Source organism: Sander lucioperca, chromosome 1 (genome assembly GCF_008315115.2).
Source record: "Sander lucioperca isolate FBNREF2018 chromosome 1, SLUC_FBN_1.2, whole genome shotgun sequence".
Classification (NCBI taxonomy): Eukaryota; Metazoa; Chordata; class Actinopteri; order Perciformes; family Percidae; genus Sander; species Sander lucioperca.
In genome coordinates this window covers 4,270,732-4,342,820 of record NC_050173.1, presented here as the reverse complement: position 1 = coordinate 4,342,820, position 72,089 = coordinate 4,270,732, and the positions used below count along the sequence as shown (strand labels likewise).

Below are 72,089 nucleotides of genomic sequence, written 5' to 3'. Positions count from 1 at the left end.
AACTGACCGTACTATCTGTACAGAGAACCACAAGCAATTGACACATAAAATTAAATGAAAAGTAATGGAGTAAAATGATTTAGGTATTTTAATAACTGTGAACACACTCTAATAGATTTTCTTTTCATAACACATAAAAACAGTACTCTTAACAATGAAAAAACGGATTGACCTCTGATTTCAGTACAATTTCTGCTTAGAGTCCAAAAAATAGCACTTCTGAAGGAAAAATGAGTAAGAACAATTCATACGTTATTCATCATATTACATTAAAAACAACCATGTCTACAATCAAATTTAAGACAATATCTAGCAGAGAGCTAAAAAAGTACCTCTATGTTCAAATTGTGTATACATTGTGCATTAGAGAGAGAGAGAGAGGGAGAGAGAGAGAGAGAGATTTTTTTATTACTACTTTCTAATTACGTCTTCTAAGGTTTTGAACATTTCAAACATCCATATCTCTGAGAAAAGTTCACAAGGATTACACATCCTGGCTTTGAGTCTGAAACTTTTTCCAGTCTTCTATTGTGAGTTTGGAATGACGGGAGTTGACAGGCTCTGGCTCAGAGATCATGAAGAGCACATCAGATTCATAGTAGTAGAGAGGGTGGGTGAGGCCAGGTGAAAACATTCAGGGTGTAGTGTACCTTTGCCTTCTTTTAGTCAGGTAATTTGCCCTTGCCGCAGGATGCGCATTAACCTGCGCTGTGTGGCGAGCCACTTTTTCTTTACTTGTAAGAGGCATCTATTAGGAGAAGAAGAGAGAGTTTGTTTGCATACACAAGTTTCCACCCACATATTGCTTGCTTACCTGCATTATCCTATAGAAATGAGAAATTAAAAACAGATTTTGTAGATTTTTACGGAGCCCCGAAAAAAAACAAACGGACAAACACTGACTATACTTTTGCAAGATCTCAACTTTTATTTGCAAGATCTCGAGTTTTATTTGCGAGATCTCGCAAATCCATCCATCGCTTATCCGGTCTCGGGTCGCGGGGGTAGCAGCTCCAGCAGGGGACCCCAAACTTCCCTTTCCCGAGCCACATTAACCAGCTCCGACTGGGGGATCCCGAGGCGTTCCCAGGCGAGGTTGGAGATATAATCCCTCCACCTAGTCCTGGGTCTTCCCCGAGGCCTCCTCCCAGCTAGACGATGCCCGAACCATCTCAACTGGCTCTTTTCGATTTTTCTCGCAAATCCAACAAACAATAAGGCTAACCTTAGTAGCCAGCTAGCAGCGCTAGCTAGCTACTAAGGTTAGCCTGTTGTAATTGACATCAACAGTCAACGACAATGTTCATAATACCACTTCACGTTAGCATGTATTAATTAGTAATGCTTATCAAAATAAACAATGGATGTATTTAGACAACCAAGGAGGAGTGCTAGCTAGCGCTAGCTAGCACTCCTCTCTAGCTAGTAGCATGACCTCTATGCCTCTACTGGAACCCCTGATGGATGTGCTGGGAGCGATTAAACTAATTATATAAAATAAATATATTAATAAAATAAAATGAAACGTTGCTAATAATAATAATAATAATGATAACAATAATAAACATTACATTGTCCATAAGTTGATCAAAATAGTCTAGTCATAGTCATAAAGGAAGAGGTACAATGGTGTAACCCGGTTACACCACTGGACATTACAAATTGAAACCAAAATTTGCAGGCATTATTGTGGATGACTATGTAAACACTTGACCTTGGTTTGAATATTTAAAACTATTTTTCATATTAATTTGAATATTTTATGATCATTCATGTTTATTAACATTTTACTAAGGTCATACCATTTGACATGTATTCTAATCATACCTGACCATGACCTGAAAATTCTTTATTTTGTCAAATTTTAGAGAGGTACTAACCTTGACTCGTGGCAGTTGGGGTCTTCAGTTGTCCTTCTGTTTGACATCACATCCTGTCACATGATGTTTGGGCTCAAAATTTTCAAAATGGCTCCAAAAAGGGTGGTTACACCATTAGACATACCAGAAGTTTGACTTGGCAGACATGATTCCTGATGTTATTGGAAATATTCAGAACTGCCATGTTTCTCTTATTATTATTTGGTAATAAAAAAATACTTGTTTAAGAGTATGCCAATGTATTTCAGAGGTTGTTTAGAACATCATTACACATTCTTTTCAACAACTTATATTCTTGGTGCTGCATTTTTATGGTTACACCATAAAAGACAATTTAGACAATTTTGCCCTTATTCTCTCAATATTATCTCAAAACTTAATAAAATCAGGCATTTCAAGATAGGGGCCCAATGAAAAAGATATTTTAAAGTAAACTATAACTTTATTATGAAATTTTCACATTTTTAAAGTGATTCAAACCTCAGGGACAGAAAAAAATGAGCGGCACGTCTTTCACCCGCCTCAACTTCCCACTCTCGGGTCTTCGTGGCCAAACATATGACGGAGCGGCAAACATGTTGGGGCACACATTTGGGATGCAAGCTTTGGTCCGCAGAGTACACTGTGGGCCGCATTGTGTGAACCTGGTCACTCAGGCAGTCTCCTCATCCACGCCTGTTGTGAGCGATGCCCTCATGTGGATCCATGACCTGGGCTGTTTGTTCGGCCAGTTCTGGAAAGTTCAAGACCGTCTTCAAACAGATCGTTCACCACAATTAAGCCGTTGTGTGCCACAAGATGGACATCAAGTCGGTCCTCACACAGTATGAAGTGGTCCTGGCTGCACTGGAGGAGGTGGCTTCAGATAAAGGGAGTGTCTCAGCTCCTCAAGCAAGAGGCCTTCTTGACCATTTTCACAAAGGCACCACCGTCCTTGGCCTTGTACTGGGGCAGGATATCCTGCTGAAGCTGGAAGGTCTCAATAAATGGTTGCAAGGGAGAGCAGTATATTTGTGGCAAAGAGAACAAGCAATTAATTTATGAGTCTTTACTCAAGAGCGGTAGAACTCACCTCATCTTTTGATCTCGAGCCAATAAAGCTGCCACATATAAGGAAACCATCCAACCGATATGGTGGGCCGGCAAACAGTCACATCCCGTCTTTTGCGGAGGAGTACTTCCGAGTACAGTTTTTCTGTGCCACCGATAACAGCTGTCACTCAACTGGATGACAGGTTTAACCAGGAGGGCCTTGGCTATCTGGCCAAGTTGGAGGAACACCTTCGGACAGGAGAGTCGAGTGAGGCAGTGGAGCTGTACCCGGAGTTGGACACCAAGCTGCTGCAAGTGCAAATGGCTATGCTGAAAGCAAGCTACCAGTTCCATTCTTGTCAGGAGGTCAGTCAGATCCTGAAGACGATGGTGCCAAAAGTGGAGGCTCTGGTTAGGCTGTTGCTTGGGGTCCCTGAAATTGAGCGGAGTTTCAGTGCCCTGCGACGTTTGAAGACCTGGCTCCGCTACACAATCAGGGTATCTGCACATTTTTTAACAGCAAATTTAATGACTTTTAAGACCTTTTTAAAGTCCTCTAAAAGGAAAATTTAAGACTTTACCATGACAAAAGAAACAGGAAAATGTTCAGTGCGACACGACAGAATGGTGCAGCTCACCAGAGCCACGCTCAAGACAGGTCACAGGGACATGACAACTTTTATACCAAGTGCTGGCCCCTGATAGCAGTTTGAAAAAAGACATAGAGGACAGCCCCAGCACATTCATCATCCTTTCTCTAAATTATGGGTAAATGTGGCTGCCAAATAGCAGGGAGAACGCCCAAACTCCCCTCAAGGCTATTCCCAAGGCTATATGTTGTTTAGGGTCTGATTACTATTTTCTATGTCATTTCAGACACAAATAAATGCAAGCACATTCAATAATCTATGCATAGACCTAATGAATGAAGATCCAGTCAGACAACTGTAGGAAAGATCAGGATCAGACATTTATTTAAAAGTGCTTTGTTCAGCTACTTTCAGTGCTATGAAGACGTCAAACTTCCAATATGGTCAACAACAAGCCACAGATTAGTGTAGGAACTGAGATTCTGAGACAGGAATGTGTCAACCCTGGACACCGAGGGCTGGAAGTTTGCAAATTCCAGCGACTTGGCCTCATTGGAAAGGGCCTTCTCAAACTGTTGAGAAATCACATCACCTGTAATAATGATCAAAGGAGAGCCAGTATGAATAAAAAATTAGCATCACAACATAAAAAGTGACGTTCTTTTAAAGAGCCCAATCCACACTGATTCCATAAATTTTCTGTTAATCCCTTCAATGACTAATATTTTTACTAGGAAAACTGCCTGGGTTCTGCAGCTCATTGGTTTGCACTCAAGTCATGACAACCTGCCCTATTAAAAAAAATGGCCTGTGGAATGTCCTGTTTAAATACCTCATCATTTGAAGTCAGTGTATAGTATCAAATATGTACACAGAAATGGGAATACATGTTGACTTTTATGTTACAGGTTATGTTATAGGTATTGGTCTTGACTGATACAAATGGGAGGAAGTGTGTAAACAGTGAGTGCCATTCTATTCTTATTCCTATAATTTGCAACGTAGGAAAGCTTTTTGCACACCTCTTTTAGGCAGATCAGGAGCTTAGAAAGAATCCCGCACACTGACCATTATGCAAGCAATTATTTATTTAGAAAATACGTTTCGGTCTTCATCAGGTAAATTTGATGATTTTGAACGCCCTGCCTGAGCTATGTTACTGGTTACTGGTTGCACGGCGTTCATGGTTCGACTGATAGTGACTGTTTTCCCAAGATGGCGATTGCCTGTATACCCGAAGGTAATGTCTTTATAAACTATCTTTTTAATAAACTGTCTGTACACTTACAAAGTCCTCAATGCTTCGGTTTACATGTAGGCACCCTCATTATGCTACCGTTGAAGTGTGGTGCTATTTTGAGCCTTGTTAGTGGTATAGAATAGCTATTTATTTTTACTCTACCAGTGCCCTGAATGCCTAGCATTAAGTTAATCAGCTGTTCAGGCTAGCTTGTTTACTACGATTACCATGAAAACATAGCCCAGAGAAAGGTCGACTCGGTACACATGTTATTATATATATCATAATATAGTGAATGCTTGCAAATTGGGCCTATGTGATATGGTTCAGTGTCAAAATTGTTAACTTAAAATTGAGATTTAGTTAGTAGTTTGGGATTCCCACACTGGGGATTCCAATCAAAGTAACAAGTTCCATTTGGCAAACAGTGCCACCCACCCCTCCCAACATCTGTTTTGGTTGGCTACGTTGGCCCAACCTATACGACAGAAATACAACGTTGGGCCAACGTTGGTATGGTCAGCTGCAATGGCCCAACCTAAACAACAGAAATACAACGTTATAAATTTGTTTATGTGTGTTTGTCGGCCTGTTATAGCTTACTTTGTGTTTCATACAGCTAATACATTTCAGAAACATTTAATTGTTAATCATTGTTTTAAATGTCTAACAAGTCATCTAAACAAACCTCTCCCAGCAGCAGGTCCATTTAACATGCAATAGTAAACACCGTATTTTATGGGTATCATACCCTGTCCTCGCTATATTATTTATACATGAAGACCATCTGAACGTATGGATACATCGGAGCATGGACCTAAAGAAGAGCGAGCTCATTCTTCCAAGAGAACGGTGAGTGTGTGATATAGAATTGTAATTGTACTGTTATCTTCTAACCGTTAGCCTTCTTCTAGCCACGACTTCAGCCGTTAACGTTAGCCCAGCCAGTCCAAGGTAATCTGCTCGATTCAATTTTTTTTCTTATAAATCAATCTGTTATCTAGTAAGGCATTGTTATATGGCTTCACGTTAGCAATCTGATGTAAATTTAGCCTTATCATTTAGCCAGCATAATTTATATTCAATGTAGCGGCAGCTAGCATTTATACCTTTAGCCTGCTAGCTTCTAACAGTTAACATTAGCTATATATAGCCATGTAGCGACAGCTAGCATATACCTTTAGCCTGCTAGCTTCTAGACTTCGAAGCTCAATATCTCAGAACTAATCAGAATGTAGATAGAACCATATAATTACAAGGGGACGATATGTTGGAAGGGACTTTGAGCAATTGTCACTTTCCTGTTGACTGCAGCGAAACTCTGGATGGAAGTAAATGTTGTGTTGGCAATGTATTATACATTGTACTGATTCTGTTTCTTACTGTTCCATATGCAGAAACAATGGAAAGACCAAAAAAAAAATTCTGCAGTAATGGAGCCAAAAGCCTGACCTTGCCTAGATTAGTTATCTGATTAGTTCTCTGATACAGCGTGGCAAGGGAATAACAGAAGAGTCAGACGTCGGGCTGATCAAGAGTTAGAAGAAGAAAAATAACTAAAATTAAGCAGAAGGCCTAAATACAAATAGACTAACATACTCCAAGGGAGTCCCTGTCTATTTAGAGACAGACTGCAGAAGGAAATAAGATAGTTTAAGAAAAAGTTCTTGACTACTGAAAGGTTTTTGTCTGCAGGGCTGTACCGGGTTTTTACAAGGTTTGCCGAAAAAAGAACCGAGCCTTGTGGTGACGATCACATTGTAAGGAAATAGTATACTAGCTTCTGTTATTATGAGTAATGAAAGCTCAAAGCCGTGCCAGGTATCGGGGCCCATTGTGGGCGAGGTGGTTGGAAAAATATGGACCGGACTGCTTGAGATGTTTGTCTTATTGGTAAAAATGGATACTGCACTGTAACTTTTATTCTTGTATTTTATCTGTTTTAAAAAATTTTTAATCTGTTTTCATGTAAAGCACTTTGAATTGCCCTGTTGCTGAAATGTGCTATACAAATAAAGCTGCCTTGCCTTGCCTTGCCTTGCCTGATACCACCATTTGCACAGCTCCTGAACTAAGACAAGATGGTATGTAGAACTATTCCAAACCTTTTACAATAGTTTACATGGACTTTTTAGTAATTACCTTTTGAGTCTATAACAGGGATTACAAACTGTTCAAGGAACAAAAATAAAATGAATTTAACCAAAAAGGAGAACAAAACCAACTTCGCTTGGCGTGTGTTTTTTAAATGATAAACCCTTTAGGCCCTGCTTTTAACAATTAGCCTCAATATCTAATGTGCTTTGATTTACAACCACAATTTAAAAAACAAAAACAAAAAAAAACTTGGGACGTTATGTAAAATGCAAAATTAAAACTGCATGTAATGATTTCCAAATCTTGTAAACCCATATTTATCTTCAAAAAGGACATAGACAACATATCAAATGTTGAAAATGTCACATTTTACTATTTTATGGGAAATGTAAGCACATTTTGAATTTAATGCCAGCAACACGTCTCAAAAAAAAGCTGGGATGGATTCAACAAAAGGCTGGAAAATGTATGTTATGATAAAGACAACAAAAGAAGAGATGCAGTTTCTCTCTTTATACGTTTAATTCTGTGTAGTTATAATGCATATATGTTGCATCTTATGTTTGTCTGATTCAGAAAGAGAACTCCGGCTCTACCAGATGCTGGAAGAGATAAAGGGTCAAGTCAGGCAGAAAACGCTCCTCCTTCAGGCCATTATGCGAAGAGAGAATGCAGCTGAAGTTCTAAATGAGGAGTTTCAGTTTCCATTAAGGAGCATGACGGGCATAAAAAATCTGGAGGATAGGCTGTCAAACAGAGACACACAACGTTCTCTGGTAAATTCTATTGATGTTCTGTAACTTTAACTTTACTGCTGCTTAACACATGATTTATTTTTTTTATTATTTTCATAGACAAGATATCTTACCAGCTTGGGTGGAACATCTGCCAAAGACATTGTCCACAGAATCATGAGAGAAATAATAACTAATGGCCAACGATTTTAATTGGCAAGGGAGAGTACAGAAGAGCCCCTTTTCTATGCTCTTCCGGGCTCCAGACTAACTTTTTGCCTTGGTTGCACTGGTGCGCCTAACTTTTTTATTAAGGTGCACCAGCACAAAATTTAGGTGCACCCAAATTTTTCCTCGCGTCGCTGTTAACGCTAAATGGGGATACACGATATAGACTATAGCTCTGTATTTTTTTACCAAGTGGGCTAAATGTTCAGTTTTAAGTCAAAGCCACTTTTCACAAGCTCTTTTATTAAAACAGCTGCAACACATTCAGAAAGTTATTTGAAATAAATAGCTTAGGATATATTAAAAAATATATCTCTGAGAAAGCTCCTTCACTTGTTTTCAACAACAATAACAGACTGATTAAAAGAGAGAGAGGATGCCCGGATAGCTCAGTTGGTATATATAGAGGTTCGACTCCGACCTGCGGCCCTCTCCTGCATGTCTCTCTCCCCTTTCCTATCAAAATAAAGCCCGAAATCTTAAAAAAAAATAATAAAAAAAACAGAGGGAGAGGGAAGTGCGATGGACTGAAGCGTATGCTACTCACAGAGTGACGGCTGGCTCATTATGAATGGGTCCAGCACGGGTCGAATGTGCTTTGGCGGGTCAGCGCCGTTACACATCTTGTGTAGGCTATGAAATGTCTGTATCGTCACTGCAGTGCATTTTTATGAACTATGATATTCTGGCCATGGGTCACATCTCTCGCCCAGGTCCAGCAGGCTCCATCTCACGCTATTACTCAACGAACTGAAGTTAGTTGCATTTAATAACTTCTAATGTGTTTTTCGCCATGGCGGCCACAATAACAGAGAGTTCCCAGTGTAATCACTGGTACCAATACAGGTTTCCCTCTCATACTTAACAATATATAGCTGTATTAATAACAATTAAAACTGCTGCAGGGGTGCCGTGTGTGAGTGAATGGGGGCGGGGCTGCGCGGAGGAGAGATCCAAACACAGGCACGGCTTTACAGAAGGAATGGGTCACGTAACGCAACATTAAACCATATCGATATAAACGACATCGCTTCGTTCGTGGAGAGGCAGCGGATGCGAGGACATTAGGTGCACCGGTGCGACCTAGGAAACATCTTAGTCGCACCCTTACAAATTCTGACAAATTCTACAAAATGGTCGCACTCTAGAGCCCTGCTCTTGCTGGCAAACGTTGTCATAGGTGATATGTTTAAAAAAACATTTAAACATTCAAAACTTAGACATAACTTAGAAATAGCAACAGAATTGGAGGAAACAACCCCTTACAGTCTCACATCATGTGTCATTGAATGAAATACAATGCAAGTCAATGGAAGAATGCCAGCTAATCAACTAATAATACATAACTCCACAAAATACACCTCAGATGATCTGTCGGCTAACCCTTTCTCTGTTTAATTTTCTTTAATTTCATGCTGACAGATGCAGCCAAAAAACAAGGAGCAAAAGTGGTGGAAGCAGAGGAAAAAATAAAAACCTGGCTGAAGTATAGTGGAGACCGAAATGGAGGAAGGAAAAGATGACATTGCCTCCCCCTCCTGCAGATTCCAGCAGCTGTGAAAGTGAATGTGTCTTCCAATGATTGTTTTTTCTTCCTCTATCTAACCCACCATTAAACAGAGGTGTATTTCATCTTCACTAGGCCCACAGCCTTATCTTCACTGCATGAAGATGTATAAAAAAATTGCTACCCCAACTTGTCCAAACTTTTTTTGAAATGTCTTGCTAGCATCAAATTCAAGATGGACATCAAAATGTACCATGAAATAGTCAAATGTGTAATTTTCAACATTTGATATGTTGACTATGTCCTTTTCGCAAATTCTGCCAACTTCCTCTTTTCTGTTTTGGGTTGTGTAATTAAATAGAACGACACATCTTAAATGTTCTTAAAAGTTCCATTATGTTTGTTGTTTGTTTTTTTACATAAGAATACAATGCTTTTGACGATTACAACAGCACCACAACACGTTAACTAACTGCATTGAATTGCAATAATAATTCATTTTGTTACCGATAAATAGGTTCATTTTTATAACCAATTCAGTTTGTCTGTTGTGCCGTCTTAATGCAATTCAACAATTAATAGGCCATGTCACAATCTCAAAATTTGAGGGTAAGGTTGGTAAAGCCTATTTAAGTTTAAGTTTGCAGAAGGTTGGTTTACTATTTATTAAGTTGGCAGATGGTTAAAATAGCCTATATTTTGTAATTTGTTAGAAGATCTGCTGAAAGTCTAATGACATGGTTGGCCCAACGTTGATTTAGTGGTTTTTAAGTTGGCAGAAGGTTGGTAAGGTATTTTTAGGTTGGCAGAAGGTCTGCTGGCTGTCCAAGGAGATGGTTGGCCCAACATTGGCCAAACGGACAAAATTACGTTTGGGCCCCCAACGTTGGCCCAACTCAACAGCAGATGTCTGTTTGCTACCTGGGTAGAGATTTTGTGGATTTGTTGGCATCTGTCGCTCAAGAATTATGTGTTATGAACTTTATTTAGTGTTTAACTAAATTGAGCTCAAGGTTTTCAAAAAAAGTGGTTGTGTACAAAATGACTCATGACGAAATCTGATACAGGTACACGTAACCACCGTCCCACCAAAATCAACGGCAGTTTTTCGTCGTTTTCACCCCGATGACCAACGTGACACCCACTGCTAGCGGCAGCGCTTCCCTCTCGTCCACTGTCAAACAAGAGACCATTTTGGGTGCTGTGTCCAGAAACGAAGCCCTAGCTAACTGCAGAGGTACTGTGGGCACTAAAGGTGGCTAATTCTCACTATTCCTACAAAATTTCAACAGTGTGCAAAATTTCGCCAGTGTTGAGTAGAAAATTAAGAAAAAAATGACGCAAACTACAAGACAATAGAATCCTATTGCATTTTTAAAAACACTGGAAACCTAGGACAATATTTTTGGCGTTGACAGACAAAAAGTTATCAAAAGAATTTTTATCGGATAAAAATTGTGCAAATTACGCACAAACAAATTTGTGTAGCTAGCTACGAAAACACAAACTTTGCCATGACCCTCTGAGGGTCCCCAACCAATTTTATGAATATTGGCCAAGGGGGCGCTACAAGTACAAAAAAGTTTATATGTCTCGAACGGCTCATCCAATTTATTTTTGAGGGTATCATCTAGGGCCACTCCTGAGGCTTCACCACTTGCACTAATGTGAGCAACTTCAAATTTACAGCGTAGATGTACAATGTCTCATGGACCTTAGATACTAAAAATTACACATATGGACCACTAGGTGGCGCTATAATGATGTCAAATGTGTTTTTGCCTATAACTCCCACATTACACATCACACATTAGAATCCCTTACATCCACGTGTTCCTTTAGGCTTGCTGAATGATGATTATGACACGACCATTTCCGCTAAGAAGTTTTGCTGCGCAAAACCAACTTTTTCAAACTCCTCCTAGGCTGTGCGACCGATCTGCACGAAACCACGAAAAAAAGTAGGTAGCATCTCCAGATGGACCTGACCAAAATTTGATGAAGATCGGCCATTAGGGGGCGCTATAATGAACGTAGACGCGTTTTGACAAATAACTCATTGCATTTAAACTGGAAATTTGCAATGGCAATATCTCTGCCGTAGTAAATGCTATCATCACAAAACTTGAGATTATGATTGAGATTCGACATGCCACTCTGCAGCTCTATACCAGATTTGGTAATGATTGGCCTTTAGGGGGTGCCATAATTGAGGTAGAAGCGCTATAGTCAACGTAGACCAGTTTTTGCTCTTTCACTCAATCAATGTTAATGGGATATTTGCAACAGCAATGTACCACAGACCTTGCAGCTCACGCCCTCGATATATATTTCCTGATGTTTGCCTCCCCACCGTCACGCTTTGGGTCCCGCTTTTGCGCGCTCCCGGGGTTGTCCGGGGCGACTGGCGCCGGGAGGCTTGGACCCCGTCATAACTGCTTGCAGTTCTAGTTATTCTTATTTTTCATGTATACACAGACGTTTCAGAAAATGTAAGGCATGGAAAAGTCATGGAAATGTATTGGTAAAAATGTGTGTCAACCCTGTGCTTAGAATGTTGATCAGAGGGAACCAGCAACATCCAGCCACCCCCTCCCTGCAGAGCAGCCTGCAACCTTCTCTCCCTCCAGCACACACCCCTCCCTGCAGCACTCTTCCCTCCCAACAACACCCTCCCATTTTACCCTTGTGTTCCATTTTACGTTATGTTAAATTGTTCAATGTCTTATAGATATTAAATCTATTTTACAGATCAATACCACTGTATATCTTTTATTTTATAATTCACAATTTCTATCAATTAAATCAATGTTTTTTCTAGGTGAGATAAATTACCTAACTTGGTAAAGACAACTCCGCTCACTGTTCTTATACCATATAATTCTTTCAATGAACACATTAATATCCTTTTCGTCCCATCACGTCTTTTATCGTTAGCATTGCATTCACTGCAATATGTAGCTATGTTGCATACACAGTTTACTGGAATTCAAACAACTTCAGGAATGTGCATGGGATCTAGTACGAAATGGACAGCTTTCTGTTGACAATTTTTTCCAAACTAATGTTGAAATTGGAACATTAACGTTACCATAGTAATGATGCATTATAATTTTATATGACAACATTGAATGCAGTTTACCATAAGCAAATGGTTTCCTGCCTCCTGATTCGGTCTCCAACTTTACTGAGCACCTCGTCAAACTGGCCTCTGGTGAGTCTGAAGTACCACTGGAACATCGGCTCATCCAGGCGACGCTCCGCCACCAACGATGGTACTCGATGTGTTGTTTGCAAGTCTGGAGGGTCTGGCGAACTCACAACCTATGTTGTACCTATGTTGTACTGTAAATACCTGTTGTACCGAAAGTACAGCAGGGCAAGGACGAAGATTCACTCTGAATTTCTATCCATGATGGCAGATAACAATGAGCTTTTGGCAAAAAGATGGTGTTCCCTCCAATGTTATCAAATAACCCGGGAAAACTTTCTAGCGCATTGGTTTCTGTTTCCTGTTTCAGGGAAAGAGAGTACCTGTCGATCACCCGCCTAGTGACACGCCCACCAAGCGTGCAATGCTGGGAAGCGGGGCGATCCCTTCCGTGAAAACAATATATATGGACACGTACCTTTAACCTCCTGAACAATTAACTGAGCAATGTCATCTGCAATCATTTTGATCTCCTGGGAGGTGTAAGGCCAGCCACACACTGCCTGCGTGGCGTGAGCGTGGTGTTTCTGTTACGGGTCAGTTGCGTCTTTTCACACCAGAAATGTGTGATGCGGCGCTGCTGCTGCTAGCCTTGTGAGCCTTTTGATTACAGCAAAGACAACGTCGGCAGTATTGACGGCAAAATAGGCTACAGAATATTTCGTTCTGTATTGACAGGTGCAATATTTGAAAATCGATTATTTATTTTTTTTAAATTACATTTATATCTGCTTTTATGTCAAAACCTAGAGACTTTCAAACATCAAAATGTCATTTATTAATATGTATTTGTGTCAAAATGACATATAAACATCTTTTTGTATTCTATTTTGCCTGGAAACGCGTGAAAAATAGGCGTCGGTCCTATTTCTAGCATGCACGCGTTTTCGGCCCAAGCTCTAATCTTATAACATGGAAGCCGAAATAAAAACAGACACGCCACACAGCTGACACGCTCACGCCATGCAGCCAGTGTGAAGCCGGGCCTAAGATTGCAGCTGCGCATACTCAGAGTTAGTCATATCATCCAGAAGAGGTTCTGCGAGTTATCAGCTATAGTTGTTGCAGTCACAAAGTTGACCTCTAATACCGTTGAGACCAGGATTTTTGATTGCACAGATCTGGCTGCTGACTGGCAGCGATAACCAATATTTTCCATCAGGCGCGTCTGCGCTGTGTTCCGGAGGCGACACGGGCCCCGCAAGCAAGTGCCCCAGAAGCATGCGTGAAGCGGCTCTCCGCTCCACCAGGTCTATTTTCACGCGAGCCGTTCAGACAGACAGCCAGGCAGGAAGTGAAACCCCCCAATATTGTATACGTCTCCTACACCACGGACGACGAGAGATTCATCTTGGAGGTGGAAAAACATAATATGACATCACAGATCCTTTTTATCAGGACAACACCAGAAAAGAGAGTGCTTGGAGTGGAAGGTAGATACTAGCTTAATGAACACGTGATTGTTCTGTAAAGTACTTGTAGAGATGTAAAGTTTGGAACACAACAAGAGGCAATAAAATCTGCGAGTCGGACAGCAAGACGCTTCGCTTCTGAGACGCTATCGGTGTGGTATGGCACAGACGCCCCAGCGGCAAATGGCTTTAAGTGCCTGCTTCCGCTTCACCTTTCATCTCTAGTTGTCCATCAGTGTCCATCTGTATGGAGATGTCTTGTCTTGTAAGTGGTCTATGTGGTCGAGTGAGCACAAAACATCTTTCATCTTGCCCATGAATGCTTTCAACATATTGCAGGCATGACAGACGATGCATCATATTAAGTCTGTGAGGGGGAGTCATAGGCTCACTAAACACAGGCTCCAACATGTCTGCACCATTGCTGACGACAGAGTTGATGCTTTTCGCAACCTCTGTAACAATCATGTTCAAGTTTTTTGAGCTGTCACAGTGGACCTGGTCATTTACTTGCAGAACCTCATCAAAAGTCTGACAAAGTGTCAAGATTCTCTCCTTCACCTAACGAAGACTAGATTAATCACCTTAACTCATCCAAAACACAGTATTTCCACTCTTCCAGCAATCACAAACTCTGGTTTGGTTGAAATAAATCCGTAATTCACAAAGCAAAAATACGCCGGCTCCACACACTGTTTCCCCGCTGTCAGTCAGTCTCACTGCCCGCCGAGCAGTGGCTCGTTCTACCAAGGCAAACCATTAAATTAGCTAAATAAAATACCAAATATCGGTCAACAAATCGCTCAGCCCTACTACTTCAGTCCAAATTTTGGTCTGATAAACCGTAACTTCATTTAACAAAGTGGTGTTGTTTTCATCTAAAGTGGTTTGGAAAAAACAATAGATGTCACCGTCACTTTTGTGCCACCAGTTAAGCTACGCCCACAAAATACATAATCATTGATTACGAACTCCAAATTGGTGTATATATATATATATATATATATACACATACCTTTATTATCCCAAAGGAAATTTGATCTGCAGCAGGCATCAAAATCCCCGGAGCCTGTTGATGGCGGGGCGACTTCGTGTCTGGTGCTGGAGCCGGTTGTGGGGCCGAGGCTGGTGGACTCAGCGGCTGTGGACTAGTGGTGTCTGTGCTACCGTGCTAAATTTGTCTCGAGGAAACTATGTAAGTTTTGGAGCCAAGCTTTAAAGGAACAGTTAACCAGACTGAAAAAACATGATAAATGCTGACTGTCCAGCTTATAATTTATGTTTATTACTACACCCAGATTGGTGTGTTTTTCACATAGCTTATTTCAGAATTTGATAGCTGGTTGAGACCTAGTTCTAGGGTTTTGTAACACCATTCATGTTTAGCATAAGAAGTTCACTAGACCTGTTTCAACGTACCTGTGACTTCAGACAGGAGGGTTAATTGTGGGCTGGAGTTTGCGCGAACTGCATTTGATGTGGCCACATATCTTGCAGATAGGGGTTGGGGTCTGCGGTCTCAGAGGGTTAGGGGATTTATTTTGTTTTTTATGTTTTTACCACACTTTGCTTAAAGCTAACAGTTCACCCTTTGCTACAAATTTATTAGCAAGTCAGTAGGGTACTCGAGAGATATATGCGTGTAAATTTTGAAGATGGCTGAGCTTTCAATCATTTCAGTTAACATCAGTGGGCCTAAACAAGCTAAATTCCTGGACTATTTAAGAAGGAAGAACATAGATGTGGCACTTATACAAGAGTCACATTTACGTAAAAGAGATGTAAACCGTCTACAAAATAAATACTTAAAGGTTGCTGCTTCATCTAGTGACGACACCAAAACCAAGGGCTCCATTGTGTTGCTGTCGCAGAAATGCGCACTCACCGTAGACAAAAGTAGTAAAGACCTATCAGGCAGGATATCTTATATATGTACCACGATAAGGAATAGGAAAATAGCCTTTGTTTTGGTATATGCACCGTCTACATATGATGAAAGTTTTTCCCCGCGTCTAACCAACGAATTGCTTTCTCTCAATAAATATTCACAAATTATAGGGGGAGAAATGATTTAAATCAGGATAGATCAGGGATCAATCACACAAAAGCCCAAAAACATATATCAGACATGTTTAGAGTAGTTGTGGAATCCCACCATCTTACAGATATATGGAGGATGCACAACCCTACTAGCAAGGATTACACCTTCTTTTCCACACGTCACTTCACCCACTCCCGCATTGATTATATTTTGTGCTCCAGTGAACTTAAGGCAATGTTCCACACGATAGCAATAAAACCAGCAATTCTGTGCGATCGGAGGACAGATCGGACCTACCACTTTACAAGCATTAACTTCAGCCATAGAGAAGGGTACTGTCCACCAACAAACCAACACTGTGCTTATTTCCGTTATGCCCAGAAAGGGCAAAGATCTTACAGATTGCTCAAATTTCAGGCCCATCAGCCTCATCGGGGCTGATATTAAGCTTTATTCCAAAGTCTTGGTTCTCCACCTAGAGCGCTTTATCGAGAAGCTAGTCCGCCCCGACCAATCAGGTTTTATACCAAAGCGTCATGCTGCAGACAATGTACACAGACTATTTCATGTAATAGAAGAAGCCAAAAACCTTCCAACAACGGCAGCGGTTTTATCAGTGGACGCGGAAAAGGCTTTCGACCACCTAGAGTGGAACTACTTGTGGCAAGTAATGGAGAGGCTTGGTTTGGGGGCCAAATTCATTGACATGCGTGCGTACTTTATATGCGAATCCCACGGCCATAGTCTCAACCAATGGCTTGCATTCTCAGCCATTTCCCATTGAGCGGGGCTAGCGAGAGGGATGCCCGCTTTCCCCCATGCTGTTTGCTATCTCTCTTGAAGGCAAAATAAAAATCCGTAATGTCCAGATTAAATCCAATAGCAGCTCAATATCATTATTTGCAGATGATATTTTGTTATATATCTCTGATCTTGAGGACTGTTACCAGGGTTCAAAATTAACTTTTTCGTCCACCAGCCAAATGGCTAGTGAATGTTCAAATTTTACCAGCCACTCAAAAGATTACCATTGTTTTTTGGCTGGTGAGTGAAGCAAATCTACCAGCCAATTGCATATTTTACCAGCATTTGGATGGTGCTTATTTTGAACCCTGACTGTTACAATACCAACCCAAAGCAAAATTACATATTTGGGCATCAAATATGCCGGTCGCCCAGGTGAAAATCCTGTATTGTTTGACCCATCCACCACCCCGCCCAACCTCCCTACGCGGATTTTCGACTTTTCATACTACTCCCTACAATTTTCATGCTGTGACCACGAAATATGCTTCCCATTGAAATACATTACTTCACATTTTTGTGGTGGCCACCACGAAAAAAAAAGAGAAAAACGTCCCTGTGAACACGTATCAATAGATTAAATAACGTGACCATTTCACGAACTGCCATGAGACTGGGCTGACAGTCCAGGATTGCTTGTTGTTAAAATGAACATAGTTCCTCGTGTGAATTTCTTAAGTACAATGATCCCCTTACCCCCACCAATAAATTTCTAGAAGAAACTTGATACCTTAATTCTCTTAAAAACAACTTAGGCTAAAATACTCTACCCTGCAACGTACCACAAACACGGGAGGCTTGGCCCTCCCCAACCTTAAAGTGTATCACAGAGCCTTTCAGCTACGGGCCCTCAGAGTGTGGATGGACCCCTCATCTACAGTTCCATGGAGAGAAATAGAGCAAAACCTCACTGGAAGTCTAAGACTACAAGACCTTGCCTTTGCAGGTGTGTATCCAAAAACATGTATGCTAGCCTATGGCCCTATTATCACCAACACATTGACCAACTTTAAACAGGTGGAGGAGCAACTACGCTACACCAATAAGTGGCATTTGAATACCCCAGTATGGCACAATGCACACTTAATGTCTGGTAACCTGGTAACTTTAGACCAACTATTCAATGAGAAAGGTATGTTGAGTTTTGAGAGCTAGTTTTGAGGTCCCCAGGACATCCTTCTACTTTTATCTGCGCTTAAGATCAGCCCTAAAATGTTATGGAGTGCCATGGGGAAACAGTCTTGAGGTGCACCCAGTCATTAAATGGTTTGTTGATTTCCTGTGAGAGGATTAGTGTCTAAGATTTATGCTAAACTGATGCAAGTATCCATAGGAGAACTCCCAATAGTAAAGAAATGGGAACGAGACCTGAGCCCTGAGGGGAACGCAATTAATTGGGAGACAGTTTGGGACATTTTCCAATGTTCCAAAAACCCAAATCACCAGTATATCCACTTCAACATATGTCATAGGACATATTGGACTCCTCAGAAGAGATACGTCTCTAAAGTCATTCCCACTCCCTATTGTACTTTCTGTCAACCTGAACAAACTGGAACTTTCTTGCATATGGTCTGGGAGTGTGAACAGGTACATGAGTTTTGGAATAAAACAACATCAATAATATCTGATGTGATAGGATGTCGAGTTCCTACTGACCCGATTGTTTTGTTACTTAATGACGACTCTAAATTACACCTGCTTGGGAGGCGAAATTTGGCTAGCCGGCTCAACTGCAACCAAGAAAATGATAGCTCAGTGCTGGCTCCCACCTCACTCGCTTTGTATAAAACAGTGGTTGGCGTATTTTCTGGGCATAGTTATGCTTGAGCTCTCTACAGCAAGGATTAACAAAGCCAAATCGTCAACTATCAGCCTATGGGAAAGCGCAGCAGCGCAAATATCAGACTTAATGGCCTCAGCCCCACAAGAACTAGAGGAGAGTGATTAGGCAAGGTGTGGTTTCTGTTTGTTTGATTTGTTTTCCTTGAGACCGCAGAGGGTTGGGGGTGGGAGAGGGTCTTTGTTCTTGTTCAATTTGTGTTTCTTTGTTCTGTGCGCCATCTGACATTACCTGTCACACATTGTAGAATTTGTCTTGTATGTCTGAAGGTGCTAATAAAAAATGTATCGCAAAAAAGAAATATATATACAGTATATAAGAAACAGCACAGTACATAAATATGAGGGCAAAACAGCATTACCGATCTGTTTTAACCGAATATTGTAGTTCAGCTGACTGGGTTACCGTGTCATTCACTAGCGGGCTGTTAGTAACTCGACAAAGTGATCTTCACCCGTTCTACTGACCAGATAGTATGCGACTGTCCTGCTGTTATTACAGACATGAGAACTAACCGGATTTTCCACCAGGCATGTCTGTGCTGCGTTACGGCTGTTTTGTTCCATCCTCTGCCTTGCGCCATACCCCACCGGCATCTCAGAAGCAGAGACTTGCCTACCCGACTTGCAGATTTAATTGTCTCTACAAGCGCTTGAAAGAATAATCACGTTTATTAAGCTAGTATCTACCTTCCACGCTAAGCACTCCTGCATTTAAACTCCATGTCTTCTCTTTTCTGGCGTCGTCCTTATAAGGATAAGGATCTGTGATGTCTATCATGTTTTTCCACCTCCAAGATAAATCTCTCGTCGTCCATGGTGTTGTAAAGGAGACATATACAATACTGGGGGGTTTATTTTGGTTAATTGCCTGGAAACCTTAGCTTTTTCCACTTCGCTGTTTGAACGCCACGCAGCTCGCATGAAAATAGACCTGGCGCATATCTTTAGCGGAGCCGTCGAACATCTGGAGATAGCAATGCGCTTTGTGTGGATGAAGCATTAAGATGTTAAATTTGACTCGTTTAGCAGCTGGCTCTCTGCTTGTAATGTTAGTACTCCACTGCTCGGAAGTCCTTTACTGTAAAACATCACCTCAGCGACTTGCCAGAAGTCCGTTTCTACCGAAGTTTATACGTTACCACGACAATGGTACACATAAAAATGGCTGCTGCTGCTGACCACTCTGCTATGTTGATTTGAATGGAAATGGCCTTTGTATTTTTTGGTAGGCCTTTTATGTCTATGGTGCAATATCTAGCATTGACTTGAATGGCCGTGATTGCTTGAGGGGGTTGAGGCACCTCCGGGACACAGCGCAGATGTGCCCTATGGAAAATAATAATAAGGGTGAAGTATGAAACTGTCAATTAATTTACTTATTAATCGAAGGTGCTAGAACACGTTCTGGATCATTCTGGTGTTGGCCCACCTTAACCCCTGTTTCAAACTTGCGATAATGACAAATGTTAACATTGGACAACGTTTCAAATGCAGCGGACGTTAGCCTTATCCCAGCAAAATGATTCTGTCTGATATATATGCAAATATATATATATGAATAATGTTACACAATCTACCTACGTTGGCTAAGGTGCTATCAAGTTGACAAGGTTTCCATTATACCATTAAACAGGTTGGGAAAGATTTGATAGGGTAACGTGAGGACAAAAATATTACGACACACAACATTATTTGGCAGGTTATTGTTACTTTACCGACTAGTTACCTAACGTTAAGTTAGTTAAACAGCATATTACATCGTTGCCAGCAAACGAGACTTACCTCAAAACTAACGAGGTGTTTATTGTTCTTACATTAAAGAAATATTCAGTATCGGTGATAAGTTCAACTTGAAGTGAAATGATGAAAAGTTGGAGGAAAAATAAGACGGTGTAGACATTCTGAAGCTGAGTTGACAAGACAAGACATCACATCATTGATCAATAGGGATGTAACGATGCAATTTTAAAACATACAGCAGGTAACATTAGCCTACCGTTAGCTAGTAACGTTAGCTGGCTTAAACACGTTTAAAATTCTGACAGCTAAACGGTGTAATGTGTGACTGTATTTCACTGGAAAAGATTCTGACACCAGAACGTACAACAGTCTGCAGATGAAGACACAGAGGAGACTAGCTGCACTTTGAGACAGCGTGGACACTGCCACTGTCGGACAAACAGCGTGTTGCGTTTAGGTACGGCTCCGTAAGCTTGTGTTGCATTTAATGTTGTTGTTAAATACCCTTCTGCCATCCAGCGATTGTTGTTTTTGTTGTTTAACAGCAAATGACTGCTTGAAAAAGTTTTTGTTGTTATAAGTATTATTACATTTTAAATAAATAAATAATTTAAATTTAACCATATGGCCTTAGCTATAAACAAGCCTTTCTTTAATCTAATTTTTTTTGTTGTTGTTGTTATTTAAGATAAAATACTATTTCACTTGCACTTTTGATAAGAGGACAACATCTACTGTTTCGCACAGTTTATATAAATAAAGGAATATCCGTAATTTAATTCTGTTAAAACAAATGTGAGAAAATCGGATTTGAATTGAGCCATGAATTACACATATGATGTTCATCAGTTTAATAGATAATTTCGCAAGTCAAGAAAGTCTCAGTTTATTGTTAATCTGTTGAAGTTTAAGACTGTGAAAATATGTAATTAGAAAGACTACACACTTCAAAGTCACATGGATGACGTCTCACTGTAACGTTACTCAAATGAGCAGAGGATCTTGCTTGTTCTTTTGCTTATCTGCTGAAAACACTTCACTGGATAAAACACATCAGGTAAAATAACGTTACATGTGTTGTGGAACAGAGCTAAGCTAGCTAGCTAGCGAGCAAGTTGAGCATCAAGCTAGGTGACGTAAATTGTGTCAGACGAGAGATGTAGTTCACTGAGCGGTTTCACACAAAACTACGTGGTCATATGACAAACCTACGGCTAACTGAGACTTTCTTCAGTTGAAAAATTATGATGAAGATCATATTTGTAATCCATGGCTCAATTCAAACCGGACCAAAAAAATAATTATTATCTCTCCATTGACTGCCGTTCATATTTTTTCAAAAGATAGGTCCCATGGACCGGAAGTAGAAGGGCGTGACTTCGGCTCTCTATGGCCCTTCAATAATCCCTGGCTTGCACACCCTCGTGCCGGGGACACTACAGTAAGCATAAACTTGGCTTAATAAACAGGGAGCGCCATTGACGAATTTTCGCAAAAACAACCAAGATGGCTACAGCTATATTCAAATTCTGATGGCAAAAACGGCAACACTCGTCCATAGACCTATTGATGCTACACCATCACAGTTTATCTCTGCACACTGTAGTTTGTTTACATTTATCACGTGTTGTTGCTCTAAGTGGTTGTAGGTCTATCAAACTGCATCTTTTGGTCTACAGCTGTAGATAACGCCCCTTGGAAATCGAAAATAAACAGAGGTTCCAGACTAATTCACATTTGCGGTTCGGTTTGGTGATGTCAGGCTACCTGATCCCTTCAAGGAACTACCTTCTTGCTTTTTTTCTTATAAGCCTTTGCTGACAAAATTAGTTATTATTGCATCATTGAGGTCAATGCCTTATTTTATGCCTTTAAGAAAAACATGGAAATAATTTTACCGTTTGATCAAATGACCAATGCTGTAGCTTTTCTGTCAAAACCTGAGAGCTTTTTTGCAGTGCCCAGTTCTCATCAGCAGCAGTATAATGCATCACTAGCTTTACTGTAACTGATACACCTGAGCGCCAGTCAGTTTTTAATTAGCTTGAGGCCCTATTTGCTGAAATGTTACAGCTGTTTTCACAGCTGCATGTCATTAAAGTATTTCTGTTTTCAAATTTTTATACATGCCAGGACAACACCAGCCCACGCAGAAAATGAATGCAAAAATGAATAGTGGGAGATATATATCACTTTTCCTGGCAGTTATTTAGACCAGTGATTCTCAAGACTGCGCTGCATCCAGGACCGTATCTACAAGGCCAGATGTTATTTGACAAGGACGTCATTTGAAGTAGAATTAAATTAATGAACTTGTTTTAAATTACTTCATCAAGTAAAGGAGAACAACCCTTAAACCCATATCAGTGTTGTTTTAGTCATGTGTTCCAATTATTCAAAGCAGATACTTTTTTATGTCTTTAAACATGTCTGGAGGGGAACCGTCCTCACTCCCAACTTGTAAAATACAGCAGCTTAGTCAATGGCCCTCGGTGTCTGAAACAGATGCACAAGGGACCCTTTAGCGTCTTAATAAGACGCACAGGCTTCTACTGTGGTGCTGTGAGACATAGTATAAAGAGGGACAAGGAGGTCCGGGTGGATGGATGAGTCAAACAAACAAAGGACTTTCACCCAGGGGACCACTCTTCATGTACCGTGTGAAACCAAAAGTCAGTGTTGACTTATTTTAACTTACTTACGTAACGTATTTAACTTTACTTCACACACATAAATTACGAAACATACATACTTAATTTAACCCAAACCACAATATTTTCCTTAACCTAACCAATTTCTTCTTTTTGTCTAAACCTATTCCTACCCTGCAGATAAAAACAAAAAAGCTTAAGGGGAACCCAGAGCGTTAAAAATGTGATGCCAAGGGGTCCTGACTAAGGAGGTCAAACTCACAATTCTAGGCTTCACTAAATGAAAAAGCTTCCATTTTCTGAGGGAGACTTCACCAGCACAAACTGAACTGCCAGTGTGGAAGTTAGTGCACACTGGAGCTCATTAAAAGAAAAATAGTTCCAGATTGTGCCAATTTAAAGTTTGTGCCCCATAACCTATGAGGGGATGTCATGTGTGTAACTTGGAGTTAAGGCTGAACAAAACTTTGTTTTATAATTGCTGTTAAATCTAAAACATTGTGAATCAAAAACTAAGCATCCCCCTCCCCTATTTGTTGATATGCTGGGCAAGGCTAGTATATGCTCATGGCTCAGTCAACAGTGTTCTGTTGCACGACTAAAACAACCTTTGAACGTACACATGTTCCACCAAAACAACTTCCTTCCCAAGGCTATTTTGCAGCGGCACCGTGGCTCCACTCGGCGCTTAGCACCGCCAAAGACAATTGTGATTGGTTTAAAGCTATAGTGCGTAGTTTCTGTCTCCCCCATAAGGAATACTAAGTAATGACAGCAACACTCTCGGCGTGTCCACATGATACAGCCTTCTGTGATCGTGCACGCGCCCCCACCCATCCTCCACGCAGTTGCTAGTATGCAAGGAGGACACGGAGGATTAAAAAAACATGATGGACTCTTCAGAAGAGGTAATTTGCTTCACTCGAGTTTCTGCACGGGAATGTCACCGGACGACACAATCCTCTGAACATAGTCATTAGGGATGAGCGAGTACAGCATTATCTGTATCTGTATCTGTACTTGGACTGGGCGGGGCCTAACCCGGAAGTGGGCAGGATTTAACCCGGAAGTGGGTCGGGTTGTCTTGAAATGGGCGGGGCTTTAACCGGTATGTTATTTTAAGCATGCAATTGATATGGGTTGATCAGAAATTGTTATATTTATTGCTGATTAGAAAACTATTTACATGACAGCATCAGCATTGAGCTTCAGATCAATGGTTTTGATCACGATAACAAACTATATACAGAACAAGTTTTGCAACAATGAATATAACACATGCGGTTGCAATTATGAAGTAAAATGTAATGAACAAGAGTTTTCATACTCAACATAACTTTTTTTAACTTTTAATTTTCATTACTCATACTGAGAAATACAGAGAGAGTTGTGTGGAGCTGATCTGGTCTTAATTAGCTTTGTAGCAACTCATTTGGCAATGGCTTGAATGTAATGGACGTTAATTAATATCAAAAAGTTACGCACTAAAGCTTTAAAGAAATGCCAAGAAACGAGAGCACGTTTTTCTCCAATCCTGGATTGGTGTGTGGACTAGCCAGACCCTCCTTTGCAGAGCTGTGGAGGAAGTTCTGGCAATGCGAGACAAGTTACAATGTAACATCTCCGGTCTCTTTCTTCATCTGTTCTTGAATGTACTGTACCGCACGCGGCAGAGAGGGAGCTTTACCCAGCATGCCATTCGGCTGTGTAACAGTTAATAGGGGTACCCTCTCAATATACTACACAGTGTATACATAACACACTACTAATACATTTGTCCCGTAGATTTCAAGAGCTCGCACTCGGCGCTGCACTTCCTTGGGCCCTCAGCAACACACACAAGTGTTAAGTCGATTGGATGAACAGTTGTTGAACAGAGAAAATCGAAGGGCAGACATACAGACAAAGACACCTTCCATTTTAGTTAGATGCTTTAAATAATAGCCCAACAGAACCTACAACCTTATTTATGCAATGACACTGCAGAATAACAAAGCAACAAGAGGGACATTTTGGGGCCGTTTAAATAGTAAATTCACAAACAGTCCATAACTGCTAGAGTTTGAGTTTCAATTCAGCTCTGCATCATTTGTGCATGACCTCTCCTTTCTCATGTCTTTCCACTATCACCTAAAGGCAATAATGACAACTACCCTCCATTTTTGCTGTAAGGACCATATTTAACACAGATTCCAGCCAACATAATAGTATATTTTCTGAAAAATGTCAAAAGGGCAACTTGCAGCTTTAAGGTTCATTCTCAGAACACAGCACTATTTCACCTCCTATAGCTAGCCCCTCCAGGCATGATACCACCTCTAGGCCAAAACTCAATGGCCCTCACACCGGGGTTGTGGGATATTCACTCAACATTCCTGGTCGGTGCAGCCTAGAGTCTCCATCTACCTCATCACAATCAAAACAGCTTTGGTCTCTCTTCTGGACCTTTCCAGCTGTGCACAAACAATCCTCTTAAGTCCTCCACTGGACACCAGCAGCCTCTATCTGCCTCCACCTGGGCAGATTTGCTCCAAAGGCATTGGTGCCTTAACATTTCTAGCTGTTGGATAAAATACTCTAATACTGTAATTCAAGTGGTCCGAGAGGAAACTAGGCTTCTGCGTCTCATCTTGGCTCTGTTTTCACAACACATTCTCACTCCCAGCGCATCAAAAACCAATGATTGGTCAGGGGCTTTTGGCATTAGTTACTGACGCAAAAAGTCTCCTTTAGCATTTCAATCAGACACAAGGCTTTCAACTTATTCCAATATAATCTGTATTTGACACTGGGTAGCCCTTTGGTGTCATTTTTCGACGCGTTCGGTCGGGACTCTTGGCGTCACTTTTTGACAGACTGGGTCGGTACCGAATAAGCGTCATATTTCACGAGCAGGGTAAATACGTAGGTACCCAAGTGCCCGATATATTTATATTTATAGGCATATCTTGGTAATATATCACTTCAAATGTATTTTTATATGCATTTTTTTTACATTAGATACATTCAGGGCTTGACATTAACATTAACAGAGCGCACAGAGCTATCTTCACAGGGACGTTTCTCTCATTTTTTACGTGGTGGCCAGCACGAAATACCCTACAGGGAAAGGACGCCTCACATGCCGGGAGACGGCCGCTGGGGACGCGTCACAATAACGGGATGGCGAAGGTTGGGTTTAGGAAAAACACTACAGGGAAAGGGCGCCTCACACGCCGGGAGACAGCTGCTGGGGACGCGCGACAATAACCAATAACGGGACGGTAGTGATTAGGAAGACTACGGGAAACAAAACGCCACACGCGGGACGTGATCCCCGCTCGCCCGGGTGGAAGCCCTGTGTTGTTAGTCCCATCCACCACCCCGACCAGCCTCCCTACACGGATTTTCGGCTTTTTATACTATTCCCTACCATTTTTGTGCTGTGACCAGGAAATATGCTTCCCATTGAAATACATTACTTCACATTTTCGTGCTGGCCACCACGTAAAAAATGAGAAAAACGTCCCCATGAACACGTATCAAGAGATTAAAAATAACGTGACATTTACACGAACTGCCATGAGACCGGGCTGTTATTACAATCCAGGACTATGGTTAACTGCTCCTCAGATTTCTGCTAGTTGGACTATCTGTCCAATCTGAGTTTTCTGTTGCACGACTAAAACAACTTTTGAACAAACACGTTTCACCAAAACAAGTTCCTTCCTGAGGCTATTTTGCAGAGGCAACTTTGCTCCGTCCGGTGCTTAGCGCCGGCCAAGATGATTGTGATTGGTTTATTTATTCGCAATCATCAGAATCTCTGGTCCAGAGCACGTTTCTCTCCTATCCCCGGATGCTGTGTGGACTAGCCAGACCCTCCTCTGCAGCGCTGTGGAGGTAGGTCTGGCAATGCAAGACTACTTCATTTGAAATCACTCGCTAATGTTCTTTGAAATGTACATGTATGCCCCTATGTAATTGCCTTCTCATTGGCAGAGTGATGGAAGAGACATGGAAATAGACAATGACCAAGGATGACTGAAGAGATTATAGCAATATAACTCACCAGGGAATTAAATTAATTTCCATATTTCATTCCTGTTCCCTCAGCCTCTAGTCTATTTCTGTCTCTTTGTAAAAGTCAGTTTTCTTCTTTGCCATTTGTCTTACCCACAGCGACAAGGTTAGGCTTTACAAATGCTGAAAAGGGAGAATATGGTGCATAGGATTTCTCTCAAAAACTATAATTGACAGCTGAATGTTAAAGCACTGCAGAATGAGTTATGTTGAGAAACGAGGTCTGACTCTCTTTAAATGTGTGTGTGTGTGTGTGTGTGTGTGTGTGTGTGTGTGTTCTTTGGTTGACACAATTTATTGGTCACCTCAGACTGACTCAACAGCCTTAATGGTGAGGTGATTGAGCCTAATTTTAGTGGCTCAAGTTAAGGGAGAAATTACCCTAGAAATCTAGACGCACCCTACCAGCAGCAAATTTATTTATGCTGATGGCGGCTTTAGATGAAAAGCCATAAATCCACCTAGGAAGTCATAGAACAGGGGTCATCAACTACATTTTTCCAAGGGCCAGAATTTTTCTAAGCAGACACTCCGGGGGCCGGACTTCCTAATACGCCTATTTTTGTTCGAAATGCTATATATATATATATATATATATATATATATATATTTGTATTAGTGTGAGCAAACTCCTAAAAAACATGGAAACTCCATAATGATAACTGGCTCTTTAACTAGAAAAAGATCTCAGACTATGAGGCAGTTCACTGAGGAGTGATGGTTAAAGTCTGTGATTGGGAAACATGGTTGTAGTATGCAGCGTCCTGATTGGTGGAAAATGCTTGCAGAAAGAAACGGCTTTTGTCAGGTAAGAATGTCACTGTCAAAGAGGCTGAAGCGAAAAGTTGACGTGGAAAAGCCCAGCTTTAATGATGAATGGACAGATAAGCAGGCTATGCATTCGTCACCTATGCCCATTTGCAATGAAACGATGTTGTTGCAAAATAATACAACCAGCATCATCATCAAGAATGAAGAACGCAAACATAATGGTCGCGTCATTCACGTGCATATTAAGTAGCCACATGTATATGTTTTGGTCTTAATACATCCATAGATTTACCCCTCCAGCGGAGAGGATGGTTCGTTCAGCCAGCAGTTAAATTTATAAGAATTTGTCAAAATTTCAAGATTTCCAGCAAACTAAGATCAACAGTTAGACTACAAACAGACACCTTTTGTTTTAGTTTGTTTGTAAAAATTCTCTATTTGCAGAGTAGAGCTGTGTTCGCATAAAACGCGCGGTGGACTGAGCAGACAGAGCAGATTGAAATATCGCTTTCTATTGACTTTTTACTCACAAAGGTTTTATTGTAGCCTATTTAGAGCAACAAGACTAGCGTGAGTTGATCTGCCCAGCGGCCATTGGTTATCTTCTTTGTATCGTTCCCAGTCAGGTACTGCGTGTTTTGGAGCGCGGGCATCTCTGTACAGAATCCCGGCATGTGAATAGAGATGCAAATACAGGGGCTGGGTTTGCGCTCTACCTGTGTAATGTTACCTGCTGTAAATGCTTGAAATGCTAAATAACAGAACGCATTTTTTCCTCTTTACATTTTCTGAATTCGTGATTATTCTGTGGGCCAGACTAAAAGCTTTGGCGGGCCGGATCTGGCCCGCGGGCTGCCAGTTGATGATCACTGTCATAGAAACGTGTTTTAGGTTTTCTAGTAAGTAATCCAGTGATAGTTGTCTGTACATCATGGGTACATTGCAAACAGCAGCTCTAAGCCAGCTGCTATGATTGGTAATCTGCTCCAAGTAGGCAGTGGACTATCATGGTACCTTATGTTTCGGAAAAAAATATGTACAGTAGTGAAGGGTGAGAGACAAATATTTTTTGATCCAGTTTGAATTAAGCCATGAATTACAGATATGATGTTGCAAGTCAAGAAAGCCCCAGTTTGTCATAAAACTGCTGAAGTATAAGACTGTGAAAATACGTAATTAGAAAGACTACTCAACCCAAAGTAAGTGACGTCTCGCTGAAGCTACGATGCCTGTCTGTTTCGTAGACAGGCAGCGGGTCTTGCTCAGTCTTTCACCTCCCAACTGTCAAAAAGACACTGGATAAAACACATCAAGTAAGATAACGTTACATGTGTTGTGGAACATAGCTAAATTAGCTAGCTAAGCAAGATGTCATACAGGATATTGTTCGAGAAGAGATAAGTAGTTCACTGAGTTTCATACAGAACTAAGTGCTACAACAAACCAACAAAAAACTCTGACTTCACAAACCAGCCTGGTCTCACAGAATTCCGTGAAATGATCCTAAACTGTATTACATGGTGGTAGCACGGAATGTGTGAAAATTCTGTGGCCACCACAGAAAACAATGCCAATGTAAAGTCAATGAGAAGATGACGTAGACCAGGGATCGTGTCCCACGTGTCACGTTTCCTAAACCCAACCGTCGCTTTCTTCTTTTACTAAACCCAACCGTCCCATTGTTGTCCTGCGTGTCATGGAAACGTAAGCCCACCCACGACCTTTTCCTTAAAAGGGGCTGTGTGCATTTCACGGAATTCTTCTGTGGGCCCATCATGGAATTTTCGGTGATCGTGTCCATTTCACGGAATTCTTTCATGGGCCCATCACGGAATTTTCGGCGATTCCGTGAAAGTGCCACAGATTTTGAGTTAAGGGGCCATGTTCATTTCATGGAATTCTGTGAGATCAGGTTGCAAACATCATGTATAATTCATGGCACAAATCACTAATGTATTTATTTGTCAATCCAAGTTCACTACCATATATGTGTTTTAAGGTATAAGGTCCCATGGGGTCCACTGGAAAGAGGCAGACTTTGCCTCTCTATGGAGCCATGCTGCTAGTAGGGCTAAAAACTAAAGCTAATCTGCCTCATCAGGAGTGTGTGGGTGTGGTTTGATCAGATTCTATTGACAGTGGCCTTGCAACATAAGCATAGAACCATACAGCTGTCTGAATTTGATTCAAATTTTGCTAATCCCGATTGGTGCGTGAACATATATAACATTTTTCCGTCCAAGTCCAGCCGACTTAATACAAGTGACAAAAGCATAGCCAAAAACACATACAGAAACTTAGCATGTGAAATAACATACTATAATAAACTGTTCTAACTGTTGTAAATTATAGAATCCTCTAACCCAGTGGTTCTCAAGCTTTTTTCAATAATGTACCCCCTTTGAACAGTTTTTTTAAGCCATGTACCCCCTAACCAGCGTGATAATTTTTGGTAGAAAAAGAAAAGTCTATATAAAGAGGAACAATACAGCGATGTCAGCGATAGATTTACTAAACAACAGCCTTGTACCTGGAAAACGTTGAAATGCTGATGAAAAAAGGCGACAAACCTTTTTTAAAAAGCGATAAAACCTTGGAAAAAGACGGTAGAACGAAGGAAGTAAGGCAAGAATAGGTCGAAAATAGTAATAAAAACACAGTAGAAAGAAGGAAGGCAACACTAGGGTGACAAAAGTGACAAAAAATTCAAATAAGCGACAAACTTCGAAAAAAGTGACAAAAACTTTGAAAAAACTGAGAAACTTGGAGAGAAAAAAGACAGTAGAAGTAACTACAGCCTTGCAACTGAAAAACATTTTGCAAAAAAATGTCACTTACCCCCTGCAGTCCTCCATAGTACCCCCATTTGAGAAACACTGCCCTAACCTATGTAAGAAACTGAGAAGTTGAGAAAATAGGCCTTCAGGACCTTTAATATGTTTTAGAGAACTATGTCCTCACCAACAGAGAGATATTATGGACCTATATATCATTCTGCTCTTTCTACTTACATTACATCACTGCAATGCCCAAAGTAAATACTACGAGACATCATGTTGTTAAGCTTTGCACTGAGATAGCATATTGCAGACCAAAACCTGGGCAGAAGAGAAATGGGTACCTCTGCTGAAGGTTCCTAGGAGTGTGATGAAACTTCTTGGAACAACATGGAATTTATGTCATCGGCAGTGTGTTGCTCAGAAATGAAGGGGGCTGACACTTTTTGTTCCCATGTATCACACAGTGCTAATTATCCATGTTCTAAGTCCATGATGGCCACCATATGATCCAGACAGATTTTCTAACTCATTAACAGCTTCTTTTCTTCCTCTTTTTGTCAATTTGATGCACCCCCAGAGACAAGATGAAGGTCACATATCATGTGGAGCCTTTGGAAATGCTGCACATATCTTTGCATCTTAATCTGGAACGTAACATTTCAATGTTTAAGGTCTGCATGACTATGGGGGAAAAGGTCTAGCTGTTTAAATGTCAGTTATACTTTATAAAGGAAAGCAGATATTGATCTGTTGTGCTTTGAATATAAGGTTTTCAGTGCAAAACAAAGATATGGCTTTAGATGTAGTTTTCAGATTATTACTTTAAAGGATCTTTTTTTTTACCTGGACTTATTTTCCCATGCATTGTTGTCTAAGTGACTAATGTGAACACAAATCTTTGAAATTGGTCCAGTAATGAGCAAGAACGCTGTAACCAGCATCCACAATTTCATCCACTAAAAGTGTTGATTTTGCCATTGACAGGCTCAAGTTTTTATTATAAGTGTCTGGCAACATTATGGAAAGGATCCCTACAGAAATATGTAGGGATCCTTTCCTTAATGTTGTCGGAGACTTAGAATAATAATCTGAGCATGTCCGAAATAACCACTTTTTGTAAATGTAAATTGAAGGAGCGCAATAATTGCCTATTAACGTTACATTGTAGCTTGTTTCGCCGCTGCCGACTGCAGCGGTCTTGCTTAATATTCAACCTATTTCAAAGATTGTTGTTCCCATCAGTCACTAGACACAAACAAACTTAGGAACATAGAGTCCAGGTTGAAAAAAAACTGTTAGCATTTAAACCTGCCTTCCAATATACACAATAGTGAAAAGCTTCTAGTGATGAACTCTCAGAGATTTATCACCCAGCTATAAAGCATGACCTAAAAAAGATTATCTATAAATTGAAGGTGTAAGTTTCTGATGATGTATGTGATACCCTCAAGGACAAGCTTGACACTAACTACTGTACAACTTAAAGGTTTAGACATGTCTGTATACAAAACACTAACCTTTTTGCTTGTAGAAATCGCTGGTATGCCATTCATACCAGCAATGACATCACAGCCTTAGCAACCAAGAGTGGTTCAATGTTCGTGACCATCTTTTTCAGGCACTCTATTATCATAATAACATGACCTGCACTACCAAACCTATTAGCGTATGAAAAAACATCCCTTCTTTGTACTGACCCTTTGTAATGTTGTCTTTATACTAGAGACTGCTGTTCTGTATTCCTTCAAATCTGTGGTTCCACTTGATATGATGCACTCTTTGATTTGTAATTATTTCAGACTGTGTCTGTGTTTCGATCCCACTCGCTGTGTACTTGCTCACATGCATTCATATGCATCTTTGTTGCGTCACAGGATCATGTTTGGCGATGATTATCATTTCTTTTTTGAGCCCACGGACTCTCGTTGACCTCACAGAGATATTCTGAGCAGCAGTCAGCGGACGCCTGGCTAGTATAATTGTGATCAATGTGTTTTCCCCGTTTTATTTTCCATCTCCTTGGTGATATAATCTATCATGGCTGAATAAAGTTCAATGATCATTCAGCGCTCCCTCACTGTAAATAACCGTTTTGATGGTTCTTTGATATAGTGGAATCTTTAAAACAACAATTTCCACCCAGCTGGAGAAGTTTATTGTGGATTTAAATAGAGATGTATTTTGAAGAATAAAGTTTTTCTAACAGTGTTTTAGCTAGTATTTTTCCAGTGCCTGCAGTCTTTACAGTTTTTTTCTATTGCTAAACGACAGTGGGCACAACTGGAGTCACATGTGCAAAACTCAAGCCACAGTCTGCATTACCAACAGTCACCTGAGTTAAACAGTTCACATCACCTGCAAAACTCATTTAAAGCAACACAACTCTTAACACACGTCTCAAAACAGGCTCAGGGCAGCCAAACACTATGAACAAGCCTCATTAAGATAACACACACTGTCACTCAGAACACACTGAGAGTAAAAACACTAGCATCAAACACCAATACAGAAATTACAAACTTTTTCATCTTTACAGTTTGAACAATTTGAGTGACTTGACACTACTCAATAGTTTAAGGAAAAGATATACCAATTTTTACGTAAGGTAAATAAGAAGGAATGAAATATCTTCAATATAGTATTTTGTCTCTAGTAATTTATGGAATTACTGGGAAAAAAATAGTGTGACTAATCCTGCCTCTCTCCAGCATCATGTGGCAAGTTTTCTTCATCACGTTGGATGTCTGCATCATCTCTAAATACAAATGAATGTGGTGTTTCCATTGCTTTCACCTCCATTACTTTCTGAAAACAGTACGAAAGCAGTTTTACTATTGTAAATATATAATGTTTTTCATTTTTGTATAGCTGTGTATATAACCTCAGACATCTTAACTGGACATGTTGGTATCTTTGCTCTTTTACCTGTTATTCTCAAACGGTACAGTGTATAATTGTTTACTTCTTATTTGGTGTTTGTATACAAAAAAAGGCTTTCTGAGGTTTCTCTGTATAAATACCATATATGTTCACTAACTACTCTAAAACAAGACATCTGCTTAGGCTTTCAGCTAAAATTGCAATCAGCAGTGTTTGATAGGCACCAGACTGAAATCTATTCTGTTTTGAATGTGTGGTTAACAGTTTTGACAGCAGTGTGTGCATTTGAACAAAGTGCTGTAGATCCACAGTGTTGTGCACGTTGTGGTTAAAGTCATGGGAAAAGTGTGTAGAGTTTTGAAAACTGTGTTCAAGCAATGAAAACGAACTAACGTTTGGTCCACATGAACTACTGCTGTGCAGACTGTAGTTAGAGTTTTGCACATGTGACTCCAGTTGTGCCCACTGTCGTTTAGCAATCGAAAAAAACTGTAAATGCCCTCTCTTGGCCCCAGTGTTGTATCCTCTGTATCCCAGGTTACAAGCAGCAGTGGCAGAGGGAGGTAGTGGGAAAAAATATCACATCTAACTCTGTGAATTAAGGGTTTATTCTAGTGAAAAAAGTCAAAATGAAGCTTCATGAAGCTTCTTGAACCATATTCTTCATTGTTTAGCCCACCAGATGGCATTCTCAGTTCAATAAAGGGTTGACAGCACACTGAATTGCCATTCCTTGAGCCTTTTTCTTTAAAACCCAGAGCGCCATCTAGTGGTCTCAGGAAATAAAGAAAATGGTTCACAAAGTTTCATGAAGTTTTATCACTACCGACAAGTTAATTAAGCTTCTCTTAGTCTTGAAAAAGAGAGAAACTGGAATTTCCTCCAATCCATCTCATTCTTTCTCAAGTGTGTGTCTATGCATTATTTGAGATGTCTGCATGAATACATTATTTTTACATTCTCTCTGTTGGTCTCCATTTCTATAATTTCTGTCAATTCAATGTGTGTCAACTGTGTGAATCCATGATTTACAAATTCCTTTTTCTTTATCTTTCACTAACCCTTTCTGATTTCCTGCTCTCGCCTCCTATAATGCTTGTATCTGCTTCTATGATCAAATGATTGTCTTTCGTCACGCTTCCATGGCTGTTACTGCATGTGTAACTGTGTATGAAATAATGCTAGTGCAGATTTTCAATAACTGACTGACTGACTTCATTCTTGGCGCATTGGACGTGTTGCTAATAAGCAACATTTTGAAGATTTTTTTTTAAAATGAGACGAACAGTAGCTTCTCAACTTAATGCAGCTTTAACCAAGAAAACGTTAAAGCAGAAATGTCTATCTGTATATTGCTCTTATTGCATGATGCTTAATGCTGTTAAAACGTGTTGAATGGTGGGAAAAAACACACGTATACAACATGATGAAATGCACATTCCTAATACGGCTGTTTCCTGTGTAATTTTAGGAAAACAGACCATACAATACAAACCAGATCTGTACGGCTTTTAAGCATGTTTTGCCAAGCCTTAGACACACAAACGCACACACACAATATTTGTTGCCTGAACGAGTGTTTGAAAGGCAAAAGGCGATGCATCACACATTGGGTAAACAGCAACTGGCTCGTTGAAAATATGCCTTCAAAGAAATGTCTACCAGGGAAGTTCTGGAAAGACATTTTGTCCTCAAACTTGTTCCAAAAGTTATTAAGACGTGATATCATGCCCCCCACCTGCACACATCAAATTCTCTTCAGCTCATCTTGTCATTTATATTCAGGTTCCCCTCTCTTGTTATTTCCCTCAAAGGCCAAGATGTTTTCTATAATTCAAACACAGCCCGAGAGCAGGAGGATTTGTAGTGAACATTGTGGGCTTTAAGAGTGAAAATGAAACAATACAGTTGATGAGGAGTTTCGCAAAATGCAGCAAAAGCTGTGGCAGACAGAAGGATTGTAATTACAATTACAAACACCTACAATTAAGAAGTATGTTCCATAATTGTATTTGTGTCACATTTGTGTGAAGGTTGTTATGGAAGCAATTGTTAGATTTTATATTGCAAACATACTTAGATGCAGACAAATCTTCCAAGAAACTACAATTATATTGGACGATTCTTCCAACGTCTGCCAATGTCGGGCACCAATGCAGGAAGTAGTAAAGAGGAAAAGTTAGGAGGTTGAGCTGGTGGATAGGCATGTATTGTGAGTGACTTTTCTAGTCACAGGTATTTCTCCCTTTAGCACTCTTTAAAGGAGAATTCTGGCCGATTTTCACCTGAATCTTGATCGCTATATATCTCAGAGTACTGTCGATAGGAAAAAAAAATGAGCAAAATCAGTGCTAGCAAACTGGAGTTGCTGTAGCTACGTCCAGAGCTCCCAGTTAGCTAAAATGCCAGTTGTCGCACTGTAGTGGTTATGACCATATCAGTGACTATGTAACTACATAGAAATGGTCCAAATGATGCCTGTGGCTTGCACAGTAATAGCATTACTGAAGGCTAGCTGTAGTCTCGTGCTGAAGTCCCGTTGGAATTCAGTTGTTGCAGGAAATGGTAAACTGCACACTACTGTTTACCGACGGGAGAGAAAGCAGAAGTGAAGATGTCGGTCAGGCTAGCAGGCCGAGCTAGCTACCGGCAGGATCGAGGCAGGTGACATTACAAACTTTGAATTTAAACGATTTCTTCCCAATGTCTGAGTTGAAAACGCATCTTGTTGTCACGTAAGGGCCCTGTTCATGTTGCACAAACATTTTAATTGCATTTGTGTCTGTTAAGAGGCACAAAGGCACTCTTTATAAGATGCCCCGACAACTGGCATTTTAGCTAACTGGGAGCTCTGGATATAGCCGCAGCAACTCCAGTTTGCTAGCACCGATTCTGCTCGTTTTTTTTCCTATAGACAGTACTCTGAGCTATATCACGATCAAGATTCAGGTAAAAATTGGCCAGAATTCTCCTTTAAACTTAAATTGATGCAGCATAGACTGAGATATCCTTTCTTTTAGTCTCTAGTATGGATCAAGCTCCAAAAATGCTGCATCCTACAATTCCCATAATGCAACTCCATACCCGTATAATTACATTTTCAGGGTTATTTTCTTGGACTGAGTAGGAGGGTGCAAAATGTAACTTTTTTTGTCCACTGGCCAAATGGCTAGTGAATGTTCACATTTTACCAGCAACTTAATAGATAACCATTGTTTTTTTTGGCTGGTGAATGGTGCTTATTTTGTACCCTGCTGAGTAGTCTTATCCACAACGTTCCACTTCCGGTATATTTTTCAGGTGCCGGCGGAAATTCCGCCGGATGTCTTTCATTTCGGCCGGATGTCCTTTACCTTTTCGCTTTCTTTGTGTTGGCATTTTAAACTTTGGTCGATTTATGAGGACTATGGTTAACTGCTTCTTGGATCTCTGCAGAGTAAATCCAGACAGCTAGCTAGACTATCGGTCGTATCTGAGTTTTCTGTTGCACAACTAAAACAACCTACCCAAACAAGTTCCTTCCCGAGGATATTTTGCAGAGGCGCTGTTGCTCCGTGCGGCGCTTAGCGCTGCCCAAGATGATTGTGATTGGTTTAAAGAAATGCCAATAAACCAGAGCACGTTTTTTTTTCCCATCCCGGAATGATGTGTGGACTAGCCAGACCCTCCTCCACAGCGCCGTGGAGGAAGGTCTGGCAATGCTTGGACATGATTGAGGGAGGCCCCCTTGCTTCGTAAATTTTATACACCATTAAAAAAAAGCACAGCTACATTGACTACATTTATCTGTAAATCTGGGAAACCATGAGCCATAACTTGCGGACAAAGCAAGAAGAGCGAGCCACCACCCCACCAGGAAAGACGACGGCGGCTACCAAAGTTAGGATGGCTAACGTTATTGCTAGCGATGACTCAGCATTTCTCCTGGCATACCTGAAAAAGTTGCGCACCATGCTGGTCAGTGATCTCCTCAGGTTGCTCTGGATCCAAGGGATACTTTGCCGATTTTAATCCAGCTCTGTGTCATATTTGTGTGGGCAGTGTGTTTAGATGAACAGTGTTTAGCTTCCCAGACCTCGGAGGGAAGTAAAACACTGTTCATCTAAACACAATGCCCACACAAAGTTGACACAGAACTGGATTCAAATAAGCAAAATATCTCTTTGAGTGTTGATCCATCGCACTGCTACTCTAGTTGGCCATTTTTCTGAACTTGCAGACTCTTGGTGATCTCCTTCTTATTTCCAATTAAGTCAAGAAAAAGGTGCAGAAGAAACAAAACAATCACGCAATACAAAAGCAGAATAAATAAAACTACATTAAAATAAGGAAAAGTTGAACACAAATAAGTATTTCTTCTGTTTGTGTTTTAAAGGGAGAACACAGTTATGGCAGCCAAAATCATGTATTGGCGACCATTTTGCCATCCTATGTGATATGACCAATGGCCAGCACACACACACACACAAAATTGCAGACAATGAGTAATCCCTCCACCTTCCTGCACTCTGTCCCAAACATACATAAGTCACTTACTCCCACACACACACATACGCTACACTGCTACCCAGACTTGCACGCACGCACGCACGCACGCACACACACACACACACACACACACACACACACACACACACACACACAAAACGGCTATTAGGGGTCCATACCTGCTCTCAACTTCAGAAATGATTGATAGAGCTTTCACTGCACCACACAGTCTGTTTAGTCATACTGATTGCGCAGCATGAGTGTGTGTGTGTGTGTGTGTGTGTGTGTGCATATGTGTTTGTGTGCAATTGTTCCATGCGGGTTTTTTCTAATGGCTACTGCAGAAAGGGAGCTGTGCATTTTGTTTGTTAAATAAGTTGAATGTTTGTTTTTAGGACTGTGCACAAGGTTGAAAAATGTTTCAAACGTGCATGTGCATCGTATGTGTGTGTGTGTGTGTGTGTGTGTGTGTGTGTGTGTGTGAGTGTGTGTGTGTATGAGAACACACTTGTGCTTCTTTGGGACTCAAACAATACTTTACGGTTAAAGTTGCAATGTCACATTTGAATGATGACTTGTGCTACTCTGTGACTTTAGGGTGTGCACAAAGTCACAGAGTGCACACACACACACACACACACACACACACACACACACACACACACACACACACACTTAAAGAAATTGTTACCACCTCCCAGCCACCTGAGATAATACTGAGAGAGAACAGCGGATGGCAGAGAGATGAAAGAAGAGAAATGAGACAGAGACAGGGAGGGAGGGAGGGAGGAGAGGGGGAACAAAGAAAGATAGAAATAATGAGAAGGGTTTGTTTATATTTCCATCTGTCTGACAATGTACTTTTAAAAATGAAATGAGAATTTAACAGCATCCTGGATGTCACAGTAAGACATTAGAAATCTTTGAAATCTCAAGGACTGTTGTTTTTTTTATTGTATTTAAACTTTACTTATTATTCAGAGTAGACAGGCTGCGCATTACGCCCTGTTTACAGTTAAAATAAAAAATAAAATGTAACAACAGACAAACTGATAAACATAATGCAGTTTCAGCTGAAGCAGGCAGGCACAGGGTGATCATTTGGAATGGTGTCAAAGTAACAGAGCGAAGAGAGAAGTGTTTTGTCTAAAAGTGTTTTTTCCTAAGTCAGTTCTGGCATGAGGTACCTGAAGCATACGGCAATCATTGGAGCGATTGGAAGAGAGTTCAAGCAACAAAGATCAGATATAAAATGGCAATTTTCACCACTTTAGTGTGTGAAGTCATGGCCTCAAATTTCACACATTTCACAGATCATTTTTTGGGGCTTTTCCCTTTATTGTGATAGTGACAGTGGATAGACAGGAAAGGGGGAGAGAGATGGGGGATGACAGGTGACGGATTCGAACCCGCACCGCTGCAAAGGACTCAGCCTACATGGGGCGCACGCTCTAACTAGGTCATTGGCTAGTGGTCATTTCATCATTTCATATCAGTTATTATAACATTGTACTCACTATAGTAATTGCTGGGATGTGGGAAAACAGCTAGAACAAGGTCTGACATGGCAAGAAATGAGCGGTCACATGATTAGGTTGCAAACCAACACCTCCCTCACATTGTTCTGTTGCAAAAACTGTAAAGAAGCAGTGACCACGTAATGATTGTGTTTAATTTTACTTTTTTTCTTAATGATTATTGCTTTGTTTTTTTATTGATGAGGATACATGTTCTATCTGTTATTGCATTATCTAGGTCACATACAGTGATTTAACCAAAATATGTGATTCATTCCAAACTTTAATTTGTTTGAAAAACAAATAAATGAATACTTTTTAAATTTGACTGAAAGAGACAATTATATTGTCAATCGCCATGCTATTACTACATGAAATTACTTGTACAACAACATTTGGAATTGTTACAGCTCTAACCGTGGTGCACTCCCCGTTCCCTCCGCCCTCTCTCTCCCTTCGTGATCCGCTGATCAGCGGTACGAGCTCCGTATGAGTCTTAAAAAGTCTAAAAATTCTAAATCAAACTTTTAGACCTAAAAGATGTAGTAGGTAAGCCTTATAAAACTAACTTTCTGTCATATTTGCTGAAACTGACCCTATGTTCGAGTAGAACTACATGAAGCAGGTAATAAAAAAAAAAAAATCTGGCTCCTCTGGCACCACCTACAGCCTAGTAGTGCGATTTGCAAAAATCCACCGCTCCCTGTTCAGATGCTCCAATCAGGGCCAGGGGGGGTGTTTAACTGTGTGTCAATCACTGCTCATGCACGTGCATTTCATAGCGTTCTCCCCTCCCCCTTCCCCGCGCATGAGCTGCAGATAGGTTTCCTCCCCTTCCCCCATTTTCACACACGCGCTATCGTGCACAGCTCTCCCATGTGGGGGGAGGGGCTTAGGAGACCGTTTGGGCTTTAGCAGAAAGGGGGGAGGGACTGAGAAGTTGTCGATGCTCAAATTTTTTGGCTAAGTCCTTTCTTCCACTAGTCCAAATATAATTTGCTGTACAGATTATTATTACGCTGTGTCGCTTTTATTCAATTTGAATACATTTATTTACTTTAAGTACTTTTATGGCTCTGCATTTTGTTGTACTTTAATGTCGTAATATAGGTCTTAAATGTCATTCATAAAGGTCTTTAAAAAGTCTAAAATTCGACTTGTTGAAACCTGCAGAAACCCTGCAGGTAAACAAGAGTAGACTGCGTCCTCGGCTGTCCCCACATACAACAGGATATCAGATCGTAAATATAGAAAATGTTAAATATTTGCGATTTAAAATCGTTGCGGCCAGGATGGACTTCCGGGCAAATCGTGGGATGTGAAAAAAAAAAAATATACACTTGCAAAAAGGAAAATATGGCAAGATAATCTTTAGAAGCATCCAAAAATCAGGGCTTTGCTAGTCTTGCATTTTCAGACCTTCCTGCGCTGCGAGGAAGATCTGGCTAGTCCACACAGCATTCCAGGATGGGAGAAAAATGTGCTCTGGTTTATTGGCATTTCTTCAAACCAATCACAATCGTCTTGGGGCTGTGCTAAGCAAAACACGTTGCCGCTGCAAAATAGCCTCAGGAAGGAACTTGTTTTGGTGGAACGTATTAAAAGGTTGTTTTAGTCGTTCAACAGAAATCTCAGATTGGACAGATAGTCTAGCTAGCTGTCTGGATTTACCCTTCAGAGATCGGAGGAGCAGTTAACCATAGTCCTCATAAATCCACTAGAGTTAAGAATGCCAAGACAAAGAAAGTGGAAGGTGACGCACATCTGGCCGAAGTCAGGAACATCCGGCGGAATTTCCAGCAGCGCCTGAGTCTTGGTTCTTGTGTGTTGTGTACCTCACATTAGACAGTGTTTGGACCTCAAAAGGGAGAAATCATTATCCTCATATTCCACAATTAGATCACAACACCTGAGCCAGTTTCATGACACCTGAGCCAGTTTCATTGGCTGACTGTGAGATCCAGTTTAGAGTTCCTAATAATTTAGTAAGCGGACCTTGAGCGAGTGTTTTGCCATGCGTTCAGTAAAAGGGTCAAAGTTAAAACTGAAAATGGACCGGTTAAAATGAGAGACAGCCTTCAAGAAGGCGGACCAGAGGGGATTCCTGTTCAAGCGAGGAGCGAGACACTATCAAATAAGAGACTTGGGATCCACCCATTGTAACAGCTTACTGGGACACTTGAATAGAACAGAGCCATCGTATGTTATTAGTAACACCAATCAGCATTTTGTTCTTTATGTACTACATGTCTACATCCTGAATCTCTCTCTACCCTCTGTGTCCGTTATCAACCTGCAGCACCACACAGTCAAACAAAAATATCAAATGAGCATATTTAGTAGCCTCTGTCTCTTTACTTCTCTCTGTGCCAGTCTCTCACTTGGTTTTTGGAGTAAATATTTCAGTCAGTTTCTCCTCTCTATCTCTATCCACCTTCTGTCTCTCTCTCTCTCTCTCTCTCTCTCTTTGTCTCTACCTGGGCGGTGTCTGCAGGTGTCTACAGGGGTCTGACTGGCTCACGGGTTGAATAATTCACTCAGTCCAAATGAGATCTTCCTGGCCTTAATGAAGCCATTAATGAGACTCCATGGATTCAGTCTGCTGCCTCACACCTATACTGACACACACACACACACACACACACACACACACACACACACAGAATCACAAAGCATACGTGTAAATGTTGGCGTACGTAAGAAGCATGCATACACATACAATCATGCAGAAACACACTATAATATACTGTAATCACATGCCCACAAACAATATATAAATAAGTGGATATTGGAAACACCAACCTTGCTTTTAAATAGGTCGACATAAAATTGCCAAAATGACTGAGCGGCACCATGTTACTGTGTGTGAGGGTGTGTGTGCGGTGGGATCCAGATGTGCTTTGTGCACCTGTGGGACTAGAGAGAGTGTTGTCATGGTTTTTAGTGAGGCTGAAGTGCCCTTCAGCATACTGCTTACCAACACGCCTATCTATAAACCACTTTACACGTCTAGCCGGCGGCTTTGTTTTGCACAAGGCCTTAGCTGTCTTAGCTGCCTTAACAAATCCAAATGATATTTGCAGACTCTTTCATGTGTGGCCAAAATTTGACATTACTTCAATATTTATCTTGACGTGTTAGTCTCAGTAAATGATACGGCTCTTGGATGGTTTTAGGTTGCTATTTAGGGTGTTCCTTGGATGAAATATGATTGCATTCAACATTTTATTCATGACTTCATGCTTCTGTTTAATCCTGATTTGTAGCATATTTTGCTGCCGACATAAGCCAGGACACTCTTCCTGGTTAAGTAACGGTAAAATAAAAAGATAACTAAAATTTCTAAGATCCTGACTATGGCCCTGACTCCCTTTCCGCACAGATACCAGTCTTTTGAGACTTGAGTGATTCCTTCCCTTGTGTGTCAAGACTGACTAATGGTTATAGATAATAATCATAATGAAATACTTTTTTCTGGAAAGAGCTGCCTTGAATGTTTAGAACAGTCAGTCTCATATTTCCTTTAAACACATGAAATATTCAGCTTTCACATCACAGGTATATATTCAAAGAAATACTTGAGGTATAAGACATGGGTGATGTAGTGGCTTAAGATCCTTCCAGAGCCACTTACCAACATAGGGCTATGATTTCAACGGACAAAAGACAGAGACGTCCGAAACGAAAATCCATTAACTGACAATTCAGGCGCAAAATGAACCTAGGGGTTTATAACATATGTGTATGAGTCGACCGTTCTCTGGGACATGTTTTCAAGCTAATCCAATGTGTCTGTAGCTTGAAACAAGCTACCGCAAACTGGTGATTACCTTGTAACGATAGTAGTCGGGGCAAAGGATAAATCGCTATTTATACACCACTAACAAGGCTCAAAATAGCGCCACACTTCAACTGTAGCATTATGGGGGTCCCTACATGTAAACCGACGCCGTGCAACCAGGGAGAGCCTAACCTGTCAGCTGTGTTGTAGATGCCTCGAGAGAAAAAAGGAAGTGACTTAGAGCTTGCCGTAAAGCACTATCTCTGGACGTATGATGTGTATGCTGTCATTGACATTTAAAAAAGCTTTTTAGAACAAAAAAGCAACTTTAAAAAAACACCCAGCAGTGTGCATTTTCTTAGCCTCCCCTTTCGAATGCAACATTGAAATTACTAGACAAAAAATTATATCCTGAGAAAAGTGGATTTTGAGGGGTATAGCTCCATAGACCACCATTCATTCTGCACTCACCTGTGTGCGCCCCCTATATGCAACCAGAGTGTAACTGCAACCAGTTCAGAAGCCGGAAGTATCGAGAGATTGGAACTTCTTCCCTTATTAGAAATTCTTTGGTACACATATGTTATTAACCCCTTGGTTCATTTTGTGCTGGAATTGTCCTTTAAAAGTCCATTTATTTCCATTTAAACTAGGGGGGGTGGGTTATACCACTCATAATGTAGGTAGTAGGTCATCAAAGATTTGGTAAATATAAATGTAAATAAAATATATATGATAACCTCAGTAACAATACAGACTTAAGCCCAGTTCAGACCAAAGATTCACAATGAGACAAAATCATTTTAGAACGTCGCAGGGAAAAGTTGCAGAAGTCTGACTTAGTCGACTTAAACCAGCTGATGGTTTCGCTGCGACTCAGCTGTTCAAGTCACAGAGGCTGGTTTTAGAACCTAAGGAACTTCACCGGTTTCAACAGCCAAAAGAGAAGTCCGCTGGTAAAGTCAGCTATAAAATGATCCATAATCCATTTTATTTTGATGTTACAAGCAGCTGGTCGAAATGGCAGAGTTTTAGATGGAGCCTCAATGACCGCCCGAAAGCACGGTAACGTTATATGGTCAAGCAAGATAGAGAGTGACTGAAGAGAGGGAGCACCCAGTGGCATTAGAACCAAGCAGTGAATCAGAGAAATAAAATGTGTTTTCGGCGATTCATCACTAGAAATGCAACTGTAGCAAGCATCTCAATATCACTGACATTATCCACATTCATATTTAGACAAAACAAATGATATATCCAGCTACAAAAAAGGTCTAAAAGTTGGAAGTTAGAACGGAAGTACAAAGAGGCGTTGTTATGGAGATGATACACCTTCTTGTCTCGTCGCATTGCTATGAACTGTCAGGTTTCATAACGCTGCAGACCAGCTTGTTGCAAGAAGTTGCAAGTTTCAACTCGTCTCGTCACAAATCTTTGGTCTGAACTGTGCTTTAGACGTCTCGCTATGATCTGCTCCATATGCATAAAAACAACAATCTCTCAGGTTTTTACAAAACACTTCAGCATATTTTTAATGACCCGATCATCATGATTACCATCACTCAGATCAAATTTTAAGACTAGTTGAAAACAGCCTAAAGCCCAGTTCAGACCAAAGATTTGCGACGAGTTGAAATTTGCAACTACTTGCAACGCTCCTGTCTGAAACGTTCTGAAAGCAGACAGCATACACCAATGCGACGAGGCCGTGTATTATCGCCATAGCAACAACTCTTTGTACTTTCGTTCTAACTTCAGACTTTCAGGCATTTTTTATAGCTGGACATATCATTTGTGACATATGAATAAGTGGATTTCTGCAAACCAACTGTCTGATATTCACACTTTGAAAACATAATACGGGCGCCTGGGTAACTCACCTGTTAGCGCGCATGCCCATATATAGAGGTTTACTCCTCGACGCAGCAGCCGTAGGTTCGACTCTGACCTGCGGCCCTTTGCTGCATGTCATTCCTCCTCTCTCTCCCCTTCACGTATTCAGCTGTCCTATACAAATAAAGGCCTAAAATGCCTGAAAAAAATAATCAATCAAATAATCAAAAAATTAAACATATTACTATTCATCCAAGCAGAGGAAATGACAGGCAACTAATCTTATTATTTTTTATTTTATTATTTTATTTTGTCTTATTTTTTTTAATAGTACATGTCAATAGACTTTAAGGCCCAACTAAGCAACAGCTCACGACCCATCCCAAGCTCTCTAAGAAGGCAAGGTAAAATGGAAGAATGGAATGGAAGAAACCTCAGGAGAGACCATTCTAAGAGAGACAGACCCCCCCCCCTTCCTGGGGCGACTGGGTGTGCAACAGGAATGTTAGCTGGGTTTTAACAATTACAGAGCAGACATCTACATTAATAGGCACAATTATACACTTATACTGAGTCCAAAATGCAGTAAGTTATTTTTTTTTGTTTAAAAGAGGCCAAATTCTGAAGAGCAGAGCATCACACTCTGAGGGAGCGGGGCCTACAACTCAAAGGTGGGAGGTAACTAAAGTTCACAAGTTACTGGAACACCAGTAAATAAGCCAACTTTTTGTCAATATCTTCTGGTGCATGGCATTTTTCCCCACATGCTCTGCATTGAACTGATCGGTAGCAGTCTTGACTTTAAAGGCTTGCATCTCAGGACTCTCAGTAAGAGACTGGATTTCTCTCTGAATGTCCTCGATTTTATTCATATTTAACTCCAGATGAGTGTGGACTGTCTGCACTTCATCACAAAGCGCTTTCTCCTTCTGACGAGCTTTTGAGCTGCTCCAGAGCACAAAAGTCTTTCTCTAGTCTGAGCATGTTCTTGACCTCCTGAAGTTCTTGTTCCAGTGTGTTCTTTTGTTTGCTTGTGGACTCATTCTCCTCTTTCAGTGTGTAATACTTGTGCTCAAAAACCTTGAGTTCTTGCTGAACACCTTTTAACTCCTGCACTTCTTGTTGCAGAGTCTCATGATCACGCTTCATGGCCTCTTCTCCGTCACGCAACTTGTTGGTAAGCTCCTGGATTTCTTCTTTCAGGGTCTTGGTTTTTTGTCTCATAGTCTTGTTTTCTTGGCTAATCACATTATAGTTGTGTTCTAAGCCTTTGAGTGCTTGTTGATGACACTCATATTGAACGTGTTCCTGTTCTTTTAGACTTCTATTTAGCCGTTGAACTTCTTTTTGCAGAGTGTTGTTCCGGTTTAGTTCTTCTATTTTTTGGTTCTTGTTCTCTATTTCCAAGTCATTTAACTTAGTCTGCACCTCTTTGTTCTGTTTGCGAACATCCTCAATTTCGTTGCACAGAGCCTTCTTTTCACTGCGCAGCATGTCAGCGTCTTTACGGAGGGTGGCATTTTCAGTGCATAACACCTCATTCTCTATTTGGAGGGCCTTTTTATTCTCTATATCCCTGTTTCTGGAGTACTGGAATTTCTCTCGAAGGCCCTCAATGTTTTTACGGAGTTCCCCATTCTGTCTTTGGAAGTCCTTGTTCTTTCTGAAGAGGACCTCGTTTTCTTGGTGGTGGGCTGAGTTATCATCACTCTGTGGCCTGAGAGTGCCACACTGCTCCTGCCTTGACATTTTTTAGCTGTCAAAACAAGATGTCTGTACTGTATCAATGAACTGTATACTCTGAGCTGTATTGCGTATTTTCAGCGCTCTCTCGTGCACCTGACTAATTCGTTCAGTGAGTTCTGGGCTTGTAACAACTTCTATCAACGTCTTGAAATTCTGATCAATCTGTCAATTAATGTGTTAATGTGTCACTTGAAATCATATAGTGTAATGTAATCCTCTAAGTTCCTTCACTCTTAAAACTGCTGGGTTAAAAATAACCCAACTTGGGTTATTTTGGTAACCCAGTGCTGGGTCCAATATGGACCGATCCAACGCTGGGTTGTTTTAACCCTGCAGGGTTGGGTTATGGCTTTGACCCAGCATGTTGGGTTATTATTTTCTACCCAAAAATGGGTTAAAATGACCATGTTGTTGGGTTAATACTACCTAAAATGGGTTGGAAAAATACAACCCACATTCTGGGTTATTTGTATTTTTTTTTTTTTTCACTCGATTTTTTGCATTACGAAATGTATTGATGAAATTATGAAATAATCAAGCACATAACATCCCAGCATTTTGGTTTTATTGCTACAAGCCAAATATATCACTTAAGACAAAATTAAACATTTCAATTTATTTCAGTTAACATTAAAAGTTGTATAAAAGAATACAAAAGTAATTTTACAATTTCTGACTTAAAACATGTGATGTGTGCATTCACTTATTACATCATTAAACGGACAAAATAGTCACAATTTCTCAAACTTCATACATTGAACTATCAACTAGCAATCTGAGCACTCATTAATTTGACAGTGTTTGATTCATGTCCTGGTATCTGAAAGACGGTAGTCTAGATGAACTCCCAAACTTTAGCACAAAGTTGACATCGAACAACAATCCCAGCACCACAACACGCAAGTAATTTTGTAAGATTCTAGCTCACCATGCCTGTGAGTGTCCATTAAGCGTGGAAACTCTGTGATAATGTCTAGCATTGATGTAGTCCCATTTGCTCGGATCCACTGTGCCCTATGGATGGCAGTCTCCAACATGTGTTGGCCAACCTGGGACTGTGGCCAGATGTTATTTTTCAGTCACTCCGTCAATTGGATGGCCCGCTCTGGAGTTCTAGTTGGTTCTGTGATGAGCAGAGAAATGAATAAGTTCTACCAAGCTGTGACATATTAAGACATCTAATTTTTTAATAGAGTGGGCCGGTTTCCCATACAAGAATCAAGCCTAGCCCTAGACTACAAGAAAAATTAAATGAAGAGTTATGTAAAAGTTTAATCTCTGTATATGAAACTGGCCCATAGAGTTCAAGTAAGAAGTACTTAGTATGTTGCAAACAGGATAGAGGATAAGTCAAATCCACTTCTAAATGCATCAACATGAATTGGATTGAAATGGAGGAGCAAGACATCTTGCTGTACCTGGCAAAATGACTCGGGTGTCTTGTGGCACTTGGGATGTTAGATTTACTCGTCTGCCAGAGTGGAGCCTTTTTCAGACACTGCGGAGATGCTCTTCCAGAAAGCCTGTTGCGGGTTTATGCCCTCTCCCTGGGGTGAACCATGCGTCCTAAAGTTTAGAAGTAAACAAAAATGATTAAAAAATAAATAATTCAAACACATTAAGTAATAACTAAGCCAGAAGCAACTCTGCAATTAAGAGCTGAAGTTAACATTAGGATAAAGCTGAGCCAACGATGGAACAGCTTAGCATTTGCCTTACATGTCCTGCCTGATTCTGCACAAAAAGCTCAAACTTGGGTGATGTTGTCTTTCTAAAGATGATCGTATTGTGTTGCAACATATGTTGTAAGGTTTAAGCCCATGTTTTTTTAGGGTAACTCCCTTCACTTTACCCGCAGTATCAACACATGAAGCCACCCTGTCTTGAGAAGCTTGTTGTTTTGTTGTTCACTTTTAACTCACTTTGCATTATCTTTGCTATCTCTTTTTCCTCTTGCACTCATAAATGCTACTCTCACCACTTGCTTTCCTTCTGCGGCCACACTGTCACTGATTTAAGGCACCTGACATGCTACTCTCATAACAGGAGGGGGTTGTGATTAACCCCCATATTGCGTGATACATTGCTTTTTCACCAACCGTCACAGCCCTTGTAGGGATTGTCACATTTGCTTTAGGTCAGTTCATTATTGTGTGGTTAAAAACTTACATAGCCTGTGCCTTGACAGTCCCTCAGGCATGGAAACTGATCCACAATTGATGATGCCAGCATAGCCTTTGCACCTGAAGATGGACTTTACAACAATATGCATTTTATTAGCATTTAACACTGCCACATAACACAATATATTGACAGTTTTTTTTACAGTAATCATCAAAAAAATTATATAAAATAAAAATATAAATCAAGATTGCACTAACTGGTCCCAGATCAAACGGATGAGATAAGCAGTTCACATTAGTGAAGAACTAGCCCACACTAGTAAAAAATAATGTAAAATAATAACAATCTGTGTGTGAAAAATACTTACTTCTCTCCAAAGCGCTTAATTAAGTGGGACACAAGTATCCGGACCATGGCACGTCTTTCATTATTTATATGTGATTCTGTTCCTCAAGACCGCTAACCATGCATTTTCCATCAGCTGTCTTCTCACGGATATTCTATAAAAATGATCAATGAACAGAGAAAGAAAGTATACACATATATATGAATATCATGACTATGCCTCTGACTTACATCAAAATTGTCCCCCAATCAAAGTGAAGCTTTTAAAAAAGCTTCTCACTCAATTAAAAATAAGTTATTCAAGATAAATTACCATGAACTTACAAATGTTGCTCCTTGTTCCAAAGAAACTCCGTGTTGCTCTGTAGGCAATTCTGGGGCTGGTGTGCAGGCAGCCGGCTCGGGGCTGGGGCTTGAATCCTTAAAAGTATATGAAAAAAATAACAGCTTTATTACCAGGTTCCATTCTATAAAATCAATATCTTGTATTGCTTAGTATACTTACTAGTTGATATAACTTTTCCACAGCAATATCAAGTCTGATTATAGATCATATTACTAAGATGAGTTGCAATAAATAAAGTAGCATATGTCATGACTTGCCCCCACTGCTAAAAAAAATCCTAAAGGAAACACTGTAATCTATAACAGAACTAATGCACACCCTTAGCAGCCCAGCATAGTGAAGTATGTGCAGTACAGACTAGCATCCCTGAAATGATTTGCCACTTTTAAGACTACAAATCAACACAAAAACAGCAAAAAATATTCAGTAAAAAATCTTAAAACGCAACTGTGTCCATCCTATTTAAGCATGTGTCACCCAAGATACTGTAATACGTATTTCCATAGTACAGCATTTTCTTCAGACCACAGGTTACAAAGTCTAGGGATGCTAATCAATTGTTAAAAAAGACTGAATTTGAGTACAAGCCGACAATACTAGCTGCTACTGCTAACTTTAGTTCGACATTAGTCTCGCTTTGCCAGACTATCCACATTCTACATTTTGCAAATGTTGCTACAGCTTATCCATATTAAGCGTCACTTTACACAATACACTTACATTCAAATATGCGCTAATATTGTAGAAACACAACTGTCTCATTATTCTTGTAATTATTGTAAAATAACGCTAGCTTGATTTTATGCTGACTCACTCGAGCCTAGGCTAACGTTAGCTAACATTACCTTAGCTACATATTAACAATACAGAAATAAACCTAAACACAAACATACCTCGTAACTGTTAGACTGCTTACACTTACGAGGGGGCAAGTCTCTTTACTTTATCATTGTCCTCTTTTGCGTTATTATCAGGTTTTATAAAAAGTTCGAGAGCTCAGGCCATAACGTTAACGCTAACGTTCCTATTTGCCTCCGTCATCTTCACTGTCAAGTGCGTCAATCAATCATGACGTTCGGGATGCTAAATAATACTCATAACGTTAACGTTATATAGTTAGTTAATTCCGTGTAAGGAGTAATGTGTGTTTACAGTTAGGAACCAAAAATAGCAATATATAAAAACTAGAGATTTACTAGCTAATGTTAGAGGAGAGGCAGTTAGCTAGCTAGCTATAACATGGGTTTTAAACTCTTGAGCTAACGGTTAATTGCTAACGTTAATGTCCTGGCTAAAGTGAACTAACGTTACGGTTAACCATACAGAGCTAAGTTAATGCTAACATGTCTTTCAGTTCACACTATCACTAAAATTGTCTGGCTATTCTACACTGTTTGTATTGGTTTACGTCTTAAAGTTTCCTATCACTTACCGGAGCTATGTTCGTTGACGTCCTGGTGCCTGAATTCTGTCCAGAAATGGCCAAATGGCGGAATAATGAGCCTCGCTTTCGTTTAACCCATTGTGTTGGGTCACAATCTTTGACCCAACGTTGGGTCAAATCCACCCAACCTAAGACCCAACAGCCTTAACCCAGCATTTGGGTTATTAAAATAACCCAGCGTTTTTTAGGGTGTTCCCTTTGAATCATAGATGTCAGAAAGGCATCAAACGGACACCAAAGACAACATTCCAAATGTGCTCAGTCTACTCCCTAGCAATGCAATTCAGTGGAATTGCATTGCTAGGCAACAGATTGGGTCCATGTTTACTTCCTGTCATCTGATGTTATTCACATACACTGCAACCAAGGACTATATAAATATCGGTTTCTTGACTGCATGAACCTATGATAATCCTCGGACTGCAACAAGGAACCTTGTAAAGATGTAATCTTTATATATATATATATATATATATATATATATATACATATATATATATCCAGTATTGGGGAGTAACGGAATACATGTACCGGCGTTACGTATTCAGAATACAAATTATGAGTAACTGTATTCCGTTACAGTTACAATTTAAATAGTTGGTATTTAGAATACAGTTACATTGTTGAAATCAGTGGATTACATGACGATACTTCTCTGTTTCACGAGTTTATTCACTCTCGCAACTCCATGCATTTTCCAGAAGCCCCAATATGAAATGATAGAGGTAGAGATGGAGCCGGAACCGGCACAACAGAGCCAGGGCAGGAATGCGTTTCTATCTTGGAAATTCAAACAGCATGTGCGAGCTGAGTCACTGAGGAACAGCGTAACTTTGTTTTTCTTTTTAACCTGGACCCTTTTTTCCCATGTTTTGTAAGTGACTGTAAGTGATTAATCCACTATCAAGCAAGACTGCTGCAGTTGGCAGTCAGCGAAACAAGCTACAATGTAACTTATAGGGCAATGGCGAACCTTCAATATATGTCCACAAAAGTGCTTGTTTTGCCATTGACAGGCTCACATTATTATTCAAAGTGTCTGACAACATCATGGGAAGGATTCCTACAGAGGGCGACCTTTCTGTTAAAGAGTAAGTTCCTTTTTTTTTTTAACATAAAAACATTGCCCAAATTGCTATCGCTAAACCCACCAGACTCCATGTAAATAAACAGTAATTTTAGTATCGTAAAATACACACATTCAAAATCGACAGACAACACAAAACTATGAAAAGCCGTCTTGGTTCGTCTTTTCTTTTTTTCAACATTCACCTCTCTGGTTTGGTTAAAATTAACACATACTTTACCGATTTACATGTAGAAAGATGCTGGACCTATAAATGCTAAAAGTATTATTTAAATGGAGTCTGGTGGGTTTAGCCCTAACGAACTCTGAACTGTTTTTTTTATACTTCAGAGTAAGATGTCGATAGACTTTAAGGCCCATCTCAGCCACAGCTCCCGACCTAGCCCAACCTCTCTAAGAAGGCTAGGTAAAACTCCCATAAACCTACATAAAATCTACATTAATATGCACAATAATACACTTAGAGTTCAAAAGAGGTCATATTTTTAAGAGCAGGGTATCACACTCTGAGGGGGCATTTTTCCCCACATGATCTGCATTTAACTGATCAGCAGCAGTCTTGACTTTAAAGGCTTGCACCTCAGGACTCTTAGTAAGGGACTGGATTTCTCTCTGAAAGTACTCATTTTCCTCCATCTTTAACTTCATATGAGTCTGTAGCATCTGCACTTCATCACAAAGCGCTTTCTCCCTCTGACAAGCTTGGAGCTGCTCCTGAGCACAAAAGTCTTTCTCTAGTCTGACCTTGTTTTTCGCCTCCGTTCTTGTTCCAGGCTGCTTTTGTTTGCTTGTGGACCAATTTTCCTGTTTCAATGTGCAATATTTTGTGCTCAAAAACGTGAGTTCTTGCTATTTGTTTTTTAACTCCAGCACTTCTTTTTGCAGAGTCTTATGATCACGCTTCATGGCCTCTTCTCCATCACGCAAATTGTTGGTAAGCTCCTGGATTTCTTCTTTCAGGGTCTTGTTTTCTTGACTAATCACATTATAGTTGTGTTCTAAGCCTTTGAGTAATAATAATTGAGCTAAAATTCTTTGGCCTCCTGAAGGTCTCTTTGCAAAGCCTGATTTTGTTGTGCCATGTTTTCCTTTTCAGGTTGAAACCTTCCGTTTATCTCTTGAATGTCCTGTTGCAAGGTATTCATTTTTTGTCCAAAAAGATTGGTTTTCTTGCTCCAATAGATGAGACTTGTATTCAGTGGCTTCCTGTTCTTTCAGACTTCTAATTATCCGCTGAACTTCTTTTTGCAGAGTGTTGTTCAGGGTCAGTTCTTTTATTTTTTGGTGCAAAGTCTTGTTCTCAATTTCCAAGTCCTTTAACTTAGTCTGCAACTCTTTGTTCTGTTTGCGAACATCCTCAAGACTTCTTTTCACTGCGCAGGATGTCAGCGTCTTTGCAGAGGGTGGCATTTTCATTGCATAACACATCGTTCTGTATTTGAGGAGGGCCCTTTTATTTGTGTTTCTGGAGTACTGGAATTCTCTCGAAGGCCGTCAGGGCCAAAAATGTCTGTATCAATGAACTATATACTATATATGAGCTGTACTGCCTATTTTCAGTGCTCTCTCTACAGTGCAGCTGACTAATTTGTTCAGTGAGTTCTGGACTTTGTAACAACTTCTCTCGACGTCTTGAAATTCTGATTAATCTGTCAATTAATGTGTTTGTCACTTGAAATCCTATAGTGAAATGTAATCCTGTCAGTTCCTTCACAAACAGATCAAAAGCAATTGCCGTTGAAGACGCGTAACCATGGTAACCCCTGCCGACCTCAGCTCTAGCGTCATCTCCAGATAATGCTTAAATACCTGAAAAAAATAAGCAACTAGACCAACAGGTGACAAAATCACAGATTTAAATGTGTAGAAATGTAAATTAGAGCGTTATTTATGTTACAGAGCTGTCCGTTTGTCTGTTATGAACGCTGTCGTTACTACCGCATTGCATTGTGGGATACTTTTGCTGGCATTCTGTCCAGTGTTAGCATACTGTAATATTTCACCGAAAATAGTATGCAATTCATGTACTATTGGTTTCATACTAAGATTTCGGACATACTAAAACATCTCGCATACTGTTTTAGCCTACTAAATAGCATGTTAGTATGGAATTTAGGACGCAACCAAGCCATTCCAATTCAAATCACGTGGCAGAATGGTGAGAACGGCAGCCATTTTTATGTGTACCATTGCCATGGCAACGTATACACTTTGTATTCCTGCTTGGCCTCCAGAGGGTCTTTGTCGTCCTGCTCGGCCTCCAGAGGGGTTCCGTCTTCGCCTCCGGCCGCCAGAGGGGTTCCGTCTTCGCCTCCGGCCGCCAGAGGGGTTCCGTCTTCGCCGCAGGCCAGCAGAGGGGTCCCGCTTTTGCCACCGGCCGCCAGAGGGTTTTCGCCTTTGCTGCCGGCCGCCAGAGGGGATTCGCCTTCGCCGCCGGCCTCAGTTCCCAAGCCCCGCTGGTCTCAGTTCCCGGTTCCCGAGCCCCGCCATCACCTGTTCCAGCGCTCCCTTTTTTTATCCCTTGTCCTCCCTTCTCCCTCCCTGGTTGGACTTTTCTGTTTATCCCTCCTCAGGACCCCCTCCGTCCTCCCTGGGTTGACATTTTGACCCTGTTTCATCCATGTGTATGTTTTTTGCTTCTGGGTTCCTCCACCCTCTCTCTCACTTGTGATCCGCTGATGAGCGGTATGAGCTCCGTATTAGCACAAATATTGATTTAAAAATGATTTTATTGGTTTAAAAATGGTCTGACAGAATCTATGATCACAACTGTGTCCATGGCAACAATATCATCACTGTTGGGCTTTCTAAGTATCTCCATAATTTTTTTTTTTCATAAATCAATGCTATTGGTCACCCTTTACATCTGTGGGTTTTACAAATATTTAAAACAAGCAATTTCGTCTGACTTTGAATAATAGGTCAATAAAATGTATTAAAGTGCTCATATTATGCTCATTTTCAGGTTCATAATTATATTTAGAGGTTAGAATAGTTTTTTTTTTTTTTTAATTATCTTTTTATTTAGAAAGGATAAATCTCATCACATACAATAATTACAGCTTTAGTTTTCCAAGTACAGAAATAGGGATGAATCCAGATGTTTTGGATGAGTTTGTACATATTGCCCTTTTGACGTTTATAAACCATTACTTATTCCAGTGAGAACACTCAGTAACTGAAACAGAACCGGGGTGCGCACCATTTCCACTAATTACAACATCACATATAATGAGGGTAGGTCTACACAAAGCATAAGTACAGTTAGACGAAATCGGATCTAATTGGTTTTACATACTCAGACCATTTAGACCAAATCTTATAAAATTTTTCTTTTTCAACTTTGAGGGAAAAGGATATTTTTTCCATAACATAAATCTCATAAACTATTTCAATCCACTCTTCCACGGTGGGTGGATTCACTTTCAACCATTTCCTCGTAACAGATTTCTTACTGGCTGCCAACAGTATAGCCAGCAGTTTTTTATCGTCAATGTTCCATGTTTCAAACCCTACATTGCCCAAATACACAGTTTCACATTTAAACGGAATGTTTACATTAAATACATTGTTTATATGTTTGTGAATCTCTACCCAGTAAGGTCTTATCGTATGGCAGTCCCAAAAAATATGGCAGTGATTAGCCCTATAGAGGTTAGAATAGGTTTACAGGTTTAATTTTCAAAAACACCATATGTTTGTTGTACTGCACATTGCTGCAGCTCCTCTTTTCACCCTGTGTGTTGAGCTCTCTGTTTTAGCTACAGAATGAGGCATCAAACTTATATTCCATCTTTGTTGGGAGTCGCACATGCGCAGTTCATGGCTTTTTCACTTTGTAAACCTATAACGTGCACAAAAAAGATATATAACACAATAAAGGAAAGGGGAAAACGCCAAAAAGCATAATATGAGCACTTTAAGATTTGCCTTTTTTCATTTCCTGAAAAACATTTTTTTTGGGCGTACAAGGTTTAACCCTGACAGTGACGATATGTTATAGAAATAGCAGACTGCAGAATTAAGAATTTACCCAAGCCGTGTAATAATAGTTAGAGAATAGTTCCATAACCTTTATTGCTTTGTTTTTGTTTCCATCCTAGTAACTGATGTATTTTTTATATTTGATGCTGCAGAAACCCAATTTCCCCACAGGGATCTATTTATTTATCAGATGCAATCTAATGCTCTATGTCATTACTTTGAATCTTGTCCTTGACTGTTTGTTGTAAGTTAGCTCTTTTCATGCATGCATTACAAAAGCATCACATCAAAACTAACTCTCTCAACTCCCAGCTCCATCCTCTCATTCTCCTCTCTTCAAACTTCATTACAGCAGTGCTACAGCCATAAAAAATAAAATGGATAATTTTATCAGTACACAAAATGGAGATGGTTTTTTAGTTTTAAGTTGCCAAGCCAACAGCACTATGAGTGTAAATCACAAGTTGTATCACAATACAATATTATATTGATTCTTTGGACAACAATACGATATTTTCTGATTCACAAAATCTTCCACGATAGGAATGTGATTGAATTCAGGTGCCTGCGATCATAATGGGAGGATATCATCTATCCATATAACGCAGTGGTTCTCAACCGGTGGGGCCCGCCCCCCTGGGGGGGCGCAGACACTCTCCTGGGGGGGCGCGAGTAGGCTACAGGATGGGAGGAAAAAAAATCACGTAATGTAACTACACGTCGCGGCGACGTACGTCGTTCGGTCGTGGCTGGGTAGCGTTGCATTTCCTCCCCGACTCATTTCCTGGTTCTCCTTCTCCATAAACAACATGAAATCAAGGAGAAGGTTAACTTCTCCTGCTCCAGATTTCACCGTGGTCAGAAAGAACAGGGGACACACTTTGTTTCTCTCACTATGACTCTAGATTCAATTCAATTCAATTTTATTTATAGTATCAAATCATAACAAGAGTTATCTCGAGACACTTTACAGATAGAGTAGGTCTAGACCACACTCTATAAAGCCCCAGCAATTCCAATAGTTCCCCCAAGAGCAAGCATTAGCAGTGGCTATTGCGACAGTGGCGAGGAAAAACTCCCTTTTAGGAAGAAACCTCGGCAGACCCAGACTCTTGGTGGGTGGTGTCTGACGGTTGGGGTTATGACGGTACAGGATGTAGCGTGGCACAGCAGAGCATGGGTGGACGCGGTGGATGCGGCAGGACGTAGCCGGGCATTGCAGGGAATCGCAGAGCGTAGCAGGGTGTAGCAGGTCCATAGCCACAGCTGCACCCAAGACCCAGGTCTTGGTGTCGCCCTAATCCGAGGCGATGTTCTGGGCGAAGAAGAAACATAAGGACTCCGGGGAGTAAACTCCCCAGAGCTAGGTGAGTAACAAGCACTTCTGAGACAGGATGTGCATAAAAGGAAACAAAAGAAAAGAGCGTGTCATAAGAAGGAACTTCCTCGGCAGTCTAGAATTATAACAGCATAACTAGGAGAGGCACTATATTATTGATTATACGATAGGTAAATCTGATGACTGTAAAGAGAAGCAGAGAGAAGCAGGGGTGCTGTGTCTGCAGCTATGCACCCTGCCCCACTGGTCTAGGCGTTCACTGCAACTCCTCACTCCCTAACTATAAGCTTTATCAAAGAGGAGAGTTTTCACTTTAGTCTTAAATGTAGCGACGGTGTCTGCCCCCCGAACCCAGATTGGGAGCTGGTTCCACAGGAGAGGAGCCTGATAGCTGAAGGCTCTGCCTCCCATTCTACTTTTAGAGACTCTAGGAACCACAAGTAACTCTGCATTCTGGGAGCGTAGTGCTCTAGTGGGACAATAAGGTACTAAGAGGTCCTCAAGATATGAAGGAGCTTGACCATTTAGAGCTTTATAGGTCAGAAGAAGGATTTTAAATTCAATCCTGGATTTTACAGGAAGCCAATGGAGAGAAGCTAATACAGGAGAAATGTGATCTCTTAGTTCTTGTCAGAACACGCGCTGCAGCATTCTGGATCAGCTGGAGAGTCCTAAGGGTTTTATTTGAGCATCCTGATAATAAGGAATTAAATAGTCCAGCCTGGAAGTAACGAATGCATGGACTAGTTTTTCAGCATCGTTTTGAGACAGGATGTTCCTAATTTTAGCAATGTTACGAAGGTGAAAAAAGGCTGTTCTAGAGGTTAGTTTTAGATGGGCGTTAAAGGATAGATCCTGATCAAAAATAACTCCTAGATTTCTGACAGTAGTACTGGAGGCCAGGGCAATGCCATCCAGAGTAATTATATCTTCGGCTAATGAGTTTCGGGCCCAGCACAATAACTTCGGTTTTGTTTGAGTTTAACATCAGGAAATTGTAGGCCATCCATGATTTTATATCTTTAATGCAAGCTTGAAGTTTAGCTAGCTGGCTGGTTTCGTCTGGCTTGATTGACAGATATAATTGGGTGTCATCCGCATAACAGTGAAAGTTAATTGAGTGTTTCCTAATAATATTGCCTAGAGGAAGCATATATAAGGAGAATAGAATTGGTCCAAGCACTGAGCCTTGAGGAACGCCATGGTTAATTTTAGCGTAATTGGAGGGTTTATTGTTAACATTAACAAATTGCGATCGATCAGAAAAATAGGACTTAAACCAGTTTAGTGCGATTCCTTTAATGCCAACTAAATGTTCCAGTCTCTGTAAGAGGATGGTATGGTCAATAGCATCGAATGCAGCACTAAGATCTAATAAGACAAGTACGGAGACAAGTCCTTTGTCTGAAGCAGTTAGAAGGTCGTTAGTAATTTTCACCAGTGCCGTCTCTGTGCTATGATGCTTTCTAAATCCTGACTGAAAGTCCTCAAATAAGCTATTGCTATGTAGAAAATCACATAACTGATTAGCGACTACTTTCTCAAGGATCTTGGAGAGAAAGGGAAGGTTAGATATAGGTCTATAGTTGGCTAAGACCTCAGGATCGAGGGTGGTTTTTTTCAGTAGAGGTTTTATCACAGCTACTTTAAATGACTGCGGTACATAACCTGTCAATAAAGACATATTTATAATGTCTAGTAATGAAGTGTTAACCACGGGTAACGCTTCTTTAAGTAGCCTCGTTGGAATGGGGTCCAAGAGACAGGTAGATGGCTTAGCTGAAGAGACCTTTAACATTAATTGTTGAGGGTTTATAGGATAAAAGCAATCTAAGTATATGTCAGGTCTAGTCGTTCTTTCTAGCAGTCTGTCAGTTAAAGGTGACCCATTAGAGGTTGGGGGCAAGAGGTGATGAATAGTATCTCTAATTGTTATAATTTTATCGTTAAAGAAACTCATGAAGTCATCACTCAGAGCTATAGGAATAGATGGCTCAATAGAGCTGTGGCTATCTGTCAGCCTGGCTACAGTGCTTAAAAGAAACCTTGGGTTGTTCTTATTTTCTATAGAACTATTAGTAATGAATAGTAGTCTGATCTGGCCTTTCTTAGGGTCTTCCTATAGGTTTTCAGACTGTCTTGCCAGTCTAAACGAGATTCTTCCAGTTTGGTGGAACGCCATTTACTTTCAAGTTTGCGCGAGATTTGCTTTAATTTACGAGTTTGGGAGTTATACCAAGGCGCTAGTTTCCTTTGCTTCATCGTCTTCTTTTTAAGGGGAGCAACAGAGTCTAAAGTAGTCCGTAGGCAGGCCGTAGCACCGTCTACGAAATTATCAATTTGAGAGGGACTAAAGTTTACATAAAGATCCTCTGTTATATTACGGCACGGTAATGAGTTTAGTGCTGTTGGAATATCTTCCTTGAATTTAGCTATAGCACTGTCAGATAGGCTTCTAGTGTAGAAGCTTTTATCTAATTTCGTATAATCGGGTAGTAAGAATTCGAAAGTTATTAAGAAGTGGTCTGATAATAAAGGATTTTGCGGGAATACTATTACGTCTTCAATTTTGATGCCATATGCCAGCACAAGGTCAAGGGTGTGGTTAAAACAGTGCGTGGCCTCATGCACACTCTGACTGAAACCAATTGAGTCTAGTAGTGAGTTGAAAGCAGTACTAAGGCTATTGCTGTCAAAGTCCACATGGATATTAAAATCACCTACAATAAGTACTTTGTCTGATTTTAGGACTACACATGATAAAAACTCTGAGAATTCAGATAAAAATTCAGAATATGGACCTGGTGCTCGGTAGACAACAACAAATATAATAGGCTGTACTGTTTTCCATGTTGGATGCTTAAGATTAAGAACGAGATTTTCAAAAGAGTTATAATTTAGTTTAGGTTTAGGATTAATTAACAGGTTTGAGTCAAATATGGCTGCAACTCCCCCTCCTCGGCCTGAGTCTCTAGAAATTTGAGTATTAATATGAGTGGGAGGAGTGGCTTCATTTAGACTGACATACTCTTCATGGCCCAGCCATGTTTCAGTTAGACAGAATAGATCAATTTGATTATCGGATATCAATTTGTTTACTAGTATTGCTTTAGAAGACAGAGATCTGATATTTAGTAGACCGCATCTAATTTTCCTATCCTGTTCTATCATTGCAGTGGTAGTTGTAATTCCAATTAGGTTGTTAAGTATTGCCCCTCTTTTGGTTACCTGTGATTTAACTGATCTGAGTCGAGTTACAGACACTGTCTCGTTTTTTGGGGCAGGTTGTGGCTGACGTGAACTGGATGCTAAATTGACTATGTTTGCAGTCAACTTCTTATTACTTAGGGGATTCAACACTTTGTATGGTCTATTGTTGATTATAACTGGAATAGTACTAGTACTACATGTTACCCTGCAGAAAACATTTTCAGATTCATTCACTTGTAAAGTGCCATTAGGATCAATACCTGGGGGGCATGAATCTGTGATATTTTCAACAGAATGTCAATACTTAACTTTCAGTGTGGTCGTTATGTTGTCAGATAGCAGCCTGGCTCCATGTCGGTTTGGGTGGAGACCATCATGTTTCAGCAGGCTGGGCCTCTCCCAGAACAAGTTGAAGTTGTCGACATAGGGAATGCCCAGGGAAGCGCAGTGGGGTTTCAGCCAGGTGTGGAGCCAGAACAGTCTGGACCATCTTTCAGCACCCTTTCTGTAGGTAGGTAGAGGCCCAGAAATGACGATCCGTTTTCCTGTGCCCATCAGGGTGGTGATGAGAGTGGTGAAGTCTTTTCGAGTGCTGTCGACCGTCTCTCTCTGATGTCGTTTGTGCCCACATGCACGATGATGTTGTCGACCTTAGCGTGGCAGGCGAGGATGCTGGGAAGTTTGTGCTGGATGTCACGGACCTTGGCACCAGGGAAGCAGTAGACCTTGGACGGACCGCTGGGTGTAGGGGGAATGTAGAGGTCCCTGACCATGGAGCTTCCGATGACCAGCGTGGAAGTTGTTGGGTCTGAAGGGGGGCGCGCCGACTGTGTGGATGGGCCAGGATGAGCGCCGTGGGGACGTGGCAGAGAAGGGTTTCCGCAGAGCAGAGGGAACTCCTCATCGTTCATCAGAATGGTGTAGCGATTTTCTAGTCGTATAGGTTGGGCTGGGCCTGAGCGTTGTCCTGACCGTCTGCTGTGGTGCTTGCTTATACGCCATGGCTCAGGCTGGTGTGGAGTGGAGCTGGTCAGCAGAGCTGACTTGGTTCTCGGCAGAAACCGAGGAGAGACGACAGGGACAGAGGTTGTATTAGTGCGTGGTGGGGTGAGAGTAGTGCAGGGCAGAGTGGAATCAAGACATCCGACATTAGTGTGTGTGTGAGGGGAACTTCCAATGATAATGGTGTCAAGGAACTGTTCATTCACCTTGATCTGGTGGAGAGTCGCTATTCTGGCTTCAAGTTCCACTATCTTCTGGCTGAACAGGAGGCACGAGTCGCAGCCAGGTGTACAGCTGAGGGGGGGCATCGTGTAGCTTGCTAGTTTAGCTAGTAGCAACGCTGACGGAGGCCCTCTCCAAAACCGATCCCTCTTCACTTGCAGTTCACAAGTCAACACTTGCGGATGCTCCTGCTTGTGTTAGCAAGCTGTGGATACTCCGTTACTACTGCCAAAATATAGAAAAGAATTCCAAGGAGGCAAACATCCTAAGGGGTCCGCGTCACCTCCCCGCTAGCAGACAGGCTAACTAGCCGTTAGCACAACAAATAGCTAGACGGCCAGACAGGTCCGGTTAAAATACAGCTAGACGATGCAAAGAGTGACTGTATTTCACTGTAGAGGACTTAAATCACAGGACGTTAAGCGTTAAGCAGTCTGCAGCTGCCGTTGTCTACAACAGGAAACAGGAAGTCAACCGGAAGTCATACGTACCTGAAGGTGTGTCGTACCTGAAGGTGTGCATCAGTGTTGACATTGTTGGTTCAGTACTCGCTCTAAAGCTAAACGCCGTCACTCTCTCACTTCTCCCTCTAACACACACACACACACACACACACACACACACACGGCACTTTTGTAGGCTACGGAGGAAGCTCTGCGTGGAGCCTCCGCACTGTAAAACAAATCATCCTGGTGACTTTTTTGTCAAAAGCGACTAGCGACAAATCTAGCGACTTTTACTGGTGTTATTGGAGACTTTTGTGGTGTTTGGAGACTCGAAAGCACATATCACTCTGCAGTTACTGTGCTCAACGAGCAGCAGTTGCTGCCGTGAGCCCCTCCCCCGTCCAAAAGCCCTCACAGGCGGTCAGTCTCTCAGTAGCCTCGCAGAGCAGTCCCAGCCTGCAGTCAGAGCAGAGAGGAGACACACACCACTCCGCGTCCAGGCTGCACACACGCACACATCGTTACATCATAGCCTCAACTTTATTGAAAACACAACTAAGCCACATCCAAATTATTTCAAAACCAAACAAAATGGAGAGATTTCTAGTGAGGACCAACAAGGCAACCAACGCACCACCAGCTGCAAAAAAGCTTCGAAGGTACGATGAAGCATACCTGGCTCAGGTCTGCACTAACGATTGTGTCATAACCACGGGACTTACTGTCGCATAGTAGAGGAATTACCGTATAGTACAGGAGAAGCTCGCAGGCAGTTTCGACTTACAGTAGCTGTTTAAGTTTAATTACTAATGTTAACTAGCATTTTAGTTAGCAATAATTAGCCTGTGCCTATGTTATCTCCTTACATATACCTACGCTCTCCGTCTCTGCAATATTCGGAATGATTGAAGTTTCTCTTGGCACAGCTACCAGAAAACTTACAACTTTCAGACAGGTTGCTCACGTCACATTTACGTCGTCTCTCTCAGTTGGAGGCTGCTCAGTAACGCTCAGCGCTCACCGGAAAAGTGCTTCTAATATCCTTCACTGGTCTCCGTCCAGAGCAACGGGATCTATTGGTCAATTCTATATACAGTCTAGGGTTAGACGCAGTGGCAGCTGGTCAGCGGACTGTTACGAAGTGCGGCGAATAGCTGTGAAGCATAGATTCGTGCATGATCGCGCGCCTTGCTGTTCATACCAGACGCGCAGTTCTCCGCGCCGGTCACAAAGCGATCCTTCTCCTCTCCACTCTACAAAACGGCTCTCTCTCTCTCCCACTGAGTGTTTGTGTGTGTATATGTGTGTGTGTGTGTGTGTATATGTGTGTGTGTGTGTTTCACTCTGTCTGTCCATCTGTCCTCTCTCTCCGTGTGGCTAATCGTATGTCTTGCTGTAGACAGCTGAGAAGTCAAGACAGCCAAAATCACCATAAACCTTGGTGTTTTATTTTTAAATTTGGTTTATTTTGTAAAGTATCCAGCTGCACTATGGCCTTCCTGTATGTGATTACCTGTATGGCTTGACACATTCGCTCGTGGCTCGCGGAAGAAATAGAGGAGACGCCGAAATGATCGCTGCAGCGCCAGCGACTGGCTAGTCAGCTAGCTTGCTAACTCCGCCGTGCCCCTACGCCACAGCTGTCACAGAAAACCAGCCAAACAAAGCTGTCACTCATCTGTCAATGGCAATGTGCTTTTTGTGCATTAAACATTTGTTAAATTTGACTCATTTAGCGGTTGGCTCTTTGCTTTGTAACGTTACTACTCCAACGCTCATTTGGCCATTACTGCAACACCTCACCTCCGCGACTTGCTGCAAGTCGGTCTTCCACAATACGGGGTTTTTTACAGAAGTTAGTCCATTGCCATGGCAACAGTATACATAAAAATGGCTGCCACTCTGGCCAATCTGCTACGGTGATTTGAATGTAAATGGCCTTTCTATCCATTTTATTTATATGATTACAGCTCTGTTTTACATATGATGAGGACACAGATAACAAATAAAACAAATAACATGTAATCATACAAGCATCTGGTACATGCATGCACACACACACACACACACACACACACACACACACACACTACTAAGTTCCGCGTATTTCTTCCTTTATATTTTATTCCGCATACAGTACATACTTCCATAAATGCAAGTCAAAGCTACAAATAAACAAGATAAATTATTGGTTTGTACAGGGCTGTTCTACTTGAATAGAGCTCTCCTCTCTTTGGTGTTTTGACTGTTTTGGATATTATGCAAATAGAATTTCACAGCTAAAGACGCATAACAATTAAGCTTTTATCAGAATTAATTTCACCTCGTGGTTCACCTTGTTAACGTGTGCATCTTTTAATTTAGACCCAGATCCTTCAATTTAGGTTTTGGACTTGTATTTGGGATGATCCTCTGACTGTGACACTTTAAGCTTTGTGGGCGAGCCAAAACAATCAGAGGAGCTGATCCCTCACCTGGAACGATACAGCCGGGTGTTGATCCAAATCCATAATATGAATAATAATGCAGAAAATCTAACCCAATGGTACATTTTATTACAAAATACCAACATATTGTACACTTTTAAACAGGACCAAGTCTGTCAGCATGTAAACAGGCTCACAATGAAAATTCTAACATCCTCATGTTTTAGCATGTATAATTTTTTAACATGTTCACCATATTAGTTTAGCATGTTAGCATGGCAAAGATGATTTTTTTTTTGAAGTTTTTTGGGCTTTTATGGCCTTTAATTGATAGGATAGTTGGGGCGGCCTCTAGCTCACCCAGTAGGAGCGTTCGCCCCATGTTGGCTGAGTCCTGCATATATGTATATTAATCTCCCCCTCAAAATAAATTTCAATCGGGGCGACCTCTATCTCATCCAGTAGAATGCGCGCCCCATGTAGGCTGAGTCCTGCAGCGGCACGGGTTCGAATCCGACCTGCTGCCCTTTGCTGCCTGTTGTCCCCCATCTCTCTCCCCCCCTTTCTAGCCTGTTCACTGTCACTATATAATAAAGAGAAAAGCCCCAAAAAATAAATAAATCGATAGGATAGTTTTGAAGACAGGAAGGGGGGGCGACATGCACCAAAGGGCTGCAGGTCGGATTCAAACCCGGGCCCCCTGCCAAGGACTCAGCCTACATGGGGGCGCGCACTCTACTCGATGAGATAGAGGTCGCCCCGATTGAAATTTATTTTGAGGAGGAGATTAATATACATATATGAATGAGTCTTTTTTTGGACCCCCAAGCCAAAAAAGAAAAAGGCTCCCATGCACTGGGTTAAAAAGATCATTTCTAAATGTATGAAATTCAGAACATAACTAGACGAGTGTACAATATTAAAATATTCATGATATGTATAATATTTATGACCAACCTTTCATTGCTAATATGATTACGTTCACATGATTGATTCAGATTTAATATCTTAAGCAGCTCTTTCGTTTCACTTGCTGTGGTAATCAAGGGTATTCTGGTACACTGTGTCATTCTGCAACAGATTTTCGCCTTTCGGATGCCAGCCATCCTATTGTTGTAAAGAGTTTCTATAACTGAAGCAGCCAAGTCGAGGGGATAAGCTTCTCAAGCCCCTCTCCCTTCTGACACACACACACACACACACACACACACACACACACACACACCACAAAAGGGTGTGTTTAAGCATACTGATCTGTGGAATTCTGGGGAACACACACACAAAGAGAGTATGAATATGATGAATGTGTATGTCAGTGTGAACAAACACTATGAGTATGCATGCATATGTGTGTTTAATTCTGCTGTATCTAACAGTGGACCATGGTCTGCTGCTGCCTTCTGCTCCGTGTGATTAAAGAACGCCTCTGAATCTGTAACTGTGTTAACGACACGGCCAAGATAACAAATAAGAAGACATTTATCTTTCTCTGGTCCTTCACTTAATCACTTTTTCTGAAACACACTGTGCTCAGAGACATTCCTCTGCTGTACCCTGTATTCCCAGGACCAATACATTTTAGTTTGCATTTCTTCTTTCTTTCTTTTGTATCCTAATTGCTTACACATTTGTCTTTCAGAAGTTTCAAAATATAAATGAGACTTGAGACAAATGCTTTCAGTTTAGGTTTTTCTAGCTAGTGCTACAAGCCAAATGTATGTAATTATTATATTATGTTGAAAAAAAAGTGATAAAAATTCATAGTATTGTATGCCAAAAAAATGTCTGGAAGAACATGCAAACTCCACACAAAAAGGGCTGCACAGACTGGGAATCGATCCAAAAGTCAAAGTCTACAGTGCCTACTTGCGGGTGCTAGTTGCAGCAGTGCTAACCACTGAGCCACCATACCACCGACTAAACTATTTTGAAAACAGTCATAGTATAGTGTGCTCCAGTCCACACTGATAGCAGTTTAGTCTAAGATGAGCTAAGAGCGAATACATCCATGAAGACGAGAGCCAGGGGAGGCAGCAGCTAGCTAACGTGGCTTATCGAAAGCCATTGTCCCCTCACTCGCGAACAAGACCCCAAGGTACTTGAGCTCCTTCACTTGGGGTAAGGACTCATTCCCTAACTGGAGTAGGCACTCCATCGGTTTCCTGCTGAGAACCATTGTTCTAGTCAGTCTTTAATAGATAGGAACATAACATACAGTCTATGCACAGTCTCCACAGATAACAATGGCATTGCTATCACAACTACATAGTTATGTGTTATCTAATTAAAGTTGCAGTGAGTGAGATTTCCATCTAGTTCGGTGAAGCACCTGCTAGCAGTAAACAACACAAAACATTAAGAGATATGACTCGAGTCGCCTCAAATATGGCGGGATGGAGGAAGTACAGCATGGCTGTGGCTGTCAACAATAAATATTGTTTTTAGGAATAAATTTGCCTCCTGCGTAAACTGTCCGTAGCTGAATAAGGTAGGCCTATGTTACTCAGTTTTAACGTAGGTCATAATAGTAGGTACTTAGAGAGCCTAATATTTTCTGAAGTGGTACGCGGGGTAAGAAGTTCGAGAACTACGGTACTAGATAGTTTGAGAAATCTTTTTGGTTTTGGTTTGAACCTTTATCAGCAGAAATACTGAAAAGCAATGTAATTCACAGACTGTTTCCATTTAAATTACCATATTATCATATCGGTCCTTTCCAAACACCAATGCAATTTCTGTCACTGCAGTTAGATGACCTGATTTTGAAAATATTAAAATAAACCTAATAAGTCTGAGAGTAAGATGTGTTTGTTCTGCTTGTCACTGTGGCAGTGTCTCTTTTCCGGCTATTGAAATAATCACTTCTATATTAAAAACTACATCAGGATCTCTGTTTATTAGAGAGGCCACAGAAGCTGTTAGTCTTTAATATGAATATTACATTTAGTCACCAAAATATATATTCCACTCTCTGGAGTGGACTGGGATAATATTTACACTCTATTACAAATATAGAAACCCTGCCTCTTCAGATGGAGTGAGTTTTCACTTCAATGAGCATACACATTGCTACATAAACCAGCATTAGACTGCTTTCAGACCAACACTACCACTGTGTCACAAAACACAGACATCTTATTAAACCTCCAGTTTCTCTCTCTATAATTTGTACAGAATTTATTAATGCTGTAATACTACCTGGCTGTGTGGTCATTTTGATTAGACACATTCAAAATATTAGTATTAGATTTTGTCAATAGGACTCTATTCAAGACAGAGCTTCAAGATTAGGAAATAAGGAGATTCACCTTAAAGGTGCCCTGTGGAGTTTTTGATGGTGCACGAGGACGCACATGTACTACACTGCATGTGAGGATTTGGGTGATGTGATACACAAAAACAATAAAGAATGCAAGCAAGCAAAAATGTTTGTTTGCAAGAATTCTCCACAGGGCACTTTTAAGGCCCTATCATGCAATGTTGTGTTTTGATTTTCATATTTCACTGAATTTTTTTAATAAATTAGCACAAACCAGTTGATGAAGACTGCCTTCCCCTGAAAAATGCCCACATTGTCATTTGTTCAAACGTTGTTGTTGTTTATAGTGATGGCGCCCTCTAGTGGCCGTAGAAGTTACGACGGGAGTGTAAGAGCGCCAAATTTCTGCCTAGGGAGGTAGGTTGGGATGGATCAAACAAACACAGGACTTCCACCCAGGAGACCAGGGTTTAAGTCCTGTTTAAAATAAAAGTAAACGGCGAGTTTTTAAAAAAAACCTTTATGCAACAAAAGAAACTACGTCACGTTAGTGTCAAATGCGTAACCTGAAGTGAAGTAGCGTCTGATTTGAACCCAAACCAAGATCTTTTTCGAAACTAATTAATGTTGGTGCCTAAACATAACCAAATAGTTTTTGTACCTAAACCTAACCAAAATGCAACTGTTACATTCTCTGGTTTAGATATAAGGTATAATTTCCTGCCACCGCTAGGTGGGGAGGAGAGCTGCTTCTGGCTAGTCCACACAGCATTCTGGGATGGGAGAGAAACGTGCTCTGGTTTATTGGCATGTCTTTAAACCAAAAATAAATTTCAGTAAATTTCAACCCCAATGCCCCCCCCCATCCCCAGGTTAAATTAGGCTCTCATGTATGGTGCTTTAGTTAAAGCATTTTTATTGCACCAAAAGTATTGTTATTTGTCTGTTTTTGTTTTAATATGCAGCTGTTCCTTCTTCCTCTGGTTACGTGATGTACACTTAAGCGTAAATAAAAATGCAATTGTACAAAGATATTCTCTATCTGGATTTTTTCCACCCTCTCTGTCATCATGAAAAAAGAGCTGAGTGAACTCAGAGGTCAGAGAAGCGCTCTGTGATCAGAGAGACAGGATTCTTCTGTTCTGAATTCAAACCAGTCTGGGATTTTAATCTCCCAGAGGGACGGATTGTCCTAGTTGGATGGCTGAAAGTTTCCTTACTGAGTCTTGTCCTAACAATGTCATTAAATTCTTATCTGCAAGGTTCCACAGGTCTGAAGTTTAGTTGCTTAGAAACAAGTGTTTGGCAATGTTTAAAACTCTTGAGTAATACTCATTGCAGCAGAAGGAGAAAAATATGTTTTGCGTGAAAGTAAAAAAAATGAAAATAAAAACTTTTGCTAAGAAATATGGAAGTACATATTTTAGATCTTTAATCTCTGATTGGATTGTTAATGGTGTTGTTCTTAAATGGGCTGTACACGATATTCAGAACAGTAATAATAGCGGTAAACAACAAATTTTATTCTTACTTGTCACGTACAATGTAGTGAAATTCTATTTTTGCATTTTAAACCATCCAAAGTATCAGGAGCAGTGGGCAGCTAATAGCATCCGGGGAGCAATTTAGGGTTCGGTGTCTCGGAGGAGCCTGGGATTGACCTGCCTGACTTCTCCGTTCTTGTTTTCATAGCCAGTCCAGCTGCACGTGCATGTGTGTGCCTTGTGCGTCGGTATCTAGTCTATATCCATGACGTTCCACTTCTGGGATTGTTCCGTTGCCGATGGAAATTCCGCGGGATTTCACTCTTTTCTGTAGGATGTCCGGTACCTTCTGCTTTCTTTGTGTTGGAATTTTAAACTCAGGTCAATTTATGAGGACTATGGTTAACTGCTCCTCAGATCTCTGGAGGGTAAATCCAGTCAGCCAGCTAGACTATCTGTCCAATCTGAGTTTTCTGTTGCACGACTAAAACAACTTTTGAACGTACACATGTTCCACTAAAGCAAGTTCCTTCCTGAAGCTATTTTGCAGCGGCGACGTGCCATCCATGACGATTGTGATTGGTTTAAAGAAATGCCAATAAACCAGAGCACATTTTTCTCCCATCTCGGAATGCTGTGTGAACCCCCTCCTTCACAGTGCGGTGGATTAAGGTCTTGAAATGCGGGACTAGTCGGTATCTGATGCAGAGGGCCGTGAAAAAATGTTTTGGGGAACGGTCTGTGAGAGCCGTGTGGAAACAATCCCAGACAATTTTTCCCCAAATATTGAGTACCGCCCCTTTACAAAGTAAAAACCTTAGTAAAGTGTGAATTGTTTGCTAGTAAACATCTAACACCATGTGATGGCCACCGCTTAGTTTACTTGTATGTATGTGCTGCATCACTTAACTGCTTTTTACTTGATTGTTGTCAAGGTAGTCCATGAAGCCTGATTTGGAGCACCTAGGCGCAGCCTCTCCCTTTCTCTCTCTTCCTGCCAGCACCTGCAATCAGTTTAGTTTATTTGTTACTATATATTACTTCACAACATCTTACATTATCTACACACATCTACATGAACATTACTGATGTCACTGACTAACACATCCCACAACTGAGTTTGTTCTTAAATTTATAGTATTTTATTATAATAAATAACTTTTATTTAAATAAATAACTAAATTATTTGGCGTTCACATGTTAATGGTATGGTGTTATGGTAATGGTAATGTTTTTTTAAAGATTTTTTTAGGCCTTCATTAGACAGGACAGCTGTAGATATGAAATCGGGAGAGAGAGGGGGAATGATCTGCAGCAAAGGGCCACAGGTTGGAATCAACCTGTGGCCGCTGCGACAAGGACTGAGCCTTTGTATTTGAGGCGCACGCTATATCGGGTGAGCTACCCACGCCCCTATTGTGTTTTTTTCAATGTGAAGGTTGTGTAGCCCATTCTCATTTCCAACCGCCACTTTGCCCCTCAGCAACTTTTATGGACCCACAAGTTTACATATTAGTCTACATATATACCTTTAAAGTCTTCCCAGTTTAACTTACATTATTATTAAACAGAAATATAATTGTTCAGTCAACCTGTTCCATTATTACCTCTTCAATCTAAACAGATGATATGCTTGCAAGCTAGCTATTTAGGTGGGTTCGTTACAGCTGGCAGCTAGTAGGTTTGAATATCTAGAAATTGTAGCTTCATGAAGCTTCATGATCCATTTCTTTTTTTTTTAGCCCACTATATGGCACTCTTGGTTTAAAGAAAAAGCCTCAATGAATGTCAATTCAGTGTGCTCTCAACCCTTTGTTGAACAGAAAGTGCCATCTGGTGGGCTCAGAAAATAAAGAAAATGGTTCATGAAGCTTCATGAAAATTCATTTAGCCATTTACTATTTACATTTAGCCATCACTAAGAAATAGTAACAACTAATCTCTAGGTAAGAACTAGTATGTTTGGTGCCACCCCTTTCTGTTAGGTAACGTGTACATCTACACATGTAAACAATGATATAATTCTGCTCATTTTAAATTTAGGAATAGTGCTAGCAGTATTGTCCATATTGTAGTGATGGTAGTGATGGCCAAGTGAAGCTTTGTGAAGCTTCATGAACCATTTTCTTTTTTTCTGAGCCCACTAGATGGCGCTCTTAGTTTAAAGAAAAAGGCTCAAGGAATGGCAATTCAGTGTGCTTTCAACCCTTTGTTGAACAGAGAGTGCCATCTAGTGGGCTCAGAAAATAAAGAAAAAGGTTCCCAAAGATTCATGAAGCTTCATTTGGCCATCATGATTATATTGTATGGTCTCTGAGTTACAGGCAAAAACAAACACCATGGAATTTAATCTCATAGAGCCAAAAAATTAACACAATGACTAAGCCATCAACAATGAATACATCATACAGCAGTTTTTTTCCAATATGTATGCCTATTACATAAAGCTATTGCCTCTTACAAGCATTATTCTAGCTTCCTGGCTAGCTTCTCTTTCAGTG

General features: G+C 40.8%; 2 long non-coding RNA genes across 2 annotated transcripts; one reads left to right on the top strand and one right to left on the bottom strand.

Moving 5' to 3' along the window:
- The first annotated feature begins 23,721 nt into the window (after positions 1 to 23,721).
- LOC118495331 lies at positions 23,722 to 44,869 on the top strand. Its single transcript, XR_004897712.1, has 4 exons — positions 23,722 to 23,800; positions 35,709 to 35,712; positions 41,311 to 41,320; positions 44,858 to 44,869. It is a non-coding gene; the product is annotated as an uncharacterized LOC118495331 (long non-coding RNA).
- Positions 44,870 to 47,569: 2,700 nt separating this feature from the next.
- Positions 47,570 to 49,692, bottom strand: LOC116048023. The gene is made up of 5 exons (XR_004104550.2): positions 49,664 to 49,692; positions 49,362 to 49,494; positions 49,040 to 49,124; positions 48,289 to 48,436; positions 47,570 to 47,993 (listed from the first exon to the last, which is right to left on the bottom strand). It is a non-coding gene; the product is annotated as an uncharacterized LOC116048023 (long non-coding RNA).
- Between the last annotated feature and the right edge of the window lie 22,397 nt (positions 49,693 to 72,089).